The sequence below is a fragment of the Bidens hawaiensis genome, unplaced genomic scaffold (assembly GCF_021521415.1).
Source record: "Bidens hawaiensis isolate Kalapana, Puna unplaced genomic scaffold, B.hawaiensis_p1.1 tig00012474_1, whole genome shotgun sequence".
Lineage (NCBI taxonomy): Eukaryota > Viridiplantae > Streptophyta > Magnoliopsida > Asterales > Asteraceae > Bidens > Bidens hawaiensis.
The window spans coordinates 505,323-577,411 of NW_027492021.1; the positions used below are offsets into that span (position 1 = coordinate 505,323).

General features: G+C 36.7%; 5 protein-coding genes across 5 annotated transcripts; 2 read left to right on the forward strand and 3 right to left on the reverse strand.

The window, feature by feature from the left end:
• Positions 1-6,503: 6,503 nt before the first annotated feature.
• LOC143541198 (polygalacturonase At1g48100-like) lies at positions 6,504-9,725 on the reverse strand. The gene is made up of 7 exons (XM_077034081.1): positions 9,297-9,725; positions 8,812-8,979; positions 8,393-8,437; positions 8,030-8,237; positions 7,876-7,957; positions 6,928-7,037; positions 6,504-6,862 (listed from the first exon to the last, which is right to left on the reverse strand). The coding sequence occupies exons 1-7, from the start codon at positions 9,723-9,725 to the stop codon at positions 6,504-6,506; spliced, it is 1,401 nt and encodes a 466-aa protein (XP_076890196.1).
• An 8,234-nt stretch (positions 9,726-17,959) lies between these two features.
• Positions 17,960-18,757, reverse strand: LOC143541209 (uncharacterized). The gene has a single exon (XM_077034089.1). It carries the CDS (start codon positions 18,755-18,757, stop codon positions 17,960-17,962), a length of 798 nt encoding a protein of 265 aa, XP_076890204.1.
• Positions 18,758-22,793: 4,036 nt separating this feature from the next.
• LOC143541199 (uncharacterized) lies at positions 22,794-24,763 on the forward strand. Its single transcript, XM_077034082.1, has one exon. The coding sequence runs from the start codon at positions 22,808-22,810 to the stop codon at positions 24,761-24,763; it is 1,956 nt and encodes a 651-aa protein (XP_076890197.1). The 5' UTR covers positions 22,794-22,807.
• Positions 24,764-30,834: 6,071 nt separating this feature from the next.
• On the forward strand, positions 30,835-37,319 carry LOC143541220 (uncharacterized). Its single transcript, XM_077034100.1, has 7 exons — positions 30,835-31,117; positions 31,425-31,742; positions 32,866-33,074; positions 33,769-33,817; positions 33,928-34,017; positions 35,115-35,177; positions 35,818-37,319. Exons 1-7 carry the CDS (start codon positions 30,950-30,952, stop codon positions 37,294-37,296), a joined length of 2,376 nt encoding a protein of 791 aa, XP_076890215.1. The 5' UTR covers positions 30,835-30,949; the 3' UTR covers positions 37,297-37,319.
• An 11,631-nt stretch (positions 37,320-48,950) lies between these two features.
• LOC143541210 (uncharacterized) lies at positions 48,951-52,571 on the reverse strand. Its single transcript, XM_077034091.1, has 4 exons — positions 52,310-52,571; positions 51,013-51,602; positions 49,427-49,942; positions 48,951-49,001 (listed from the first exon to the last, which is right to left on the reverse strand). The coding sequence occupies exons 1-4, from the start codon at positions 52,545-52,547 to the stop codon at positions 48,951-48,953; spliced, it is 1,395 nt and encodes a 464-aa protein (XP_076890206.1). The 5' UTR covers positions 52,548-52,571.
• Positions 52,572-72,089: the final 19,518 nt, after the last annotated feature.

Here is a 72,089-nt window from a genome sequence, read left to right on the forward strand (position 1 = left end):
TACTCACGAGCTACTCGAGATCGGCTCGTTCAAAACCTCAATGGAGCCGAGCTTAATCGAGCCGAGCTAGAGCTCGAACCTAAATGTAAGGTCATTTGATAAACGAGCTCGTGGCCGAGCTTCACTTATCGAGCTCGAGCCGGCTCGCGAGCCTAAACGAGCCTGTCATTTATATAATTTTTTAAAATATATATATATATATATAATAATTATTAATTAATATATATAATGTTATGAAAAAATAAATAAAAATAACTCAATATATATTATTTTACACATAAAACTATTATAGAAAAAATATATAAAAATAATTCTAATTACATAAAAAATAGTTTATATATATAAACGAGCCGAACCCGAGCCGAGTTCGAGCTTGAAAATCTACTCACGAGCCAAGCTTGAGCTTTGAAAATAGAGCTCGAAACAAGCCGAGCTCGAGCTCGAGCTCTGTATAAGTTAAACGAGCCAAGCTCGAGCCTACTTGATCTCGGGCTCGGTTTGACTCGTTTGCACCCCTACTCCTAACTCCTTAGTTAGCCGCCTAGGATCCTCCATGTGACATTTGCAACCTTGGTCACAATGTTATTTTTCAACAATATGAAGTAATCATAATTTTCTTTATTTTTAACATAAAAACTTTACTTTATGCAAATGAAAGGTGAAACACGACTGTATATTAATTTGCATATAATATATATATTGTAATTCACATTGAACATAACATACATTTCAATCAGATTTAATTACGATACACAAACAAAAATATACGCAACTAGGGTTTCTCACCCATGACTATAAGTACATATATTATTTTTCGACTTTTACGATTCATGTATGCATTATTGAGATATAATCAATATGAAAAAGACACGCATTCTGGTGAATTAATCACACCTACAAAGATAGTTCGAGATTTAAGCCGACATCTTTTTCTTCGTGTTCTTCATGTTCAACGTTTTGTGGTATGTGAGTGTGTAGTAAAACACGATCACAAGGTTGTTGATTCAGGAACGTGAATTGGCTTTGATCATAAGATGAAGATGGTGATTGAAGATGATGCAATTTTCTGGTTTTATTTGCTTTCACCATTTCTTCAAGTTCCTGCTTTCGTCGGTCACGAGCTTCTTTGAAACTTCTGATCAGTGAAAAGAATATCTCCATCTGATTCTTCTCATCATCAACAACTTCTTTTTCATGATCATCTTTGAAACTTCTGATGAAACTTTGACCGGTTTCCATGGAGAATTGGAGATTGTTGAATTTTGAAAGTTGATATTAATTTGGTTCTAAAGAGTTGAATATATACATATTTGTATACAAGGAATATATTGAATTGAAGGTGGGTAAAATTTGGAAATTGGAACCGGCCACCGACGTCTTCTTTTGACTGTTTTTCGTCATGACGTCATGTTGGGGACGCAGCTTTGCCCTACGTCATCACCAACCTAACTACTAAATTATTAATTTAGTTTTCATAAAACTTTTTGTCAAAAATAAAATCTTGAAAATATGATTTGCCTTAGTGGTTGTCATGGTAGCGCGTTGTGACCGTGAAATGGACGTGGTTAAGATTCTGCTATTCGTCATGATACTGACACTTATTTATATTACGAATTACAATACCAAAAGACATATCGAAATATCGAGAAGAACACTTAAGACAATTGTGAGCTTGCGAAAACCATAAAAACATACAGATTCCAATATTACCGATCCGAAGAAAAGACTATTTTTTAATACAACTTCATTTTTAACAAAATTTTTCCGAAATATCAAAAATAAAAAATTAAACACATCCATCAAAACCATTATTATAAACACTAAAATACACTATATATAAAATGCTATTATATAGTTCAAAGTACACCATGCATGAATAGTAAGATATAAACGTAAACCACCATAAGCTGGTGAGAATATATATTAGAAAAAAGAAAATGAAATGTAAAATACGACTTATTTGCTTGGAAAGAAGTTAGGAAGTTCATAATTAACGACTTATTTGTTAAACGGGTTTGTCGTACGTGCTTGTAAGTTTACAACACTAGTCCAATCCCATATTCATGTCGGGTCTTTGTCTCGTGTGAGAATTGATGCCCGTGATTGTTACCCAGTGTTTAATAAGAATAGAATATTTCTTTTTAGAGTTAATTGCGTTTTTTATTCATTTGGTTTTCGAACCGACCCTTTATAAAAGGATTTTTAATCCAAGGAAAGTGATGCACATAAATCCTTATCAGACTAGGGACTTAACCACTTTCATGGAGGGTTCGAAGTAGGGCTGTTTACGAGCAAAGCCGAACCGAGCGATGGCTTGCTTGTTGCTTGGCTCGTTTACAACCGAACCGAACCGAACGGTTGAAATTCGAACCAAGCGAAAAACGAAACGAGCCAAAATCAAACCTAGCATTTTTCGATCGAACATCGAGCGATTTCGAGCATTTTTTACTTTAAAGATTTCAATAAGAAACAAGTTTGAAGGCTGTAAATAATATATTTTGTAAACAAATTAATACGTAGTTTTTTGACAAACGTATAATAAATTGTAAATTTTTAGGATAAAGAAGTTTGAAGTGAGATATAATTAATATGTAAACAAACTTTTAGTATTCTGAAAACTTGAGTCGAACTAATAAAAGTATAAAATTGATCGAATAGGAAAAACTTAAAAGAGTTTAAAAAATTGTATACTTATATTTTATGTGTGTTATCTATATATGTATATATTTGTTCATATATAATTATATATAAAATAAATTAAAAATATTCGAGCTGAACCGAACTGAGCAGACCTTTGCTCGTTGCTTGGCTCGCTTACAAACTGAACAGAGTAGAGCGGCTCATTTACAATCGAGCGAAAAACGAACGAGCATTTTTTGAGCGAGCGGCGAGCAAGTTCGAGCTTCGAGCGGTTTGGGCGGCCCTAGTTCGGAGAACGTGTTAGAACCTATTAGGCCAAAGCATACCACTTTAAATATCAGACGAACCACAAAGTTACGCAGTCAAGGTAGCCATTTTGAATAAAAATGGTTACACTCCACTCTCAAACTTGCATACAAGTCATGGTGATTCATGTAGCGTATGACTCTAAAATTCAATATTTATATTGTGGTTTTAATTGAAATTTTGAAAAGTCATGATGATACATGAACACTTGACTTTCAATTTGATTTCATTGTTTATATTAAGTTTTTATTGGATATGAAAATTCATGGTGATTTGTAGATATTTCAACCTCGAACTCAATCTTGTTTCATGTAATTTCAAAAGGTTGATCAAATTGTTATTGAAATATGAAACCCCATGGTGATTCATAGATATCCAACCTCAAACTCAATCTTATTTCAGGTAATTTTCAAAAAGTTGGTTGAGTTGTTATCGAAATATGAAAATCCATGGTGATTCATGTATATTCCAATTTCAAATTCGATCTTGTTTCATTTGAGTTTATTTTGATTTATGGAGATTGATTTCAATTTCAAGAACGATTCGTGTTGTGTTTCTTTTAATTGTCGATTCAAATTTCATATATGCGTCCCATGTCTCACAAATATATATCGCTTCACAGCATGTCTTCTCAATTTTCTCGACGCCATTCCAACAACTAAGGAAAAATTGGTGACCCAAATTGCCAAGTACTGATGACCCCAAATTCATTAGGACCCACCAACACCAATCACAACAATAAGAACAAACACAAACACAAAAAACTATGCCCTAACCAACCCAAACTCAACCCAATATAAGGCCCACACAGGAGCACAAACTTTGTGTGACACGTAAGTTTCACCACCCTACTACCTCGTAATGCCGAAAATGCTTCAATTGTGGCTGACTCAGCCACTTCATCAACTCTTGTCGAAGACCCATACTGTGACAATTATTAAAATCCGTATTTGTATTTAAATTCGTTATCCGATTCGCTTTGTAATTCGGATTTTCATTTATTAATATACCTAGACCTCATTATAACTTGTGTATACGAATCCTTGTCATCAAATTGGTGTTAGTGGCATTTTATGGCACGTTTTATAACACTTTAAACACTCATTTTTGCCATATGTAATATGTTTATCATGCATATCTCAAGTTAAGTTGTAAATATAAGTTTTGGTGGAATGGAGACTACTTTGGATTGTTTTGTTTTCGTAGGTGCGGAGCGGTCACAAGAGATGGCCATGTATGTTGGAAGGAATTACAAAAAAAATAATTATTGTCGGACCGCATTCCATAAATTCTTGAAGCTTGAAGATATGAGTCTCATATGGAAAGAATATTCTGGTGACCTCCAAAGATATTTTACATTTCCCACATGGCTTTTAACACTTGATAGGGATAAGAGGCATTTTAATTTTAAATAGGTTGAAAAAGAAAAAAAGGATAAAGAGACGAGGATGACAAAGCTTAAAAGGAGACTCAACAATTATATCATCTTTTTCTCTTCTGGAAGAATCTGGGACGGCTAGAATTGAGGAGCTCAACCAAGAAGAAAAGTATTATTTTGTGGGTTTTGTAAGCTTAATGTTTTGTTCAATTTCAACTTTGATTAATTTATCTATCATGTCCGGCTAAGTTAAAATAGTTTCGACACTAGGGTTTGATTTGATTCGAAACTTATGTGAAACATTTATGTGATTCGCTTGTTTGAATGGTTTGTTTGTTTGATTCTTGTGCTTAAACCCGGTTCCACACCGGTATATATTATATTGTTAATAAACTTGATCACCTTATTAATTTTTCTAATAAAGTTCATCAGTATTTAAAACCCTAATCATTTTTTAAGTTTTGGTAAAAGGAACAAATAATATTTTGTGTTTGTCTATGAACCCAAATCATTATAGAATTAAACAATATAATTAAACATACCGAACGGCGTGTGTGTTTGATTGTACTCGATACTTCTATCACGCAACCCGCACTCTAAGATTCGAACGGCGTGAGCTTGGAGTAGCGGGTTGGCTCTAATCACCGAACGGCGTGTGGTTACACATTAGATAGAGTGGATGTCCTACGGCGTGACGTCTAGTATTGATACAAACCGTTTAAACAAAAGAATCATTGCACCATAATAGTTAATGATCATAAGCTAGAATTAAATCAAGAAATTACCCTAGTGTTGGAATTAGTTTCTAAATATTTGAGTTCACATTTTTATAATAAATTTGCTTTCGTTAGTTTTAAGTTTAAATCAAACCCCCCCCCCCCCCTTTTTAAATAATCGTGATTGCACTTAAAACGTTTTGGTATACTAAAGTGAACCGTACTTCCTCTCATACTATTTTTAGTGTGTCAAGTTGGTTTATTTTATTTGCTGGATTCGACACCCATCAATTGGTCAAAAGACTTTAATTCCATGATTTAGCCTTAAGTTCATGCCCTTTGACTAGCTTCGCAATGAACTCGATTTGACCTTATTATTAACGAATTATGCCTATATAAAGAGCCTCTAACCTCTGTCAATCCTTTGCCACAACCCAATCTTTCTTGAATCCATTCTTGCTTGCAATTTTGTGTTCTTGCACTAGTTTGACTTCAAAAGTCAAACCGCTCAAGTCCAAGTCTTACTTTCTTTTTGCTAGTTCATTCCTCGGGTATGTATCTTTGTACTTTCAGCCCCATTTCAAAAATAATTTGACCCTGTTGCTAGTTTTGGTTCAAAACTGAGTTGGCACAGACGTGATGAATGATAGAAAATGAAAAGGATGACCCATGACATATGATATAACAGAACCCCTTCAGTTCTGCACTTTTTTTTTTGAACGACTTCAGTTCTGCACTTTTTTTTTGAACGACTTTAGCTTTATATTATTAACCTAAATTCAACAAACAATTTGAAGTCCAAATATATCTAGGGGCCGAATGGGGTCAATTTTGGAGCAAAACCAAACCATAATCGAGTTTTCATTTAATCGGAGAATGATAACTGATCGGTTTTGGTTAAGTGGGTCATGGTTAATCAGTTTTACATGTTGATTCAGTTATGGGTTTGTTAATCGTGAAATAGATTTGGTCGTGAATTTTACCGACTTAGACTAAAATGGCCCAAAATAATATAACTGGTCCCCAAAGTAAAGGCTTGAAAATTTTCAATCAGCAAACAAATTGTTATACACATTTGAGCTTGAGTAATTTAAGTTTAGCATTCGACATTCATATCATTCGTTTACATGTAGTAGGTCGGTTCGGTTGACCTTGGATTTACTAAACTCAGTTTTATGGAGATATCGATAGCCAAAACCGACCCGTTAATTGGGTCTTCAAACAAGCACTGAAACCGGCCCATTGGGTTTTTTTATCGGTCCGGCTATATCACTATAGTTTCATCTGTTGAGTCAGTTATGAATATATTAACTCGGTTTTATGCACGCCCCTAAATACAATATAGGCCAAAGGTGTTTAGGATTTATATAAAAAGTAGTTATCTGCTTAATGTAATAAAGTAAAAAGATAATAAATATATAACGTTTTAAAAGCACTTAACATGGTTTATTCAAAATTTGTTTTCATGGAGTTCCATCTAACAGACAGTAAACCGGCGGGATGGACACCGTCTCCATCTCCCAGTACACATTCCAACAAAATGCATCCAACAACGTTAATCCTTCAACCGGAAACAACTCCACTTCAGATAAACTTACGTTTCTACAAGGAAACGAGTCGCTACAACCAAAATGCACGGGCGGGCTTTTAACGTTGTATGTCCCTTTTATGTTCTTGTACTCGATGCCCAACACCACCACTGCAGATGTCTTGTTCAAGCATCGTTTTGTCGGGCAGTAGAACTGATCGATTATGATCGGATTCCTCACGTTTTCCATGAAAATGTTTTCATATTTTACTAGGTTAACGGCCCCATATCCACCTTGCCATGTACGTTTTCCATGAAAATGTTTTCATATTTTACTAGGTTAACGGCCCCATATCCACCTTGCCATGTCTTGATCCTAAGTCCATTCTTTGTTCGTTTTAACATCGAGTCGCGTACAGTGATGTTTGAAACCCAAGCCCATGAATTGTGATTGCCTAAACTCCCTATGCTGGATCAGAACAAAATGAAATCATATGTATGACAATGTATGTTCATCAAATAATGTAAGAATGTATTTAGTGGTGACTAACAAAAGATGTCACAATAGTCAAAAACAAGTTACTATATGTCTCATCCAGCTAGGGGGTGACAACAGACTAGGTATTGGTAATTTGAATCCCATACCGGTAGTCAAATTAAAAAAAAAAAAAGATGTCGATAAGTAGACCTGTTTATGATATGTAGTGTTTAAAAGTTACCTGAAACCGGATCATATAGTGACTTGAAAGTTAAAATAAAAATTGAGTATTTGGGATTCCTTATTTTTGCCTTCTTATGACTTTTAACTTATTAAAAAGTTAAAAAGGTGTTTGAGTTTGCTTAATATGCAAGAGAAAAGGTTCAATGAGTCAAAATGTTGTAAAGTCAAGGAGGAAAAAAAAAGGAATCCTAAACACCCCTAAGCTACATTTATCATAAATCTATAATTTTATTAGTTTCAAGTTTTTAACGACAACAATACTATTTATTACATTTTGTAAAGATGGGAAAATCTATTAATATTCGGTTTTATGTGGGTAAATGGAGTTAGGCCACCATATCTGGATATCAGTCTCACATGCTCTATACCATCTTCTCGCACTTTTAAAGTGTCATTATACAACAAGACCTTTATCAAATGGTTATGTAAGTTACCAGAAAATAAATACGAAAATATATGATAGAATAGGTTTGGCCCTTTTGGGACAAATAGTTTCTTTTTTACAAAGTATGAAACAATATAAAACGTCACTAAAGCACATTTATGTTGCTATGAATAATATACATGTACACATATATATAGATACCTGATCCCATGACCATGTACACAAGTAATGTTCTTTATGTCAACATCGTAACAACCTGATCCAATTGACACACAGTCGTCACCTGCCACGCCATCGTATTCACTAAATCAAATCATACTATGATAATTAAATGAACTAGTAAAAACTTATGTACCGTTGGAAATGATCGAGTTGTAAATTTGGACATCATTGGTGTTCTCAATGTGAATCCCGTCAGTGTCTGGGCTTGATGCTGGCGCAGATATGAAAACTGATTCGATATGAACGCTTTTGCATCTATTGAATCTCAGGTTAAAATTTGGGCTATCTTTCATCTTTAGCTCTTGTAATTTCAAATTCGCACACATAAGGAATCTTATGGCCTAACATTTATAACAATAAAACGTTTATTGATTATTGTATGATATTTATATGTGACCAACAAAAGCAAAGTTTTTTATCTATCTATAAATATATTTATGCAATTGATATATTTGTTGTAGGGGAAGTATGTGTATATACTTTTAGAGTTACTTACACTTGGGCTATCACACGGTCCTGGTAAAGTTGAGCCATTTGGACCCTGTAACGTATAGTATGCACATGTGCATTAGTAATTTCAGTGGCGGAGTTTGGATGAAGCTTGTGACAAACTTGCATAGTTGTCGTAATATATGGACATTGTCACAAAATTGTTGCAAACTTAGCAGCCATTATCTAGATCGTAAGTTTGTCGCAAAGTGTTATAAATGAATTTGTCGGCCCGTCTTTATTTCGACGCATATCGTTGTTGTCGTAAATTAGTTAGTTTTTTTAGTGTATGGGTTTTGGTTATAAAAATCCTAGTCAGCATGCATATGTGACATGCTACATGTAGATAACCTAGGTGATGTGACATGGCACATGTATAAGCATATGACATCCTCAAAATGCTATTTTACATCTAAAAGAATGTACCTTTTGAGGCTTGCATGGAAGATTCCACCATTGTTGCCCCCTTCCATCGATGAGACCTACACCTTTAATGGTCATATTGCTGATCCTATAGAACACTAACCATTTGTTTCTATTGCTCTTTTTGGACCATGATTCTGGTCCATCTGGTGTCATCAAAGTTCCATCAACCTTCAGTTATTAGAAAATATATATAAATTAAACACTACTAAAATTAAACCCGTACATAGCAGGATGTTGCACGTAAACAACAGTCACTGATATTATTCGTAACAAAAGTGATTGGCGAATATATGATTCGTGACGGAACAAAACGATTCGTTACAACATGAGGATTTATGATGGTACCACAAGATGGTCTCTTGTGTATTACACTACAATAAATTTTATCTGACCTGACAGCCTATCCCGACAACATGTTAAAAGGTTACAAATTGGCACGAACGAAAGGTGCATACAGAATATGTATAGAAAATATGCAAGTGTACCTGAAACATTAATGGAGATTGGCAAGGACCTGTGAAGATGGTGGGTTGTATAATAAAAGAATAACCATGAGGAACCAAGAAGATAGGTGAATGGGTTTCACTTTGAGTTTGACTCTGACATGCGCATTTCCATGCTTGTTTGAAGGCATGGGTGTCATCTTCTACACCATCTCCTATAGCACCAAATTCTCTTACATTAAATATCCCATCATCATCATCATCATCACATGGGTATGGGCCATTAAAAGATGAAGGTGAAGGTGAAGGTGAAGGTGAAGGTGAAGGAGAGAGATACATGTGTTTATTTTCATGATCATGATGATGATGATGATGATCATGGTGATGATAGTGAAGTCTTGCTTGAGTGTAACAAATACAAAAGCATAAGCAAGATGCCAAAAAAGGTATGGAGATTGGAAAGTAAGTCATTTTAGTTGTATTACAAAAGAAGGTTCTAATTAGCATCATATATATATATATACATGCCAACTCAAATTAACCTGACGAATATAGATGTCACGCGTATGTGGATGCATGTTAGATCCGAAAGAAGGCGGTTACTCACTGTTCGGGATCATGGTTAACCGCTCGGTTATACTTGCTCCGATTCAATTCCAAGTTCCCAACTAAGATCAAAGATGTTCGTAACAAGTGCTTAAAATACTCGTCAAAGTAACTATATGTCAAGATCAACCTGTTCATAAAGCGTCATGAGGGTAGATTTTGGTTATTAAAATTAGTAATCAGTGAAAATATTATATTCTATTATTGATTTGTGGTCTAAATAGATTTACGCTGGTGGCAAGGACGTCTCTAAAATTTTGAGTGCCAAAACAAGTACTAAAAACGGCCCATACAAGGGGAAAAAAATAAAAAATAAAAAAGACCGACGGTTAACGGGCTAATTGCATAAACGTAAATTATTGTCCCATACTTCATTGTTAGGCTCAGATTTACTGATTTATTTCATTATTAAGCTCAAATAAAGTAACATTTTATTAGATTGTTTAATATGATTAATAATTGGTAGGTTTTACATTATATTGTTGTCCCATACTTCATTTGTAGGTTTTACGTTGTATGATTAATAATTTTCCTTTTTCCGTGTCAAATTGTCAATCACATATATCTACCTATTATAATAAAAGAAAATAATTGTGACATATGTTATCACCATGTTTCATCTAATAATTTTTTTCCCACCAAAACTCCTTCACTTTATATCTTATATCTTAAGATATTTATTGTAATTTATATATGTTTTCTATGTGCCCTGCTTGCGGTGCACGCATATAATGTATATATGTGTGAACCCTCGGGTGAGCAAAAGTGAAAGTGCACTAATTTTGACGTTATTTTACTAATCTCGTGAAAATAACGTTAAAAGTAGCGAAAGGTTAATCAGGCATCATGTGGTGGCGTTGATAGCCGAAAGACAAGGGTACATACACCAATCAGCCGGTGTGCCGATGATTGAGTGTTATGTGCCTTGTGTCCAAGGCTTGATGCAAAACTACTATCGAGCCGGGGGTCTCACCGGAAACAGCCTCTCTACTCCTGCGGGGTAGAGGTAATGCTGTCTACATCTTACCCTCCTCAGACCCTACCATAGCTTTGCTATTTGTGGGATTACTAAGTACGATGATGATGATGATATATTTTCTATATATAAGTTAGATAAATCTTATATTTAAGTTCAAAATTCAGTTATAAAAGTCAACCTAAGTTTCTATATCATCTCCAAATTTAAGTTGTTTTTATTATATATAAAATCAAATTTATTTAACTAATATAATTTATTTCAATAAACAAAAAGATTAGTTTGTTAATAACATATACAATAATCATATTACAATAGTAAAAAAAATGAAAACATTATATTAAAAAATATTTGATTTAAATAGTTTCATTTTGGGTTCTCATAGTGTTTCTTAGAGTTTAACAATATTTGTTTGATTTTATTTTCATTACTTTGATTTTGAATATGTTTTGACAAGTTTGCTTATTATTTGATTCATATGATTATTAGGGCTTTTTTTTTTGAATTGATTTACACTTGATTCTCATCTTGAATGTGTTTTTATCTTAACTAAATGCTTTTATTGCTGTTTTCATGTTGTGAAGTTGGGTAGAATAAGCTAAGCTACATATAGGTAACTAAAATGAAATAAGTCAAAAATAATCCAAAATATATATTTAAGTGTACAAGTACCTTTTAAATGTTTTCTATGAAAAAAAAGTTATTTTGTAGTGTTATAGGTTGTATATTTAGCACAATATTTGCCGACATTATGTTATTTTTAAAATTTATTTGGTAGGTTTCACTAATTTTGATTTCAATAACATGATTGGTATTTAGTTTTAAAATTTCAGTAATAAGAATAAGAAATATATATGTAATATATTTTTTTTCACATACATTATATACTTATTGATTAACTTTATTTGTAAATTTATTATTTAGATCATCCCGTGTAATACACTAGATCTAAAACTAGTTATTTATATATTGTATTGTTATGTAAATTTAAATCTCACCTACACAGCAGGTAAGACTAACGTGATAACTTGCTTTGTCCACTAAAACAGAGGCCTTACCTCTTACATTCTATCCAATCTCTCCGCTCACGCAAGCTTATACTGTGGCTGGACGATCCGCCTTTGTCATCATCGCATATTTCCATACCAAAGCCCTTAAGGACCTTCTTCACATTGTACATGATTGCTTCGGAATTGTATGTATGTTTGTTGGCTTTCTCTAGGTTCTTTTCCATTTCCGCTTTGAGCTTCTCGTCTTTGATCTCGTCGACACATGTCGTTTGGTACACGCGGACAGCGGTTAACCACACAACAATTTGATCAGTCTGTTTTGGTAGAGTTTTGGTTTTGGTGTTGAGTGCAACATTAAGAACATGTTGAAGGTCCTCGGTCACGTGTCCCAACAACTTCTCGCAGTTTTTAAGGTCATCGCATGCGTGCTTCGCATAGCTGTCGGTTTTACCGTTCAAGCCCTTCCTAATGGAGGTAGAATTTCCGATTGTCCTTTGGAGTTCGGTGATGGCGTGATGAAATGAAGCGAAAATGTAGTCCTTTTTGGTAGCCGAGGTGTTCTTAGCCACCTCGGCTAACCCATCATAACACACATCTTTGAAATCCGTCGGTTTGCACGTATATTTAAGTGCCTTAGTGTTCATCAAATGAATATCGTCCAAACTTCCATCTTTAGCCACAAAAGCAACAACAACAAGGATAAAAGCAATCGACAAGCTAACGTTAACACCGACGTCACTAGTTCACTACCCATGTAGAAGTCTTCTTATTTATCGATACACAATGCGAGGAAAATAAGAAATATTGTTTGCTTGTTCTTGGCAATTGGTTCTCCAAGAACAAGCAAACACGTAGAGACGGAGATTGAGATTGAGGCTATATTAATTCTCCCTATCTCATCTCCTATCCTCTATTATGTACATATATATGGATTTGACAATGACAATGAAAAACTAGTTGAAAAAGGTTTGAATCTGTATATAACTATATTTGTTTGCTAAAAATAGTTTTGATCATCCTATTGTTTAGATTTTCATGAAATATTCAACATTCATGACCCCTCGCACTTTACGGTCCACCTTGTATTATTCTGAGACTCGTTTTCTATTTTTATGTTGCGTTTAGTTATTTCACACACATCACATAAAATATCAAAACGTCGCAGAATATTTGATGATTTCTCATAACATTTTGTCATAATGATTTGGTCACAAATGAGACCAAGGCAATATTATACCTCTTTTTTTTTTTACTCGTGACGTTTTTGAAACACAATAGTTGTACTTTCCACGTAGGGGTGAGAATGGGACGGGCTTGAAATAGGTATGGGTGATCTCAATCTCATACCGATTGTAAAGTCATGGCTCATAACGAATCTAATATCCGTCTGGTAATTAAGTGTCAATTATCATATATAACCCTTTGTAGGGGTTTGCGAGTAAGAAAAAACTGACCCGTAACCGAAAACTCGGCATAACCGAGCCCAAAAAATCCAAACCTACTTAGGAAACGACGATTTGGTTTTCATTTTCTAAAAAACAGAAAAATTCCATTCGAGTTTCAGTTTTATATTGGTTAAATATCGAAAAAAAACCTAACCGGCCTATTAAAAGAAATTAGCTGATCCATAATAACCGAATTGTAGGTCGAATTTGAACTTTTAACTTATTTATTAGTTGATAGGAAACTACAGTAGAGCTTCTATAATTTAATACTCGATAAATTAATAAACTAGATAAAATTAATAATTTGTCTGGTCCCAACTCGGGACCAGTATAAAATTGGACCCCAATCGATAAATAATAAAATAATTATTTTTTTGAAATCCCGATGTAAATATATTGGTCCTCGCGAAACTATAAATTAATAATTACTAAAATATTCCAAAATTCTAGAATTGTCTAGTAAAATGTGAATATATAGTCGCTTGTTTTTTTTATGAATTTCAAATCTATATTAAGTTAATCTTTAAATCTCCACATTGCACCTAAGGTAACATTTGGTATGTAGGAATAATAGGGGGAATGAAATGATTTATTGCGACTACCAATTATCTAGTAAAATTCTAGAATTGTCTAGTAATTAACTGTCAGTTATCATATATAACCCTTAGTAGGGGTTTGCAAGTAAGAAAAAAATGGACTGTAACCGAAAATTCGACATAACCGAACCGGAAAATCCGAACCCACTTAGGAAACGACGGTTTCGTTTTCATTTTCTAAAAAACAGAAAAATTCAATTCGGTTACAATTTTATATTGGTTAAAAATCGAAAAAGCCTAACCAGTCTATTAAAAGAAATTAACTGATCCATAGTAACCGAATTGTAGGTCCGATTTGAACTTTTAACTTATTTGTTAGTTGACAGGAAACTACAGTAGAACCTCTATAATTTAATACTCGATAAATTAATAAACTCGATAAAATTAATAATTTGTCCGGTTCCAACTTGGGGCAAATAATAAAATAATTATTTTTTTGAAATCCCAATGTAAATATATTGGTCTCTGTGAAAGTATATAAATTAATAATTACTAAAATATATTCTAAAATTCTAAAATTGTCTAGTAAAAAGTGAATCTTTAGTCACTTGTTTTTTTGTGAACTTCAAATCTATATTAAGTTAATATTTAAATATCCTCATTGCACCTAAGAGTTGAAACAATGTATTCTCGTATTGCAACAAAAAGTTGTGAAGAGTTGTCATAATTTGAGAGTTGTTCACAAAGAGTTGTCATACTATCTCGTTGATCCATTTTTTTTTAAACAATTTTGAGCAATTTGATTGTTGTTTTGTGGAGTTGTATGAATCTGAGGAAGTGGAACAACGTATACATTGATATTAGTTTTTAGCCCACAGGTTACTTTTAAGGTTTTTTTTTTAAATTATTGTGAATATATATTTTTCATGCATGATGTGTTTAGGTATTAAAATTAAATATTACATGAACGTATAAAGTATAAAGTATAGTTCGTTTTATTTTCTGTTTGTATATCAAATGGAGTCCATGGGTTTATCACTTAGTGGGGTTTATCAGTTAGCGTGGCCCAAATGTTTGTTGTTTAAGATAATTTGGTTATTTTTATTTAACTTTTTGTATGTTCATTTGCATTCTTGTATGTTTTCGAAAACTGCTCGTTTAGGTTTTAAACAAACGAACATGAATACACTCATTTTTTTAATGAAAGAACACGACCACAAGATTTTGTTAGAATATATGTACGTGTTCGGTTAAAGTTAAATGATCGAACATGAACATGCCACAATTATCCAATTCTCCAAAAGAATGTGCCAGTATTTCACACAACTCGAACCCAAAACACAATTCATAACCAAAATAACCAAACCGTAATAACAAAACCTAATAAAAACCAACAATTACCATATCTCTAATAAAAGCCATAAACAAAGTAAAATAAAAGATTTAATCAAATGTTTATGTGATAAAAAGAAAGATTGATGCCATTCAGTAATGAGAACACAAAAGTAATACTAAATTGATATAAGAGGCTTTATGCAATGGAAATGAACATTGAGAAAAAAGGAAAAAAAAAAACGCCCGAAGAAAGTGAGTATAAACCTTTGGTTCTTCAAGTTTATGTCGTAGAGCTTCAACCTGTGACTGTGCAAGTTCTTTTTGTCTCTTGAGTTCTTCAATTTCCAAATCTTTTTGTCTTTTAAGTTCTTTATGTTTCATTTCCATCTAAGGAAATCAATATTAGAACTTCACTCCAATAACTTAACTAAATAATGTTATCTTGTATCTATGTACATGACAATCTGAACCATAATGCTAGCAATCTCACCTATTGCTGAGAATTTGAAATATAAACACGAAACGTCCGTTGCATAGTAATCTAAACTAAGGGTGTGTATACCATCTAAAAAAATGCAAAGAAAGGCGTTAAGCCCACTAAATTTGACAACCAAAGGTGATATAAGATCAACTGTATTCTATACATCTTCAGGCAATGAGTTATCAATATTGAAGTCTACATTTGTAGTTGAAGCAGCAAGTTTCATGGTTAGAAACTGAAAAAATGTTACATAAATACGCTAGTATTTCACCAAAATAAATAAATAAAATTTTACCTCGACATCGCTTTGTAGGCGTTGAACGAAACTAATGATTTCATCAAGAACTGCGGCCTTGTTGGTGAGTTTATTGCACCCTGGAACCAAGTCTTGCAAGTATAGCATTTTCCTTTTCACTCTCTCCCTTATGGCATATCATATCACAAAATCAAATCATCATAAGATTTATATACATGTTATTTGACAAAGCATAAACTAAATATAAAAAACAATGATTTGGTAACTCACTCTTTCAACAAAGCTACGGCTGTTCGTAGCTGAAAAGCTTAACTTTATTTAAATATTTCGATTAGGTTCGAATCATGCTCTAAAAATCCTAAATTTCAGTAACATCATATTGTTTAACTAAGTTATCATAGTATCACTAAAAAGCTATTATGTAAAGCATATCTACCTACACACAGTTAATAAAGAGGACAATAAACTGCTTGAACTTCCAAATTCGACACCATGAGCTCCTCTAAGTGTGGCGACGTTGAGGATGCTTCAGTAAGAAAAGGTCAAATCAGATTTTTTTAATATACACTATAATACTGTATATTAAGCATGTAACTGCTAACAAACCAATACTTGCTCAAACTAACATCCACATACAAATTACTATCCAAAATCCACAATTTAAATCAGCACCTGTTTTGGCCCGTACCTATTTTACTCAAAAACCCGTTTTGGCCAAAACCTACTTTGCTTCGAAGTCATTTTAAACCAAACCTATTTTTGGTCATAACCCGTTTTGATGGAGTGTAATTTGCTCAGAACCCGTTACGACCGAACATAATTTGGTCAGCAATCTATTTAAACCCGAAGCAAACAGGTGCAATTGACCAACATCTAAAATAGGCATTTAATCAAACACGTGGTGTGCATGATTGAATCAACCAATCTAGTACTCCTACATGGTAGATTCAAAACGAATTTCAACTGTATGATAGGGGTTCATGCCACTTACAATCGATCACACGCGAAGAAGCCAAAGTTAAGATTAGGTATTGTTATCGATTGATTTGAATTGTAAATCAGCAAATAATTCAACTGTTAGGGTTTGAGAGGAGAAGTAGGAGCGAGAGACGATGCGACTGGGAAAACTTTTGGGAGAATCAGTAACGTGAGAGAGAGAGGAGGAGATATGGGAGTTGTTATATCGATGTTATGACCCGTGTAACAGCTATTCGGGTCAAGTCGGGCGAACTCGTGAGAGCTTAGTATTCAGGAATGAAGCAATTTGGTGGATTAAGAGCATTCTTATCCCCTTCATCATCTTTATCCCTATAAATGACAAAAAATCACTACTTTTTAAAATTTACCTCTCATTCTAAAAAACACCTCACATCTTATCCTCTATATCTATCTCTATATTATTTTTTTATTAATTTTTCTCTTTCTACTCACTTACAATTTTAACTACTTGCTATTTTGTCATATTATATTTTTCTTTTAAAAAGTTTCTAAATATTTAGAAAAGTCGAATTAAACATTAAACGAACCAAAGTTCGGCTCAAACTCGTGAAATATTCTTGACCAAACATTATAATCAATATATGGGTTTAAAGAATGATAGAAGCTATCTATTTATAGTATCCGTTGCACACTCCTAACACATTATAAGCAAATGACCAAATAGATGCAAATTAAAACAAAAGTTGAGCTAATAAGTTATGTTCTTACATAAATAATTCTAATGATCATCAAATAGCATGTTTCTAACTCCAACCAATAGCATTCACGAAATAATAAAATATAACGCGATATTGTGTATTGTTGAGAATAGAGTAGCCATTGATGTTCAACTAGATCTTCTTGAAGTTGATGATGAACCAAGTTATCTCTAATACGAAGATGACGTTCAATGAAGTCCATAAACTCATATGTATGAGTGCCGACAATTCAGGGAGATCATCATCAAGTTGATCATACGCCATATTAAGATCGTCACCATCATCACATTCATCTTCAATGATCATATTATGAAGAATAACACATGCTTTCATTATATTTGTTAGCACACTCACTTTGAACATTCATGAAGGTCCTCGAATGATTGCAAATCGTTGTTGAAGTACTCCAAACGCTCGCTCGACATCTTTTCTTGCAGATTCTTGTGCTTTTGCGAAATGTTTGTGCTTGTTCCCTCTTGGTGCTGGAATCGTCTTTACAAAAGTTTGCCACTTGGGATAAATGCCATCTGCAAGGTAATACCCCATAGTATAGTCATTGCCATTAACTGTGTAATTGACTGGAGGAGCACGCCCTTGAGCAAGTCCCGTGAAAACGAAAGACCTCTCTAGCACATTAATGTCGTTATGTGAACCGGGCATGCCAAAAAATGCATGCCATATCCAGAGATCATATGAGGCAACCGCCTCTAAAATAATAATAGGTTCGCGAATGTGGCCAGAGTACATACCTTTCCAAGCTGTGGGACAATTTTTCCACTTCCAATGCATGCAGTCAATGCTTCCGAGCATTCTAGGGAATCCTCGTTGATCCGCAACAGCAAGCAATCGAGTAATATCATTGGTGTTTGGTGAACGTAGATATTCAGTTGAAAAGATATTCGTCTCACAGAATTTTTTGAGGCTCTCCATTGCGGTGTTTTTACCAATGCTTATGTATTCATCCATAAAATCTGCGGTAACCCCATACGCCATCATTCTAAGTGCTGCAGTTATCTTTTGTATAGAAGATAAACCGAGTCTTCCGACATTATCTCTTCTTTGGACAAAGTATGGCTCGTGAGTCACTACTTCATTTAGAATACGGAGAAATAGAGGAAGACGCATACGAAATCTTGGTCGAAATAGATCTGAAGGATACATGGGATTTTCTGCAAAATAATCGCGATATAGACGCTGATGTCCCTGAATATGATTACGCCGAATAAACCTACGACGCTTGCGAATACATTGTCCTTCACCATCCTCATTAAGATCACTATCACTATCATCTTCAGAAGATATGCAATTAACTCAACCTGTCAAAATACATACGAGTTTTATCAACGCTAAAGATGAAATATGTTGGAACAACTATATTGTTTTTTATTTGTAATTCACAAACAAAGAATAAACAAATAAGCTGTTGATCATGCAAGTTTTAGCCGTGGAACTAGAATTATAATAAGCTACACATTCTATAATGAAATGAGTAAGTAATTTCACGACTCGCTTCAATTTTTCTAGGTGTTATAATTGTTGGATTGTTAGCAATTGCTAGACCTATCTGCATGCCACTTTTTGCTTCTCCTTGCAATTAATACCCAATTCATGGGTTAATTGGTTAATAAGAAAATAGCTAATATGGCCAGCTTGATTTGATAAACAGTGAAGGGTAAAATCGAAAAAAAAGGTCCAATTTTTCTCATTTTATTCTTGCTTGTAAAAAAGAAAATTCATGGACAAACTGTATATGTTTTAAAAAAACAACCTTCTTGTTATTTCAACATCTTTTGTCATATAAAGCCTTTTTCTCATTATTGCATTACGTATCAATGGTTCATTTACAAAGCAAAACCATAAAACATCATACCAAGTTACCAACCAAGAAAATGTCACCTCCACATAGATATTTTAAAGTTATGAAAAGATAACATCAACAATACTTGTTTAATGGCATCAATATAGGTAACTAAATATATCGAGTCGTTTTTAGCTTTCTGCCTCAAATGACAATCCAACCGTCATAAGACCGACAAAGTGTAGTTATAAGAGCAACAGAATGACAATAATTTACCTTTAACCAGTCAAACAAAGTGCAGGTACATAGAGAAGCTTGAGCTTTAACCAGTCAAACAAAGTGCAGTATACATTCACAATGAACCATGTGTTTTAGTCTATAAACTTAAAAAAATTAAACAATTTTTTTATTTGCAAGACAATGTGTTTGTGCAAATAATTTCATCAATTTAGTACCGAGTAATCAAACAAAGTGCCGATGATGCATTCTACGAGTTGTAGAACCCTGCTGAACAAATTCAAGCTTATGTTTTTGATGGTAAATATCACATTTTTTGTCCAAAATTGCAAAATCTTTAATAAAAATCTTATTCTTTTAACGATGACTTTCGTCCCAGTTGTACAAGCACAAGTTTCAAGAATGACCTTGGATCAACTATTTGAACAAAAAGATGAAGTTGCAAAAACTGTATTGGAGGAACTTGAGAAGGTATATTACTATATTGTATTAACAATATATTTATGGTTTAGAACCATATGAAATTGCAATTGTGTCCCTAATTATATCAGGTGATGGGAGAATATGGATACACGATAGAGCACATTCTAATGGTGGACATTATACCTAAACCCTCTGTGCATAGAGCAATGAATGAAATCAATGTAGGTGCTTATTTGATCTTACCTAATTTAGTTATTAATCTATTTTGTGTATTTAATGTTTATGAGCGAAAATAATAATATCTGCAGCACAAAGGCTTCAACTTGCTAGTGTATACAAGGGCGAGGGTAAATTACATGAAGATAGTTGGAACCCTACAATAAACATAATGAAATTGAGAGATAAATAGAGAGAGGGGTACCTATTGCAGCTTGTATCGGTGAACACAAGGGCACCAATTACTTCGATTCGAACCAGAACTCTTTGATTTTGGTGTTTGATTTGCTTTAGAGGGAATGGAGACGGTAAAGAGGGCTGACGATTTTGCTTCAGAGAGAATCAATTGCCTTTGGTTTGCTTAGAAAGGCCGATGAACCCTAGAGAGATGAGCGGGAGAAGAAGTGATGAGGCGGGTGAAAGTAATCCAGTTGCGATAGGGTGTGCTACAGTAGCGTTTCATATATGAAAAGTTTACTGTACAATCTTTTCATTATCTAGAGATGAAGAACATGAACAGGGGATAGGATGGAGTGAATAATAGGATTATTTTTCTAAATTATAAAGATAGTAGGTGTTTTGATGGAAGGAATGAGAATGCTTTAAGAGTGGATGGGAAGCGACGTGAGAGCGACACGTAAGATTTTATGGTAGGTAATTATACAGATAGTTAGATTATTAAGTTAGTAGCCCGTGTACTATACACACGGGTGAGAAGGTAATTTTAAACAAAAAGCCTAAAGTTGTTTATAATATGATCTAACTATGTGACATAAGTAATATGCCAAAACAAACATGAAGAAAATTGATGTTATGAGACAATTATGTGTACACAAAACAAAGGATCGTTATCCACAAAAAACATAAGGACAAATCATTCAATAATGTATAACAACTTCTAATATATAAGATTAGATATTACGTAAATATAATAATGAAACGATACAGCAATTGTATTAGACTTTCTATTATACGAATGTATCTTCCTCAGTTGAGCAGCAGGGTAAATTAGAAGTAATATTATAAAATTTAATTGTGACAATAAAACTAACTGTTTTGCTTGTTTGTGAAAATTTAGTTTGTACTATCCAAATAATAAATTACGTTTTTAATGATTTCTCTTTCTGTATAAAGTGAACAAGATGGTTCACTTGTCAAAGACACAGAAAATCAGGCACTATAGAAATTTCTTCCAAGAATATATAGAGCCATGGAGGAGTCCTTTGTTCAAACACTTTTTTTTCCTATGAAACCCAGAACACCTAAAACTCCCGTGCTATTTCGGGTGCTATAGACGTCTTCTGCAGTACAAATATTTTTTTATTGTTAGGGTGGAGAGGTTGGTCAGAAAAGGTTACTGAAATTATCCTAAGCATTGACCAATTATGCACTATCAAATCATTTTTACTCTTAACTACTCTGGACTATCCTAACGACCGGCAATAATGCACCCAAACTATCCTAAAGAATTTTATTGTTTTTTATTTAAAATAACTTAAAGATTATAATTTAAAAACTCAAAAATAAATAAAAATGCATACATTATAAATTTAAAAATATATAATAATTAAACAACATTTTATTCAATAAAACATAGATAAAAATATTATTCTCATTTCCATCGATTTTGACTTTTGTTATGAGTTCAAACGTGTCGTTATCACGAGCGTTAATTTATTCGACCATATGTCACCATTTCAAACACACTTGATGTTGTGTACGATCGCTTGACCTCCCTCCGGAACAAAATAGTTCCAAACTCTTGGGAAAAAACCCAACGTTCATTGCTCCATGGGATCCATGTCTTCAGAAACATAGACCCAGGTGCCTTAGCTAACGCTATTTTTTATTTAATTTTAATTTAGTTACTTTTAATTAATTTTACTTATATTAATATTATTATTGTATGTAAAATATAAGGGGAATTAGTGAATTAGTCATTAGCGAGCATTCTTTGATATTGTAAAAAAAAAGTGGAGGGAAATGCATGGAAGGTGATATAACGCTGGCTTGAACGCTCTCGAAAAATTTGTGAATTTATGTTCATGCCGTTTTTCTAAATTGGAGAGCCTCGTTGCTCATTTTGGCTAGACTTGGTTGTTTCGACCGGGCCCACGCTAGCTTCAAAGAATGACTTGGGCATTCCTACGGGAAACCATATTGCCGACTGCCACTTGACAGCCGTTATGCTGCCGCAAAATCATATTTCTCTAACGTAGTACACGGTTAGACGAAAAATCTGGATAAACTCAAGATTCAAACTAACAACCTTAGATAATACATTATTCAAATCTTTATTACCTTAATACAAAAAAAAAAAAACAAATGAATATCAAAATTGAGTCCTCGGTAAAGAATCCAACACCCCTAGCAATATGTCACCGCTGACTGGACTTATCTAAGTATTATTTAAAGAAAGACAATTTAAAAGAAAACGAAGTGAAATTGGAATTCTCCTGTACTTAAACCTCATCTTCTCCACAGATTTCTCAAATCACTATCCACATTATTAGTTTTATTACAATACAAAACATAACATGAATAACCCCAAAGGAACCATCGTCTTCACCACCGTCGGCCGCCCTTACTACGGCTTCGATGTCTTCTCCACTCCACTACCTCCCAATCCCACCGACTTCTCATCATCTCCTCCCACTGAACACCGCCTCACCGACGGAGTTTCTATCAATTTCAACGCTCAGTTCATCGGACCGGACGATAACAACAACCGCCGCATAGTTTACGTCTCCGAGAGAACCGGTTCACCAAAAATCTACCTAGACTCCGACCCGTTACCCTCAGCTCCAGCGAGTCTGTTTCACGACCGTCCGATTATTAACAACGGCCGTCTGTACTTCATCTCCGCTCACGAGGCTCCTGATGCTCCGTTCAAAAGCTGGTCGGCGCTTTACACCGTCGAGTTAGACGGTTCTGATACCGTATCTCGATTAACACCTTACGGATGTGTCGATTACAGCCCCTCGGTTTCTCAATCCGGTGACTTAACCGCCGTCGCATCGTACGGTGTTCGCCCATGGGGCGGTGAGTTTCACCATATGGAAACGGATATCGTTGTCTTCCGTCGATCCGACCCGAATAACCGACGGACTGTATGTACACTAGGCGGCTGGCCTACCTGGTCCGGTGATAACGCTATTTACTTTCACCGGCAAGCCGATGACGGCTGGTGGAGCATTTACTGTGTCGATTTACCTTCAAGTTTTGACCTTCCATTAACCGCTCCACGACGTGTGACTCCTCCTGGTGTTCACTGTTTCACACCTGCCGCGGTTCATGACCGCAGGCAAATTGCAGTCGCTACGCGGAGGAAAGGCGAAAGCTACCGCCATATCGAAATCTTCGATGTCGAAACCGAAAAGTTTTATCCGGTTACTAAGGTTTTAAATCCTAATTTCCATCACTACAATCCGTTCGTCTCACCAAATTCAAGTTATTTAGGTTATCACCGATTTAGAGGCGAATCGAGTGAGGGAGAGTTAATTATTCCTCACTTAGACTCGGTTTCATCTCCTATTAAGGAGCTTAGAATGTTAAGACTTAACGGTTCCTTTCCTTCGTTTTCTCCTTCCGGAGATTTGATGGCCTTAAATCCTGATTTTGACTCAAACGCCGGTCTGGACGTCGTGAAATCAGACGGCTCAAAGAGGTGGACTCTGTTCAAAGGACGAGTATCATTCTACAACTCATGGAGTCCAACGGAACATAACGTCATATTCACGTCAATCGGACCGATATTTGAATCCGTAAAAGCTCCGGTTCAAATCGCTAGGGTTTCGTTTGATTTAAACGTACACGATGACGACGTTAACGTTAAGATTAAGATACTTACTCGCGAGGAGAGCGGTAACAACGCGTTTCCGTCATGTTCACCTGACGGAAAACGTTTAGTTTTCAGATCCGGCCGGTCGGGCCACAAAAATCTATACATTATGGACGCTATAGAAGGTGAATTTAACGAAGACGGAATCCGGCAAGTAACCGACGGAGAATGGATTGACACGATGCCTAGCTGGTCGCCGGACGGGAAGCTTATTGCGTTTTCATCTAACCGTCATAATCCGGCGAGCGTTGAGCATTTCAGTATATACGTCATGCGTCCCGACGGGAGTGACGTGCGCAGGGTCTACGTGGCGGGAGCTGAAGGCTCTGAGGCGGTGGATAGAGAGAGGATAAACCACGTGTGTTTCAGTGCTGACTGTGAGTGGCTGTTGTTCACGGCGAATATTGGCGGAGTGACGGCGGATCCGGTGTCGTGGCCTAATCAGTTTCAGCCGTACGGGGATTTGTATGTGGTACGGTTGGATGGTAGTGGGCTCCGTCGGCTGACGTGGAATGGGTATGAGAATGGGACTCCAGCGTGGCATCCCGGAGGTGAAAGGGAGTTGGGGAGTTTGACTTTGGGGTTGAATGGTGTTGGAGATAAGTTGAGTGGTCAATTTGATGAACCGCTTTGGATCACTTGTGATTTGTAATCGTTTTGTCATTTATCGAGAAGTCTAGTATTTGTGGTTGCAATTTTTCTTAAAGCGTGAATTTCTTTTACTCGTTTTATTGTGTGGAATTTGGACACAAGGTGGTTAAATGTTTGTTTTGGCGAATGAACCATCGTCTCATTGGTTATTTGGACCGCTATCTCATTTTGTTATTTGTGTTTGTATTTGCGCTCTGCTATGTTCCTTCATAAAAAGAGAGAAAAGAAAGAGTTTGGAAGAAAAAGTAAGAAAATTCTGGAACTTCATTGAAAGAGAGAAAGGAAAGAGTTTGGAAGAAAAAGTAAGAAAATTGATGTTTCTAAGTTTTTTTTTTATGAAAAGAAAGGAATGAAAGAAAAGAAAAGAAAAGAAAAGAAAAGAAAATGAATTGATTTATAGTGTATATGGTTTTCCTTCCAAATTAGAAAGAATTAGAGAGAAAAGAAACACAAACATCATGCTCATATTTCAGTTCCGGTTATGCCCTCGTCAGTCAACCATGTCTTCAGTCCACCCCTATCATCATTCTCAACCCACTGCACTCACCGGAAATCCATCACGCAGCGCATCATATACCTTGAGTCATCTTCTATCAATCATATCTTCGTCTCGGTCATCACCGTACTCCGACGAAGCGCCGTCCATTCGATTATCACCTAACCTGTCGTCCATTCGTTCTTCTCAACGCCATTTACGTTCGCCTTTAATCAGGTATTCATTTGTTTTAGTTCCAACACTTTACTTTCGTTTTACCTCTTCTTCGATTAGGGTTGTAATAATCAACTACGAAAGAATTAATATGGTTTCGAGCTTGATTAGCTCGCGAGTGGCTCGATTCGTTCCCCTACTTGTAGGTAGTTTAATTATAGCGGATATAAATGCTCAATTTACATGAACTAATTTAGGTAATTGGTTCTGTTTTTGTAGTTGCTGTACCGAATTGCAGTTTGGTTTATCTTGGGAACTTGGCAGCTTCTCTACTAGTTTTATTTGTTTATCTGGAAAGAGGTAAAGAGAATCTTGATTGTTTCTCTTTGTTTTGTGAACGGGTCAAAAAACGCCGAACTTTTCTTTCCATTCTTTTTCTTTTCTTTTAAAAAATAAACTCAAGAATGAAACAAGAAAATTTTTCTTATCTTTTATTTTCCGAACCCTTAAATAAAAAACTCAAGAATGCAGACATGAATTAAGTTCACATCTTTTCCTTTCTTTTCTCTTTTTAAGTGAACTCAAGAACATTAACCATGAATAAAATAAGAAAATTTTCATATAAAAAGTTTAAATAGTTCTTATATTTTTCAAAATAAACATTTGCTTTTTTTTTTCTTATTAGAAATTTTAATGAGAAACCCCACGTAGGAGCGGTAGGACTCATTCATTTGGAAACCCAGTCAAAATGGACACGTCTACAAACTAAGCCAGCTTTAATTTGGCTGAATTATTTTATATTTAATCTGTTACGTATTTTAAAAATTGTTTTGAGTGGTAAATGTTTTTTTGAACAGTCAATTTTATATAAAAAGATAGTGGTTAGAAAAAGTTAACATTGTAAAAACAAAATCACATAAAATGAAAATAACAGGGTTTTGAAGCCGCTCGGTCCATGAAATTGTAATGTTTTTGTTTCTGGTAACAATCCATTAAAAGGAAAAATGGACTATCAAATAAAAAATGAGTTCCTTCTTCAAATCATTAGCATTGTATATGGATTCATTTCTATGTTTCGAAATCACCCACCACATTATAAAAATAGTTGCTTCCACCATGCTTATCTTCTTCTTTGAATAATTATAAGTGGTGAATGTTATTTGACAAATGTAGTCCTCGTAAGCGACTGTGTTTTGACAAGATATGGTCAAATATTGAATAACAGACTTCAAGTTTGAAGTCTTATCCAACTATCATGAAGTATCCAGTTTAAACACAAAATAGTCTCTCAGATATTACTATATTAGCTCTTGTGTTTTAAACTCCAAAAGTTCATATTATACCCTTTCCCCCCCTAAAAGATTATCAACAATTTAACCAGGCTATAAAATTGATTACTTGGAGCATTCACATCCTACCAACTATATTTTTGCGAGCGGTGCTTTTATAAGGTAGATTGTAGAGAGTGGTTTAGGGTATTGTAAGTGGAGTGGAGAGAAATACAGCGATTTTTCTGTACGTTTGTAAAGTTACTGTTCATTCCATAGAATTTTTTAATATTTGTTGAAAATGGTTATGAGTGAAAGAGAAAGAAAATGCACTGATAAAAATTTAAAATATATTATTTAATTGAAGAGGATGGAGAAAATATAGTGTTTATTAGTCTAGTTTTAGATTTGAAGATAGGGGAATGAGGAAGTTAACGCACTACCAACGAGACTCATAAATATTATATTAGTGACTATGATACCTAAGATTTAATGCAACGAAAATTGTGATGCTGCATATGACGAGCCAACCATAAATTGAATAAGAAGGAAACAAATCCACGTATTTGGTTGAGATCGGTCGTGTTAGTGTTTCCAAAAAAACTACCAAGACAAGGAACATAACTGTGTGGTGGTCAATGAGTGAAGAGAAGAAGGGTTACATGAAACTCGAGTTAAAAGTTATCTGAGCCAATCTTGATTGAGTTTTTGTCACACCTTTTATAATAACCCAAACTTTTGTATTAGATAACAAACGAATAACCATAACTTTAATATAAATGTTGTTTAAACTATATAATAATAATAATAATAGTTGCATGGCTAAAAAAAAAAAAAAAAAACTGATATGATAATCTAATTAAATAAATAAATTAAAACAAGAAATAAGATTTAAATAAACGGATTTATAAGAATGACAAGAATTTTAACTTCTCAATCAATAACAATATCTAAAACCTCATTATCACAAAATAAATTTATAATAACCCAAACTTTTGTATTAGATAACAAACGAATAACCATAACTTTAATATAAATGTTGTTTAAACTATATAATAATAATAATAATAATAGTTGCATGGCTAAAAAAAAAAAAAAACTGATATGATAATCTAATTAAATAAATAAATTAAAACAAGAAATAAGATTTAAATAAACGGATTTATAAGAATGACAAGAATTTTAACTTCTCAATCAATAACAATATCTAAAACCTCATTATCACAAAATAAATTTAAATTTTGAATTAACTTATTGTGTACGATTCGTTATATATAATATATAATCCATTCATCAACCCTAAATCTCGATATCTCTCTGCCGTATACACCACCGCCGCCGCCGCCCTGCCACTCGCCGGAGAAACCGTTGGCACCGCAGCCACCGCTACACGAGTTCTAGCCGACAACTGCCGCCACTGCTACCTTTGTCACCGGAGACGCCGCAGCCGCCCTGCGAATTGCCGGAAACCGCCGCCACCGTTTTCTGTTTTCCCGGAGATAACCAGTCACCACTGCCTGCTACCTTATTCTTTTCTGATTTGTTCATCTTTCGACCTCAGGTAACAGAAACTTAATCACCATGAATAAAACTGAATACTTGATTTTTTTTCGGATTTAGGTTTTACTGGTGTTCATATTGGAGAAGATGAACATTAACTTGGCATATTCAAACTTATTATTTTTACGTACTGTTGCACTTTATTTGCTGAAATAAAATTGGCCCGATATAATCATTATAGTTATTTTATGAATTTGACCAATATGAATTTGTAAATTTACATAAACATATTTTGACTGATTGGTTTTATAAATAATATATTCATAGAAGTATGTTACAATTGTTATATTGATAATGCCTATGGCCCTACAGCTTTTACAAACTCATATATTCTTTCATATATATAATATGCAAACAAGTTTGTCTATCAAATAACATATAATAAGATATTTCATGGGATACACCTTTTAAATAACCTTGGGTTGGGTTAATAGCTTCTGAATACGAACATAATTAGTAAATGTGTTTTATTAGTTTTCATGCATCAGTATTCCTAGAGTTAATATAATAAACAAGAACCACATAAATAATAACAAAATTACTAAACATACCCAACAAGCTTATAATTCAAGTTACAATAATATTATAGGTCTTCACGACGTCTAATTCAAGCTTACGGTTACCGCTAATTCGCTTATAAGGTACGGATTCCGTGTTTTTCTTCTTTTAGCTTTATATTGTTTTCACCGTTCTCGTAGTGGTACGGATTCTGTTTTTGTTCACTTTTAGTATTGACTCTATTCCGTTACTTTGTAGTACGGATTTCGTTACGCGTCGGTTATATTTTGAGTTCAGTTATTTTATATAATATATTTTAGTTATACGACTTTAGTTCAGTACTCTGTTACCCGAGCATTTCTGACTTGTCGTTGGGGCGTCAACGACATGGCACTTATCGTGACAGTGCGTAATCAAAGTTCACGGCGTCTCTGAAAGTACTCATGTAGTACCTTGGCCACTTAGAGGCGTATAGATCGATCTTAGCTCCGACTCCTGACTCCTGACTCCTGACATGGCACTTATCGTGACAGTGCGTAATCAAAGTTCACGGCGTCTCTGAAAGTACTCATGTAGTACATTGGCCACTTAGAGGCGTATAGATCGATCTTAGCTCCGACTCCTGACTCCTGACTCCTGACTTCTGTTTGAGATGGAACAATGTGTGCACGCCACCCACACCGTCTCTTTGGTGCATGGACTAGCTAGCTGTGTACCCCTCTGTTTAGGCTCTGGGTGCTTCCGTATTACACGACCTATTTATTTTAACATCATCGTCGTGTATTTTAGTAATTATATTTTGTTTCGCTATATTTCTGGTCCGTTTTGATATGTGTATATGCATTTGATTAAATTTGAGTATATTCAGATTACGTCCCGATCGTGTATCGGATTATGTTTCGCATTTAATTATAGTTCAGTTAAATGTTACACGTATATGTTACACGTCACACATTATATGTTACAAGTTATATGTTTCTGGCTCTGGGTGTTTTGTTATAGTTCTGATATATTTCCGCATGTGTTTGACCATGTTCTGGCCAAGTGTCGGATCATACATCCGAATTTTATTAAGTATATGTTTAGGTAAAAAGGGTTGGTTTCGAGTTTGAATTGAAGTTCGTATATTTATTCTCTTACGTCTGTCCTTACCTATACTATTGTTCTTTCCGTTACCGGGCAATTTTTGGCTCAGCCGTGTTTTCTTGTTTTGTTTTTCTTATTTTGTTTTCAGGTAATCCGGGATTCTGGGAATTTAGTGATGAGAGATAAAAAAAAATGAAGTTCAAGCTTCTAAAAGTTAATTCATTTTGTTTAATAATATGACGTAGGTTGCATTAATTTTTGTTGTATTTTGGATTGTGGCGTTGATTTGATATCTGTAATAGTAACACGTTAGCCTGTTCCGGGTTGGGGTGTTACACCTTTTCAAAATGAGCTTCGTGTTACAAACCATTTGAACAACCCTAGTTTTTACTACTGCATCAAAATGGAGAAATATATGTGAAAATGTCTACTGATATTATCACATATTTGAACACTTGATTGAGTTAAGGCCTACAACTCTTTTATCAAGACTAATTTGAGAGAAACCGTTCACTAGGTCAACACCTTCATTGCAAATTCAATAACAATAAAACTAATGTGTAGAGAATCAAGATTCGCCCACGAAACTTTCATGGAATTTTCCGCTAAGCTTAAAAGGGTTAACGAGAGGCGACATAAGGTGAAATAACTCACGGAAGTGATCGTCATGCTTAAAGGAATACGTGAATGCAGTAAAAATAAAATTGAGAGGATGAACCGGTTACGTTCGACCGACAATTGACAACAGAGCCGCATCTTCTATCTTCCCTGCATATCTCGATCGAAGAACATATGATATAGGTGTTGTTTATAGCAATTTAACAAATAATCAAATTAATGCTAGTTAATGAAATAACTAAAACAAGTTTCAAACTTTCTAACATAATAAACAAGTGAGATAATCATAATAATTTATCAGAATAAAGAAACACAAGTAAAATTTAACTTTACTTCAATTTCAATATATTATTATTTATATTTTGGTCGATCCTGCCCTCGACGCTTATAATTAGTTCACAAAATCCCCAAATTCTTCTTCCTTTCGCGAACCCTAGCTGCCGCAAATCCTCAATTATCTTCATCAATTCAATCCGATCAATCAATCAAACTCACACACTCATTGACGATGGACGATACTTGTGCTGTGTGTGCCGAGAGCCTCGAATGGGTTGCTTACGGAAGCTGTGGACACAAAGAAGTCTGTTCCACCTGCGTTGCTCGTCTGAGATTCATATGCGGCGATCGCCGCTGCTGCATCTGCAAATCAGAGTCTTCCATCATCTTCGTTACTAAGGTTTTATTCAAATCCCTCATCAGTATTCGGGTCCAGCTTCATGGGTCTTACTTGATTTTCGGGTTCGGGTCTGGGTTTATGTCAGATTTTTCGGGTTTGGGTTTGCGTCAAAATTTTGGTTTGGTTCGTTTCCGGGTTCTGTTGGGTCCGTGCCAAATTTTCTGATTCGGGTCAAAAGTTTGGGTCTGGGCTCGTGTCAGATTTTTGTGGTTCGGGTTCATGTCGAATTTTGGGTCGAACCCGCAACCCGTTTTACATTCTTAGGGCGGCTGATGATTGACTGATACGATTTTGGCTGATTTTGCAGGCTTTAGGGGACTATACTAAGACGATTAGTGGTTTCTCGGCATTTCCTTTGGAAAACAAAGAAGGTCGATTTGGATCGTATTGGTATCATGAAGACACACAGTCTTATTTTGATGATTTGGATCAGTGCAAGATGATTAAAGCCATGTGCAGGCTGTCTTGTAGTGTGTGTGATAAGATGGAGGATAATTCAAATAGTAACAATAATAATAATAAGTCTAAGAGGAAAGCTAGGTTTCGTGACATTGTGCAGCTTAAGGGGCATCTGTTTCATCAGCATAGTTTGTTCATGTGCAGCTTGTGTTTGGAAGGGAGAAAGGTTGCCTTTAAATCCTCATATCTTTTTTTTTTATTTGCTTTATCTATGGAATTTGGCTAACATAAACTATGGTAAAGTATAGAATCCAGATAACATAAAGTGACAAAAAGTACTATAGAAAATAGCAGTAAACTACGGATAACACAAAATAGTGAGAAAACAATAGTAGTAACAGATAAAACATCAGAAAGATATGAATAAGGTAGCACATGTTGTCTTGAAAGTACCTATACGCTTCCTTAAGAAATCTTGGTAAAGTATTATAATTACTTTCAAATTCCCGTATTAAATATGAATATTATTAATATTCTTGTCGATTTTAACTTGAAGCAATTGCTAAGGAAGTCATATATAATCTCTTATGTTTCTAATTGACTTTTTAAGAAATAAGAAGTATCATTAAAAATTTAAAACACATGAAGAAGTGAGATTGGATATCCTCAACTAAGCACTTGTAGTGTAGGGTACATAGTATACATGTCTTGACTTGTCGAATAAACGGGCAGTGTTCAGGTTGACTTGGTTAACCTGTTTAGTTAAACAGGTCAAGCGATCAACTTGTTTAATTAAACAGGTTGGCCCACTAACCCGTTTATGACTCGTTTAATTCATTTGTTTACTGTTCAAGTCATTTGTTTACAGCTTATTAACCCGATAAACATGTTTACAACTTGAACATTACCCAACAACCTGTTGACACGCTTAGATAAATGGGTTAAACAGGTTGTGTTAGGGTTACATGATTTTTAGATTGTGTGTTGGGGTTATTTTCTTTGACACAAATAAAAATATAGGTCGTGTTTAGGTTGTATAAATCAACTTGCCAATCTGTCACTCCGACACGATGACATCCCTAGTTGCAAATGAGTTAATAGTACCAACAAGTACGATTTAGCAGAATCATAATGTTAACATATAGACTTGATGTACTAAATTAGGAGCCATTGCTTAAATGATAAAGTTTTAGAGGAAATGAATATTTTTGAGCTTATCAGAAAAAAAGGCATCCAAATATTACTTCACGCGCCTTTCATTTGTTGAGTCTTTATTTTATAAAGTTATTGCTTTACCCGTTATCATCATGTTTTTCTTATATGATTTTATTGTCTACATTATAAATCAGGTATTTATATGTGAGCAAAAGCTGTATTCAAAAGCACAATTAAAGCAGCATATAAGCACAGGTGACTCTGAAGTTGATGGAACCGAAAGTGAAAGAGGTGGTTTTCAAGGGCATCCTTTATGCGAATTTCACAGGTCACCGTTTTATGGAGATAACGAGCTTTACACACATATGAATACTGAGCATTTTAAGTGCCATATATGCCAAAGGTAAAATAGCTTTGTGTTCTTTAAGAAATCCTTTTACTGGCTTGTAAACTAACTGAATGAACACGAATAATGCGCGCTCGTGTTCATGTTCGTTCGTTCGTTTAACTTTAATTGAACAAACAATCGAACACGGACAATTTTAAATTAGCAGAGTGTTCTTGTTCGTGTTTATTCGTAAAAATGAACGTGTTCACTTGTTCGGTTATGTTCGTTCGTTATCAGTATAAACGAACGGTTCACGGACATAAACGAACAAGCATAACTGAACATAGGTGAACGGACTTGAATGAACATAATTGAACGATTGCCATTTAAAAGTGAACGTGAATGTCAGTTTGTCTGGCTAAAAAATAAATCCAATTGATGATATTTTAATTTCATAAAACTAGACTAAATTGTTATGGGCCTAAAAGAGTCTATTGAATATATAAATGAACGAACATAAATAAACATACATGAATGTAAATGAATGATCGCTTACAAATGGACATAAACGACTTTAAAAAAATGTTAATGAACATAAATGAAAGAACAAGGCATGTGCTCACGTGCATTCGTTTAACTGAACAACTTCCCACCGACGGTTCACGAACAGTTCACTGAATGTTTGGTTCGTTTAGAGGCCTATCCTTTTATGTGCAATCTAGTAGGTCTACTACAAGTATTTGAAATTTTCACGTTTTGAACTGTGCAGACAAAATCCTGGTAAATACGAGTATTACAAGGATTATGATGATTTGGAGGTAAGTTGTTTGTTTAAGCCAAAGACCATGTATTACATGGTTGATTTCTTTATTTTTTTTTTCTATTTTTTCTCTCTCTTCATTTAATCAATAAAGCTACCATTTTACAGATGCATTTTCGCCAAGAACATTTTTTGTGTGAAGATGAGGCTTGTCTAATTAAGAAGTTTGTTGCTTTCCCGTCTGAAGCTGAAATGAAGGTAACTTATGTATAAAAATAAATGAACTAATAATTTATTTTTATTCATAATAAAACAAAATAATGATATGATTGGGCCCGTCTCACTCATCTCTTATCAATTGTAAATCAATTCAATTAGATTATGTCATCTTCGTAATTTCTCGCTAGGCCTGTAAACGAACACAGTAGAGCATGTTCATGTTTGTTCATTTAACTTTACACATACAGACGATTGAACACACGCAATTAAACGAACATAGGTTTCTTGTTTGTATCCGTTCTTTAAGGAACATAGGTTTCTTGTTTGTATCCGTTCTTTAAGGAAATGGACGTGTTCGTGTTTGTATTTGGTTGTTCGTTAAAAATATAAATGCGTGTTCACTAACGTCAACGAATGAACATAAATTATGTAGATAAACAGACATAACCGAGGAAAAACCAATTAAACGTAAATGTGAACAGTGTGTTGGGCGGTTGGGCCTAAAAATTTATTAAAACTAAAACTAATTTGTAATGAATATAAATGAATGTAAAAAAATGAACTTAACAAACATAACCTAACAAGCGCTAATGAATGTAAACGAATTAAGATGCACAAACGTAAATGAATGCTCATAAACATAAATGAACGGAAGGATCACATAAATGAGTTTTCTACCAAACAGTTCGCTAGACGTTCGGTTTGTTTACAGGCATGTTTCTCTCTAATCGATTGAATGATGTGCACACCTGTTATGATTCTATGAAGCAATAAGAAAAACCCATGGTATACACCCATGTTCTATATTCCGTCATCATTTTCTATATATTTTATTCACGTGATTTTTAACAAATTACATCATTAAAAAGATCTCGATATGTTCACACTTTCCCAGTATTGAAATCTTAGTGATCTTTATAATAAATGATAGTTTCATTACAAAAATAATTCTAGCATGTATTTATAGTTAAATCATCCATTTCACAGTTTAGTTTCTAAATAAATTAGCGTTGAACCAACAACATGCCTAAAATACGTGACACTATACACATCTCAATTAAAAAATGGGAGAAATTATAAAATTACCATTTTAGGTTTTAATATTGTAACCATGTTTTTGTTTTCTTTTAATGCAGGTGCACAATGCTCAAGAACACGGGGGTCGTATGTCAAGATCAAAGCGCAATGCTGCTCTTCAGGTTTGACCTTTTGTTATATTCTCATACGGGTTGGTAACAAGTCAAACCTGTTTGGATTGGATTGACACACATACACATTTTTGTATTTTATTAATGTAAGATTTGTGTGGAGACCATGAGCGAGTCAAATTTGTATGTTTGAAATGCTCGTAAAGTGTAATCAATGGCATTGAATGGGCTACTTTTGATTAAAGTTGAATGTTACAAGTACGAGGTTGAATTCGACCGGAATACGATCGAAGATTCGCGACTAAACGTACGCGAAGTGGATTTTGGAACAGCCCCATGCGCTGGTCAATGCCTGTTGAGTATTGGTAAATGCTGGGCTGGACGTTGATCAATGTCTAGCATGCGTTGACCAGCTCTCGAGGCTGTTTCCGGGTCCATTTCACGCATGCTGAGTAACTAATCTTTGATCGTATTTGGCTCCAGTTCGACATAGTACACGCTACATTCAAATCTTATAAAAGCTTAGCGCGTTCTATGCTAATTGAGATGCATATAGGGTACTTAATGAGCATTTAAACACATAAAATTGACTCGATTAGGCCAACCAAAGTATCTTATCTTTTTTCTAGACCACCCACCTATTTTTTTTCCTTATCTTGTATGTTAATTATTTTTTATTTTGAATAAGTAGTTACCAACTAGCTTCACATACCGCCGACGCAACGAACAAGATAACCGACATGGAAGACGAAACACATTTCAACGTGATATATCCATATCCGAATCTGAGTTATCCCGAGCAATAGAAGCCAGCCTGCAAGGACCCGCTTCAAATTCCCGAGTTCCAGTACCTTCATCTTCAACTGGGCCCGAACATGCTAGCAATTCAAACGAAATTGACCCGTTAATTCAACCCTTTGAATCACTAGCCACAGATTCTGATCCGCCTTCCCGGTATCTTATGGCGGTTTCACATAGACCCAGAAACACCCCGCTTCAAGAATCGGCTTTCCCGCCACTTTGTACAGGGCCCGCCACCAGTGCCCAAAAGCCCAATGGGATATCCAAGAACACCATGGCGGATAATCTCCGCCGAAAAAACCAAGTCAACGTGGTCAACACCAGTCATGCTTGGCCTGCAGCAACCCGTTTCAATAATAATCAACCCTCGTCAAGTTCCGCTTCTAGACCCATAAACACCGCAACCTCCATAAACGCTGCGTCATTGGTCATATCTGGTCAAAGGAAGTCAACTGACTTCCCGGTTCTAGCCTCATCTACCAAAGTTAGCCATTCCAAGTCAGCACCAAATCTAATTGATACGGGCTCGGTATCGGACTTTCCTCCTGTTTCTACATTGGTTTCCACACGCGACAGACCTGAAATCGGGCCGACTACAAAAAGCGTGGAGGAAGTATACACTGCGAACAAGTCAATGGTAGAAAAAATACGCGCGGGTTTGGGTGATGATCCTGAAAAATATAATAATTTTAAAGACGTATCGGCCCAATATCGACAAGGGGTTATTGATGCGGAAACCTATTTGGTGTATGTGGAACAATTCGGGTTATCTCATCTTGTTCTTGATTTGGCCCGGCTTTTACCCGATAAAGATAAAGAAAAAGAATTAATCATGGTTTATAATGCAAATCGGGCCTTGAGTGGCTCGAAAGGAAATGATAAGAAAAGTAAAGGGAAAGGTATTGTTAATAATAATAGTTCGAGTAATAAGTTAGCAGATAATATATTAAGTACGGTTCGGGAATTGCAATCGAACTACCGCCTGCTGCAAGACGAAGAGGTGGAGACACTGTCAAAGGACGGGTATTGGGCTGCTGGTAAAGGGAAGTGGAAGGTGGAGGTTGATGATCGGACATCTCCCGGTGGTCAACTTGTTATAAAGCCGCCGAAGAGTGAAGGTGGTGGGGGCAGTGGTGTTGGTGGTGATGGAGAAAGGAAAAGTAAACAGAAAAAGAAAACGTCAAAGTTTCTCAGGGCTCGGTTAGGTAACGGTTCTTTGGCTTCACTTGATCTTGCAAATGGCAGGCCTGATGAGGAAGGATCAGGTGGGAATGAGGAAAGGGAGAGTAACGATGGGGTGCCGGTTCGTGGGGTGTGGCGTGACGGTGGGGGTCATAGACTTATTGGGAAAGACCAAAAAAGACCATAGGGTGATGCTTAAATATTGTGGCATGAGTGATAAAGAAAGATTTATGTTGTGTTGATATGACAACAGCAAACAACTGTTGATAGACCAAGTTGGTTCTTGATTTTCATTTTGTTGGTGTTTTTTGTTTGTTTGATATGAGAAGGAAATTGCATAGGGTGGTGGACTGGACTGGACTGGACTGGACTGGACTATAAAGTTTATTTTTGGTGAATAAAAGTAAAAGTTTTACCTGTTTGTTACAAAAATATTAGTGTATAATGGTCATGAATTCATAGAGGAAATCAATGCCATGCCTAAAATGAAAGTCTGTCAGGTGGATTTTTCTTTTACTTATCATTTGGTAAGGTAAGAAGAGGCAAAGGAGCAATACTGTAATATACATCATTTCATTACAAGTGTTCACTATAATGAAATGTTTTGTGTCGTAATTTTATGTTACACTATAATGAAATGTTTATCATTTGGTAAGGTATGAGGAGGCAGAGGAACCATTTGTACATGTGTTTTTATGTTTCGTTAGACGTGCTTATGCCGGCTTATCCTAATGGTATCTAATGTTTCTCAAATCTTTCAAGGCTTTTTAGCATAACATAGTTACAATTCCTTATTTAGGATTAAGCATTTATACGGTTTAAAACAACTTTTTAATAGACACCACGTACCACCAGTATGAGAATCTTTAAAAGAGCAAATTATGAAATGATTGAAATTGTTAAGAAGTTAATCAAACATTTTTAAATTAAATTTATAAATTTTATTATGAGTTTCATGATATTTTAATAAATTTTAAAATAAGTTAAATTAAAAAAATGTGAAAACATGTTTGTAAATAGTCATCAAAAAAGAAAAAAGCGAAAACTCTCAACTTGAGCCTGACCTAAACTTAACTCGAATTTAAAAAGGTATTCATTTCAACTATTGCTCACAATACCTTTCGATCTCAATCAGTAAAGGTAGATGATAGTTCAAACATAATCTAAGAGAACAGAATATACAATAGGGGAATGTTCATGTACAAAATAATCTTAACACGAGAATGTAGGAAACTATACGAATCTACCAAAAATGAGAGCATAGATGTTTAAGGTAACGTGTTATGCACGAAGAGCCTTTCCAGGAGACAAATGAAGCCTGTTGCTAAGTATCTGAATAAACTGCCCGATCGACATGTCTCGGGGAACCAAATATCTATCATCAAACAAAATCGAAAGATTAAATGGTGTTATACCTACAAAATAAAAAAAATTAAAAAGAAAAAGAAAAACTAAAATTGTTGGGCGCCATCGCCCGGAACCCGTTAACTAAGGTAAACAACGTAGAAAAAGCACCCATTTATGTACTAGGTCCGAAAGAGCAAAGGAAAAGGAGAAGTTCTGTTAATAGGAACAAGAACCTGTTTATAGCCATAGCGATATAAACAAGAATACTCATCAGAGCCGCAAGAATATGAGAACTTCCACCTTGTTGAAGGTCTAATGGTGCTACATGGAGACTTAAGTGAGTCATGGCTGTTCAGAATTTGGTCAAAAAAGTCAACATCTAATTAAACCTAAACGAATCTGATCCAAACCAGTTTTGATTGAAAATAGTCTGAACTGACAGGAAGTGATTGAAATCGGATCATATGAAACTGGTTTGTGTAACCGATTTGAAAAGCTAGCTATTTTATATGTTTTTATTTATTTTGAAACTAAAAAAAAAGCTGACATACATTTTTAAGCTTAAAAAAACACAATGTACATATATTCGAAATAGAAGATTGTGAATGACCATATATGGATGCCATTACTATTACTAGAAGGTTTTTGAGTTTAAGAGATTAAAAGATCGTTTTTAAGTGGTGTAATTAAGCTATAAGACACTCAATACACACCACATTTGGAGTATGGTAAGCCTACCTCCTAATTATGTAATTAATCTAACATGATTATAATTAAAAAAAGCCGTATGCTTTAGAAAATATAACTAGGTTCATGATTTCTCTTATTTTTCTTTTAAAATTAAAACCAACCCGTCAAATTTTGTTATAATTAACTAAATACATTTTGAAAGTGAAAACCGAAGGAGCAAAAGGAAGCATGAGATGATGAGAACACATAGTTATCAAATTTAATTAACTTTCGTTAAACAGATTACTTATTTTGTTAACACATTAGTCACAACAAGTATTAGAGGTGATGATAACATCAAAATCGCTCAGAGTCCATTCTGCCTCTTCATCTTTGTTGCTTACAAATATCTCAGTTCCCACATTGAAGAAACACTAACCGGACCCCGGGCAGATTACTGGTAACCTGGGGGTTAGATAGATGTTTCCCACGAGGGGTTAGACCCTTGGAAGATGGTTCTTCTGATAACCTGCAAAACAGACACCGTGAGCTCGTCACTGAGAAGGGGGGGGGGGGTTCCTCCTTGTGACCACCCTCCGGCGTGAGAATCAGACTAGATTGCTCTTTAAATATAAAAGTATATTAAGAGATTGCTAGAGCAGATATCAGGTATAATATGATGATAATGTGGTAAGATATGATAAGATGAGATGGTCATACCATTTGTGGTATTTATAGCCGAAGGTAGGTTTCCAAAGAGGTATGGCCGGCTGCAACAGTGTTCCTGTTCCACCAACAGTAGCCTACGCACGTGCCCTGCTGGTAGTTGATGGGTAGGTAGCGGCTGATAGCGACCAGGCCTGCTGTATACTATTCCTGTTCCACCAACTGACGGCTACGCACGTGGTATGGCAGTAGTTGGTGAGTAGGCAGCGGCTAATAGTCACATACAGTGCAGGAGCATGCTGCTCGCCATACTGTTGTCAATAAGCTGTCGTATCTTTAGTCAGATCTTTTTCCCATACCTCGTCAGGTACAGTACAGAAGATCTTCCTGTATCGTACGGACTGGCTTATTTGGGCGGGAGTATTCCCCCTCCCGCCCTTGTGCGGGATTGTTCCCGGCTTCGCTCATTCCTTCAGGTGACACTGAGTGAGAGCTAAGTGCCTTGTGCGTGTAGCCTTGCTGCGCGGGTGGCCTTCCCTGATGGCTTGTATCCGAGGCTGCGGGAACAGGCGGAGTCCTTCACCATCGGGAGGCATTTCCTGCGGGACCAGCTTGCGTACTGCGCGTAAGGACGTCACGTCTCTGAGCATGGTTGGTCCTGCGGATCCAGTTGGTTTCTGCGCAGACGTCCCTTTTTTAGGTGAGTCTTGCGGGTCCAACTGGGCTTTGCTGGGACCTACCTCTTCAAGTCCCCCCAGTCCAATGTTCTTCTCATGAGTGTTTAATAAAGTGAGGTGAACTTTTGGACTTAAGCAGAGGGTTTTGAAAAGGGTTTTTCTAAGGTTTTCCATGGGGATTCTTCCCGCGGAAGTCCTTGTCACTTGCAGAAATGCCCGAGTTTCCTGCTTGGTCTTTGGGTATGATGCGGGTAGGCTGTAATCTCCTCGCACGTCAGGAGCGTTGAGTCCCACTTGTGTGGATTCTCCTTGAGGTTTTGGTGGTTTTGAACATAGTGATCAATTATGTTAAGACCACCAATTCCATCCTGGAGCTTCGAACAACGTAGTTCTCGACGTTCCCGCTATGCGGGGATGTTATTTCCGTTTCCGCAAGCATTGCCCAGAAGATCCTTCTTGGTTTCAATTCCCAGCGGAGCGCTAGGTATGTGAAGGGTTTTGCCTTAACACTGTACCTGCGCTCGTCTTACGGTTATTTTACTTCCAAGGTATTCCTGGCGTCAATTCCCTGCGGGTGCTAGGTTTGTGAAGGGTTTTGCCTTTACACTGTATCCGCACCCGTCTTATAGTTACTTGGTTGCCGAGGTACTTGGCTTCAATTCCCTGCGGGTGCTAGGTATGTGAAGGGTTTTGCCTTTACACTGTACCCGCATCCGTCTTACGGTTACTTGTTCGCCAAGGTTTTCTTGGCTTTAATTCCCTGCGGGTGCTAGGTATGTGAAGGGTTTTGCCTTTACACTCTACCCGCATCCGTCTTATGGTTACTTGTTCGCCAAGGTTTTCTTGACTTTAATTCCATGCGGGTGCTAGGTATGTGAAGGGTTTTGCCTTTACACTGTACCCGCATCCGTCTTACTGTTACTTGTTTGCCAAGGTAAGGGGGTATTTTCCCGCCTACTTTATGATCTTTTTGAATTTTGAATTTTGAAATTCGAAAGGTTTGTGAGGATAAGAACAGTCCAAACATCTGAAACGTCGTGCGACGGTTTCTTCTGACTGTGTCAGGACGTGCAGGAAGTTATGGTGACGTGACAGTACATGGTCGTTTCAGATGCTTTTTCAGGCGCGTGGGCGCGATTTTTCGGGCGCGTGGCCGCGAAATTTCTGGCACGCGTACTTTTTACAGCTGTTGCCAGCTAGCTTTTTGCCACGCGTCATAGTTTCATTGCACCTTCGATTTCTCTCTCATTCGCATTAAATTCACCGCATTAATTGCGATCACTATATAAAGGGGAAGATGGTCATTTGTAATTCACATCTTCACTTCTCTTTCATCTCTAAGGCGATTTCTGGTGAATACTCTTATTCAGTTGAGCATTCCTCCGAAATCGTTTCTTCTTCCTTTGCAATATGTCTTCACATGATACTGAAGCTGTAGTCGATGATAAGAGTACTGCTGGCGAGTGCCAGTGTGCTCTGCCCGGCGATCAGTACCGGTATGTTGTTAGGAAGTTCATGCTCGATCCTCTTGAGCCTGAGTTTCCTGAACCCCATCAGACCGTGTACGATGCCCCCAGTGGCAAGATCGGGGTATATGCTTCATTCTTTGTCTATGGGAATCTTAGGTTCCCATTGACAAAGTTTGTTTACCGTGTCCTGGAGAGGCACGGTGTGCATTTGACCGAGTTGCACCCCATGGCGATCGCCAAGATTCGTCACTTCGAGTGGGTGTGCCGGATTTTGGGCATTGAGCCCTATGTGGACCGCCTGATGACCTTCTATACTTGGAGGTGCATCCAGGGGTGGTACACTCTGACAACCCGGATTAAGGGTTTGAAGATTTGCGCCACCGAGCGCAGTCTCCGATCGTGGAAGCGGGAATTCTTCTACATTTCTGCCCGCGCCGTCCCTATTGCCATGAAGTTTAAAAATGGCCAAGCCATTCCGAGCCACCACGCCACCAACTACCAGAAGGCGGAATGGTTTGCGAAGATATCCCGGGTCCAATCTCCGGTTTACCGGTTTGCGGAGTCCGGGATGGTGATGCTGGGGATGAGCCGGGTATGGAAGGAGGCGTCTCAGGTTCCCATCCTTCTCGAATACGGTTTGAACTCTACTCCTTATGGTATGTCTTAGTCTTTCTTGCTGATATGAGTTTGTCTTCTAACTGTTTCTTTTCTTTCAGAGGGGAACAATTTGGAGTCGCTCCTGTACCCGCGGGAAGCTGACGGTCCCGTGCGGGTGGGTACTCGTGCTCTTGACGAGAACGAGTTGCCCATCCTGGAGCAAACAGCGGATCGGTTTGTGGAGGTCTATCCGCTGGGCCACGAGATCCTGAGCCACCGGCGGCCAGGTAAGGCGTTATTCTCTCCTCCACCCCTCAGTGCTGTACCCGCTGCTGGGATTCCTTACATGCTGTCTTCTTCTGAGGAATCCGCAGATGGTCCTCCGTTAGTGCGGAAGAGGAGGGCTGCCGTCGGGAAAGGGAAGGAGAAGGTGGCCTCCACAGCTGATCCGGTGCTTCTATTTGACACCGAGTCAGATAGTGAAGAGTTGGCGGGGAACCCCGGTGGTGAGAAGACCACTGTTCCGGAGGCTACGACTGTTACCTCCGGAGAACCGATGACGACGACGGTGACCGGCATCAAGAGACCGGCTCCATCGGGTTCGTCCCCGCCCGTCCGTACGTTCAAGCTCAAGAAAACCCGTAAGTACAACTCTTAGGCTTTTATCTTCGTAGTTTAATCTTCCAAGTCTTTTAACACTTTTCTTCTTTACGCAGGTGTGGATGTTGGCGCATTCCAGGGTGAGGGGCCGAGTACTACCTCTCCGCCAATGACGGTAGGCTTGGTCAGCCTACCTGAGGCGTCGACCCAGGCGCCTGCGCCTGCTTCCGCTGGTTCAGTTGCTCATTCTGAGCCGACTGTTCCAGCCGAGATGACGTCACCGCCGGCTGTGGGTGCGATTTTTACAGCATCCTTCACAGAGCCGGCGGTTACTTTTGCCGCGGATTCTGCGGCAGCGACTGCGGCGGCTCCCACCATGCCCCCGCCACCGGCACCGACGGCCGGCCCATCAGGTACGCATGGGAGTACTCGCCAATCTTTGCCACCTTCCCATCTGCCTGACCTTTTGGATGGGTTTCCTTTGGGTTCAGGTGATGGGTTCGGCGGTTATCGGCCTGTTATAGACCCTACAGGTGCGTAGGGTTCCTTTGGCCCTTTTTCACTTTTATTTTTTTATCTTTTCCTAACTGCTTTTTTGTTTTTTGCAGTGTCGGATTCCAATGAAGTGTATGTTCCGCGATGGAACATACGCCGAGGAACAACCCTTCGTACCCCTGTGGAGTGCGTGGAATGGGCTCGCCACGCTGCTCCCCATGGTGCGTTGGGGGAAGCCATGGCTAGCTACCAGGAGGGTAGGCTAACCAATGAGCTTCGGGTTCTCCAGGCCCGGATGCAGCCGCGCGTCGAGCTGCTTTGTCGTGAAAACGACAAGTTAAAAGCAGCTCGCGCCAAGGAAGTATCTCAAGCGCGTGCTCTTCGGGAGGAGAACCAAAAGTTGGCCGCAGCTGCTGCGGAGAAGGAGAAGGCCTTCAAGGCCCTCGAGGTTGAGGTTCAAGCGCGACTCGAGGCCCGCTCCAAGGCTGCCCAAGCTGTTAACGAACAGCTTCGGCTGGCTAAGGAGACTGCGAGGAACGCAACCGAGAGGGCCACCAAGGCTGAAGCCGTTGCTGAGCCTTTACGCGTGGAGAACGAGGAGCTCAAGGCCAAATTGGAGGCTCTCCAACGTGCTCATGATGCCTTGGCGATGGAGGATGCCAAGAAACTTCAAGAGATCCTGGACCAGAGGGGCGTGCTTGATCACACCGAGCGGAAGCTTAAGGGCGTCGAAGAGGCTGCCGCAAAGGAAGTGCTACTTGCCAAACTTAACAAAAGCGAAGCCGAACGCGCCTGCACCCAAGCTCAAGCCGCCCTTAAAGAAGCTCTGGTTGCCAAGGAATGGCTTCTTCGAGAAGCGTTGTCTCAGGTATGTCTATCTTCATGTCTTCACGCTTATCTTTGTAATTAGGGTGTTGATACTTGTATATTTTCTTATGTAGGTTGTGCATCGGGTCTTTTCAGAGACATCTTACGATGATGCAATGAGCGCAGCCCTCAACGCTTCTCACGAGGATGGGGAACGGGTCGGTTTCCTGCTTGGTCTAGGGTTTGTTGAGAAAGGCGTCCCGCCATCCAACTTCCCTTTATACAATGTAGATACCGAAGCCATATATGACCAAGCAGTAAATCAATACGCCGCCTTCCCGCATCCGGTGGTGGAGAAGGTGAATGAAATTGCTGCTGCTGATGATGGGCTACGTATCCTTAAGGCTTACCTTGAACAGCCACGCTCTACTGACGGCGCTGGTCCAAGTGGAAGTGGCCCTGAAGCCTGATCCTGAAGATCCCTTCCCATTGCTAGGATAGTCTTGTACAGATGTATTTATTTTCTTTTCGTAGGCGGGTAGTTACCCGGCCATTCTTGTAATAATTCGTTTGTGAAATATTAATCTTTTTGCGTATAAGATTGTTATTTCCTTCTTTGGGTTTCTTGCTTTATAAACTTATGACTTGCATACTTAGTTTAAATTAGCAATTTTCCAAGTGTAGAATAAGTTAACCTGTTGAACGTGGTTGATAATGGGTTAAAGTTTTGCTACCTCTTTCGTGATTGTGCGGGTAGAACCGTCACTTGCACTTAGTAGGATGGCTAAACCTAAACCTTCCTCTGACCTGCGTGTAGGTTTTCTTCATCTTTTGAGGATAAGTTAACCTTTGAACGTGGTTGATAATAGGTGTGAAGTTTTGCTTCCACTTTCGTGATTGTGCGGGTAATACCGTCACTTGCACTTAGTAGGATGGCAAAACTTTACCCTTATCTGACCTGCGTGTAGGTTTTCTTGATCTTTTGAGGATAAGTTAACCTTTGAACGTGGTTGATAATAGGTGTGAAGTTTTGCTTCCTCTTTCGTGATTGTGCGGGTAATACCGTCACTTGCACTTAGTAGGATGGCAAAACTTTACCCTTATCTGACCTGCGTGTAGGTTTTCTTCATCTTTTGAGGATAAGTTAACCTTTGAACGTGGTTGATAATAGGTGTGAAGTTTTGCTTCCTCTTTCGTGATTGTGCGGGTAATACCGTCACTTGCACTTAGTAGGATGGCAAAACTTTACCCTTATCTGACCTGCGTGTAGGTTTTCCTCATCCTTTTAAGAATTTTGTTTTGAACCGTTCGACGCGCGGTTGTCAATAGGTTAGTGTTCAGTTTCCTTTCATGATTCATGCGGATAGATCGGCACTTTCATTTAATGGGATAATTGAACTCATCCCCTTTAACTGACCTGCGTGAAGGTTTTGTCCTGTTATTGGGTTTGTGCGGGTAGGACCGCCTTCCCACGCAACGACTTCACGTAATGTGAATGCCGTTACCAGTGTTGCATAGTTTAACCGTTCGACGCGCGGTTGTTGATAGGTTATTGTTCAGTTTCCTCATTATGATTCGTGCGGATAGACCGGCACTTTCATTTTTGGGTGCTGAACCTTTTCCCTTCAACTGACCTGCGTGAAGGTTTTTTCACATTATTGGGTTTGTGCGGGTAGGACCGCCTTCCCACGCAACGACTTCACGTAATTATGCGGTGAAAGCCGGCATACTAGTGTTCAGAAAAGTAAAATCATCAGCTTCGATGTTCTAAAGAGAATCATTTCCATTAGAAGTGGCTCTTGGCCTTTTCTTTACAAATTGGAATTGATTTACATGCAAATTGTGTAAATGAGCTCCCTTCCATGTTGGGATGGGAGTGCCATCGAGCCGATACGCACCTGGTTCGGGATCTCGTTCTTTACGCAGCATGTAGTCTCGACATTGAAGCTGGAACTTTTATTCGTGTTTTCCCCAGCTGAGGTTCTACACGCACCCGCCTGCTCAGCCTTTATTGCGCCACGAGGTGCGCGAGCGTCCCATCTCTGACAAATGCTTCGACCATGTCTTTTACGTCTATGCATTTTTCAGTGTTGTGGCCTTTCGTCTTGTGAAAGTCACAGTATTTGCTCCGATCAGCATCATGACGATGTCGGATTATTGGAGGCTTTGGCCATGGGAGCTCTTCAGTAGCGAATATCTCAGTGACGCTCTTGGTGAGTGGCGTCCATCTGGAGTTCCGGTGCGGATGTACATTATCCCTTCCGCCCAATCGATGTTGCAAGCCGGATGAGGTGTCAAAGTTTACCCTTGACTGCCAAATGCCTAGCTTCCGCTTTTTATTTAATCGGGCGGTGAGGACGTTGTCTTCTCTCGTTTTCTGAGTGTAGAGGTTTGTGCTCTGGGGGAGATCTCTACCCAGTTGCTTCTCCGTTTCCGCATAGCGTTTTGCTGCTGTCATGATGGCATCCCATGTGGATGGCATGCCATCTTTACCCGTTAGGGTGCGGATGAGCTCTGGGTCATGCGCGCCCTGGATGAAGGCAGCGCGAACAAGATCTTCGCTGATATTGCCCAAACTTAGCTTCTTTGAGTTGAAGCGAGTGATGAAGTTTGGCAGAGATTCATCTTCTTCTCGTATGCATTTGAGGATTGTCCATTGCTCATCGGTATACTTCCGTTGCTGGCTGAAGTGTTGGCTAAACTTCTGCTGGAAGTCTGCCCAGTCGTAGATGTGGTTGACCGGTAGACGATCAAACCAAGCTCTAGCAGCCCCAACAAGCGTCATTTGGAACATGTAGCACCATGTGGGTTCCGTCCAATTGCTGACGGTTGCCCCCGCTATGAACCTGTTCAAATGATCGTCTGGATCAGATATACCGTCATATGTGCCTATGTTAGGCATTTGTTTGGCACTCTTTGGGGCGATTGCTTCCGCAATGTCCCTTGCAAACTTGGACGTTCCTGCATTTGCAATGTTTGGTCTGAACGTTTTGGAGAAGTCTCGTGGACTTCCACCTGTGCTTTTTGGTTTGAAGGCTTGTCCAAAATGCCTTTTCGGTTGGGATTCCATTTCCTTACGCTTCCCTTTTGCCCTATGGCGAGGGTTCGCGTCGGAGTCGGATTCCTCCGAGTCATCCTCCCAGTATTCGAATTCGTCGGCCTGTTGTATGGAACGCAAGCGTTCGTCCAACTCAGCCTGGAATTCCTTTTGTCGTGCCTCCGCCCATGCCTTAACTTCATCGAGAGTTTGGCGGGGGAGTCTTCGTTTCTCAAACTGGGTATCAGTGGATCCCAGTAGGCGATCATTTACTGCACTTGCCCCAGCTTGAGTAACTGGGGTAGTGTTCGTAAAATTTACTTCACTTGCCCCGGCTTGGGTAACCGGGGTAATGTTTGTAAAAACTGTGTTACCGGTATTCACCCCAGTAGCTGGGGTTGTGGTTACCGGAATTTCTCTAACCATCTTTGTAGAAGTTTGAAAAAACTGGAGAAAAATAAAGTTCTAGCTTTATGCACGGATGGCGCCAATGAAGAAACACTAACCGGACCCCGGGCAGATTACTGGTAACCTGGGGGTTAGATAGATGTTTCCCACGAGGGGTTAGACCCTTGGAAGATGGTTCTTCTGATAACCTGCAAAACAGACACCGTGAGCTCGTCACTGAGAAGGGGGGGGGGGGTTCCTCCTTGTGACCACCCTCCGGCGTGAGAATCAGACTAGATTGCTCTTTAAATATAAAAGTATATTAAGAGATTGCTAGAGCAGATATCAGGTATAATATGATGATAATGTGGTAAGATATGATAAGATGAGATGGTCATACCATTTGTGGTATTTATAGCCGAAGGTAGGTTTCCAAAGAGGTATGGCCGGCTGCAACAGTGTTCCTGTTCCACCAACAGTAGCCTACGCACGTGCCCTGCTGGTAGTTGATGGGTAGGTAGCGGCTGATAGCGACCAGGCCTGCTGTATACTATTCCTGTTCCACCAACTGACGGCTACGCACGTGGTATGGCAGTAGTTGGTGAGTAGGCAGCGGCTAATAGTGACATACAGTGCAGGAGCATGCTGCTCGCCATACTGTTGTCAATAAGCTGTCGTATCTTTAGTCAGATCTTTTTCCCATACCTCGTCAGGTACAGTACAGAAGATCTTCCTGTATCGTACGGACTGGCTTATTTGGGCGGGAGTATTCCCCCTCCCGCCCTTGTGCGGGATTGTTCCCGGCTTCGCTCATTCCTTCAGGTGACACTGAGTGAGAGCTAAGTGCCTTGTGCGTGTAGCCTTGCTGCGCGGGTGGCCTTCCCTGATGGCTTGTATCCGAGGCTGCGGGAACAGGCGGAGTCCTTCACCATCGGGAGGCATTTCCTGCGGGACCAGCTTGCGTACTGCGCGTAAGGACGTCACGTCTCTGAGCATGGTTGGTCCTGCGGATCCAGTTGGTTTCTGCGCAGACGTCCCTTTTTTAGGTGAGTCTTGCGGGTCCAACTGGGCTTTGCTGGGACCTACCTCTTCACACATCTAGCGACGTCCATAACCTTTTTGCAGCTGTAGTCCCAGGATCCTGCATTAATCAAACATGTCAATTTCAATCTGTTTATACATAGGTCGATCCAGGTTATGCACTTATGCTTATCTTATACATCAAATGCCAACATGAAATAGTAAAACAAACGTGTCAAGCATGTAAAAAGTAGAAACCTTAAAAACCTTTTAAGGTTTCTACTTTTTACATGCTTGACACGTTTGTTTTACTATTTCATGTTGACATTTGACACGTTTGGTAATTTTAATACATAAAACCTTAAAAACCATTTTTTTTAGAAAATAAAAAACACTAAAATAATATAACTTTTATAATCATATCTGACACATTAACTATTTTGAGCCAACTTAAAAAAAAAACTATTGTGGCCAATTTAACCCCGGAAGCCTAAAACGTTCCATTATGACCCGAACCCATTTTAGCCCGATAATAGTAAAGCATACCTGATAAAAGTAAAGTCTACTAGACAACCCACCAACATCAAGTTCCCAAGTCCGTGCATCCCCGACCCACCCATCTCCTTGCTTTGTTGGAAACCCATACTCGGCCCATATCGGGTGGGGCAATAGTTGCACAAGTTCTTGGGCCTGCGGGTTGCTATACGGGTCACACGTGCTATATGGTTTCTCCAAATGGGCCGCATTCCCGGGTGCGCAATAATAGTGGTACGCCCCATAAGGGAACCTAGCGGTGTCATTTCTGTAGATCTTTGTGTCGTTGGGTGTAATATGGTACGGCGGACAGTTGGCAAGTGCTGACGGGGCACACCACGCTGGAATCTCGGGATTGATGATCATTTCGCTGTATCGAGTAATGTCGGTCAACACATCGCCGTCACAAGGTTGACCATTGTTTTTCCAACAACTGCCCATGTCGATCAGGTAGAATTGGCTCTTGGGACCACCACCTTTTTTGACATCTAAGGTTAATTTCACTCTGAAATTGGGGGATTCTGGAAGCTGTGTTTTAAAGACCAAATTAGATGAAAATGTTTATTTCAAGGTATATTGGTTTTTAATTGGTCCCAACTATTGTTTTTTGGTCACTGCTAGTCTCAACCAATAAATTTTTAAAGTGTTTGTTCCTAATGGTCCGTGACTAACAGAATCCTAACGCCGTTAGTTTCAAGTCATCGGGAAAACGTTTTTGGCCGGAAAATTCAAATTTGTTGCCGGAAAATACCACCTGAACACCACAACCACTCACCAATTGAGTCACCGCTAACCATTTACCACCACTTGAGCACCATCAACCGATTCCGACGATGGTTCTAAGGTTTCCGGCGACCTCAATAATTGGGGCTTTTACTAGAAAGGTTCCTAAAGGTCCGATACGAAGTTACCAAGGTGTTTGGGACGAAAATGTTGAGTTTTTGGGGAAAAAATTGAGTTTTCCACCGACCTGAAATTAACGACGTTAGGATTCTGTTAGTCGCGGACCGTTGGGAACAAATACTTTAAAAGTTGGGACCATTAGTAGCCAATTCATTAGTTGGGACCAGCAGTGACTAAAAGGTAATAGTTGGGATCATTAAAAACCATATACCTTATTTTCAATAACAAATAATAATCAGATAAACAGATTAATTTAGTCTATTGTTTCATGGAAAGTTTTCTAACGTGTATCATTTGAAACAAATGTGGATTGTTTCGGGGAAGAAAAGGTTCAAGTCCCAGATCGATAATCAACACGAATAAAACGACTAACTCTCATTTATATTAATCAGAAAATATAACTTAAAAAACTGATTACAAACTCTCAAACCCTAACTCGGTTTGACTCTTGATGAACCCTAACTTGGTTACATCAACTTCTCTTATTCTAATGTCTAACCATAACTCGGCTTATATAGACTAACCAAACTTGCTAGCCAAGACATTACCAAATATAATAAACCATAATAATTTTTGGGCTGGGCTTTACATTTGGGCCAAACAACAATTGTGCCAACAATCATCCCCTCAATTGTTGTATCCGACTCATCCAACTCACCCCCTAATTTCCTACTCGAAATTGACGGATCTTCAACTTCACGCTTGTCATCATTCTCTTGATTTTCCCGAAGCTTTTCTTGATCTCTTGCAATGTTCTTTGAGCTCCACCTAGCTTGAAGTAACACTTGCTTCTTTAGATCCTTAAACGTCCTTCCTTGGGCTTGAATCTCTTCCTTGACCACGCATTTAGTTTCTTGAATACTCTTCTTTGGACTTTGAATTTTGGAACTTGGATCATTGATTGAAATCTGACTCATAACCAGCTTGTCTTTACCATATTCAATAGCCGTGGGCTGATGATCCAACATCGGCTGGTTCATGCACCCTGCCCCGAAGCATGGGAATCTTCCCCGCATTGAAAACGGGGGCACCTTTTTGCCGTTTTCCGGGCACAGGCCGGAGGTGGTGTCGTAGTTGCCGTTTTTAAGCATGATCATCCAAAACTTCCATGGGTGGGTCCCGGTGGACCCCACTTGGCAGAGCTCGCCGAGGTAGAGCTCCTTTTCGGCTGCGTAGAGGTCGGGGTCATTGAGGGATTTAGGGTTTAGCCTCGGGAATGGGTTGCCCACGCCAAGGTGGTTGTCGTGTTCGGTTACTTTGTGGTTTATGCAGTAGCCGTCTTTACCTGTAAAGAAATCCCAACAACAGTTAGAAATCAGTAAATATGTTTTAAAAAGTTAAGTAGATAGGTGCATGAGTCGTCAATTAAAAAAATGTAATTATTTCAATAGTAGAGAGTAGTTATATATTAAAATAATTTGTTAACAAAGTTTAGTTGAAAACAATTTAACCAATTTAATGAAGAAATAAAAAGCAAAACATGAAAAAAATGCACTAATGACCATTTCAAGGATGAAAACCACCTAAATTGAAAAGAATAAAGAAAATAAAACAAAATAATTTGCTATAACTGAAAACAAAGAAAAATTATATTAATTTGACCATTATATGAATAAACAAGTGATTTACAAAAAATGAAGAAAATTACATCAATTTGACCATTTTTAAGATAGAAAGATAATTTTAAAAACCAAGTTATTTGAAATATATTACACAATTGAATCATTCAAAGGATGAGAACCAAATAATTTGCAGAACAGAAAATGAAGAAAAGTTACACTAATATAACCATTTTAAGAATGAAAATCATATTGAAATAAAAAAAAACCAAGTTAATCATTCTAATTTTAAAAACAAAAATCAACTAATTCACAGAAAAATGTACAAATAAATAACACTAATATTTTAAAAACGAAAACCAATAATTTGCAGAATAATAATAATAATAATAATAATAATAATAATAATAATAATAATAATAATAATAATTACTGGTGGAAAGAAGATCGAAACAATCGGCAGCTCGTGGACTACCCATCGCCGGAGCTTCAACTCCGACTTCATTACAGAAATTCCATCCCTCAAACGCCACTCTCAGCCCATCTCTCTTCATTCCGGGATCACCCACGGCGGCATAATCGGATTCCGGCGTTGATTTCAGATACGCCGGTTTAACTCCGGCGACTGAAAGGCAGACGACGGCGGTGAAGATTAAAAGGGATGACGTCATCAGAAGATATTGTGTAAAGTTGAGTGCCATTTGAATAAATGAATGTGGTGGAATGGAACAGTGAGTGATGGTTAAAGCTGCCGGACATTACTTTTCCGGCAAAGCCTTTTGGCCTTTTGGTTTTGCTTTGTTTTGTTTTGTTGTCTATTTTTCTGGTTATAGAATGCGCCAAACTAATTCAAATTAATTATACTCATCTTTTCCAAGCTTGTTCAAAATAGCTTTATTTAATATTTACTAACTACTTTTTTATTTTTATTTTATTATTTAATGTGGAGAATTTATATAAATGACAAACTAAGTATTTTGATCCGAATTTAATAACTTCACGCAACTTTCTTTTTCTTTTAGTTTGCACGTCTCATCTTTATTAGCACCTAAGTTTTATTTTTGGCCATTTGCTTTTTAAGTGTTACTATAAATAGCTACACAATCAAAGAAGTGAACCCAAAAAACATAAATGAGAAACGAATTCGCCTTGTTTTTTTTTTTTGGGGGGGATTAAAAAAAAAGAAAAAACTTTTTTTTCTATTTAACCTTCCACCATTTACCATTTTTACATATACACAACCAAAAAAACAAAAGAATCATTAACTAAAAATTATGGAGAGAATTCTAAGAATCGATCAACCAAAAAATCTTCCACATCCCAGGGGGTTTCAAACACGAGAGGAGCCGGTAGAGGACACGGTTCCAATGTGCGAGCCGGTTCGAACTCTAGGGCGTGGTTCCAACGTGTGAGCCGGTTCGAGCTCAAATTTCCAAGGATATACACCGCAACCATTTTATATTCAACCACAACCTAGTTCTCATGCTAAGTCGCCACATTTTTGTACATACCCACATGGGTAGGCCTAATCTCGTTTCACCCGGTCGGTATGAATACTCTATGGACGATCAAGATACGTTCGACCCATTTGCGTATCGTAGCCCGACTCCACGATCCTCACCTTACATTCCGGAAAGCCCAATCCCTCTTTATGAAGATCCCAATGAAGTAGACTTTGTGTCGAAAACTCAACGTCAAGTTAATGATGATGATGATGATGATGATGATGATGATGATGATGAAAGAAGAAGACCAAAATGAAGCTTTTTTTGCTAATAGGGTTACTAAGGTGAAATGGGGAAACAAACAGGAAGTAGCTTTATGTAACTCATGGTGTCATTGCTCAGAAGGCAAACAAGTTGGAAATCAACAAACGAGAGATAGTTTTTTTGGAAAAGGTTGTTGTACATTACACTTCATTTATTGGCAGCGATCAGAATGTTCATCAACTTCGTTCAAAATGGGAGACGCTTCTACCTCAAATAACCGAGTTCAATGGATTTTGGATACAAGTGCTAAAATTTATTTTATAATTTAATATATATTTTTGTAGCGTTAATATAAATAATTGTTGTGTTAATATATATTTTATAATATAGGAATGCTTACGAGAAAGCAGGTGTGCCGATCTTGATGTGATGAAGAAGGCATTAAAGGATTACTAATCCGAACAGGTTTACTCACATTGACTCGTGGGAGATTGTAACAACACATGCTAAAATGGGCCTTGGTATCATTAATGGATGAAGATTCGGGTAGTAATTCTGACAAAAGAAGAAGGTCGTAAGAATCCGGGAGCTTCTTCTCGAATCGGGGACCCTAAACGAAAACCCAGAACCAACAAGGCCACGCGAAAGGCAAGATGGCTGCTTCATCAAGCTCAGTGGGAACCAAACCGAAAAGAAACAGGTGAAATACATGGGGTATGTCGAAGTGAAAAAGAAGGCAAGCGAGACAACCATCGAGTTCTTGGCGAAACAAATAGAGACGAGCACGGTTATGTATAACAAGGAGATGAAGGTCTTTGCACGCCCCCACAATCATTTGATTGGTGAAATGTTGGAAGCCACTCTCGATTGAAAACACCAAATAGGGAAAAAATATGGTTGGGCAGTAATTTTTAAATTCTTCTTACTTGGTTTGTAATATTTATTTTTAATTATTAATTGAATCCTTTTATTTATAATTTTTAATATGGTTTTATTTATTATTTCTTTTTATATAAAAAAAATGAAAATGACATGCATCAAGGATTGGTGAGTATTGTGGTACCCCCCCCCCCCCCCCCCCTTAAAACCATCTCCAATAAGACATTTTTAGAGAGTGTTTGGGTGTTTGACCACATCAATCGTTTTTGCTTATTGTGAGTGTAGCTTTTTGCAAACATTTTTGGGTGAAATTTTTACACAAGAACTATAAAAAACATACCTGTTTGCAGGTGGTGGGCTTAGGTGGGGGGATTGGATCTTGAATTAAAAATAATAATGTAAAAGATATTGATGACGTGACAATGTTTTTTTTTTTTTTTGTATTTTTAGGATTCCTTATAGGATGAGCTTTGGGTGTTTTTAAAAAATGATGTTTTTATGATATGGCGGTGATTAGGCATGCTTTTTGATGTTTTTTTAAATCCTTATTATGGATGCTCTAATTTCACGTAAGATGAAATTTATTTTTTCTTAAACTATGAGATGTACTCTTAACTTCCCTTAAATTCTGTGGCACATCAACGTCACGTTAATTCACTCACCCCTTTCCATCCACACTATCAACTTCATTAAAACAATAATATTGATATAACTTAAATTAAATCAAAATTTAATATAACTAAAATTAGTACTACATAAAATATTGCCAACTAACATTAACCAGTAGTATTCTTTAATAACTAAATATTATAAACTTTTGATTAAAATACATTAAATTTTGAGTGCCCATCATCGTCGAGTATTTCGAAAAACATGAATATGTTTCACCAAATTTATTGGCCCAAAGTTGTTCACGAGAAAAAAAGAAGATTTTTCTAGATGTTATGTAAAAAAAAGTTATACAAACTTATGTATTTAGATTTTTGTTAAATAACAAATACAAATTATTAACCAAAAATGAAGAGAGGTGCTAGATAATTGGGGGGCGGGGGGTTGAAATTGATCAGGTTTGAGCAGTGATATTGGCGGTGAATACTCCACGCCATTCTTCACAATGTCGGTCGCTTTACAAAGAGGTATTGGGGGGGGGGGGGGGTTGAAATTGATCAGGTTTGAGCAGTGATATTGGCAGTGAATACTCCACGCCATTCTTCATAATGTTGGTCGCTTTACAAAGAGGCGACATTTGCTAGCGGGGTCGATGGCCATGAGGGATTGGGAGCGGTGGAACGAGTGAGCGACCTCCACATCGGATGGTGTTTTGGGCAAATGAAGGATGAATGATCATTTATATGAACCATTAAATATATATCTAATATGAACATATATGTCTATATCCAATCTAATTATTATACTATTAAAACAAGACTATTGTTTACATAACATTTAACTAGGCATTTCACATATTATGTCAAGTGTACACGTTTTTAATTTAACAATTTTCCACTTCATTATCTATTTTGGTTTAATTAAAATTGTTAAAACAAAAAATATATATTATTTATGAGAATCAAACTCACTACCATGTTTTTAAAATGTTTGCAGCATACTAACTCAACTAAAACTAAGATTATTTGATACTAACTTCCCCTTTCCTTAATAGGTAAAGATTAACATTTTATTTTGATTTCTTTTAAAATACAAATACAAATTATTTTACTAATCTATTTATTTTAGAAAATATGCAATTATCCATTCATCAATATTCATTATGTAGTACCTTATAATTTGTAAAGTTATAATGTTCATTATGTAATTCATATTTGTATATTTGACGTTTTCTATATTTTTCACCCGTATGTTACACGGGACGTATAGAAGAAACAAAATTACTTGTATTTCGCTTCTAAGTTTAATATAAGAGTTAAGTATAATTTTAATCCATGAGGTTTACTTATATTCACTCTCTTTTAGTCAAAAAGGTTTTGTTTTGTTTTTTGTTTTTGTTTTTTTTTTTCAATTCAATAGTTTCATTTTCATAAACTATTCACGATTTTACTTCATCTCAGATTCTCAGGTCTGTCTATTTATGAATTTATACTTTTACTTTTCTTACTTTAGTCCTATCATTTCAGTCATTATATATTTATATCCAAATGCATGATCATTTTATCCTTCTTAAAATCTACGGGTCTTACTCTTCAAATTGGTAACTAACTTTTTAAAAATCTTTCAATTGAAAAAACACTAGCGCACCACTAAAAGTTGGAACTAGATGGCTCTCTCAAGCCTCACCCCTTATTCAATCTAACTTCATATCAATATCCAACCATTATTGTCACAAAAGGTTGCACGACATTGTCCCCCTTTGCATGTAGATTTATGACTGCTTTTAATTTTTATGTCTTGTTAATTTTAGATTAGGGCTTTGATGTTTAGAGGTTCGTTTTTAAATAAATGTAGGCTTTGTTAGGTATGTTTTTAATTTTTAAAATTTTTTATATCTATCTATGTTTGGATTTTCATATGCATTGTAACATCGGAATTTTCTACCAAAAATGAAATAATAATAAATTTTTATTCATAAATTGTGGGCGTAAGTTCAATTTAATTGCAATGAAGATTGGTCCAACGTGTCTTGTATTAAACTAGGGTCGAAAGTGTATACGTTCGATTTTGGTACCCAAAGTCTAAACAAATGGACTTAGGTTTGTACTCATTTTTACCCTATAACTTAAACTTCTAAATTTATATTCTCCTCACTCAATTCGAGTTTGCAAAAAGTGGAAGCTAAAGTGGGTGCTAATAAGTTAAAAATTACTTAAAAGAGGAGAAACTCGAAAGGAGTAAGCATCTATACTCCAATAGGCAATTAGGCATTACGTGTTCTTCATTTTATAGCTTTATCTCGGTCTAATCATTTAGCGTTTCATTCTGGTGTTCTTCGATGTATTTGAATCTCTGATACCATATAAACGTTTACGTTACTTGATTCTATTATTCATAATGTAATCCCATTATATAAGGAAGAAAACATAAACCTATACAAACTATATTAGGTAACACCGTAACAAGATAATGATAAATCAAATACATATTTGTGAATATCTCTAATATGTTTAATATATCTTGTTATATCATCTAATACGATGGCCTTCTTCTTGTTGAAGGCAACGATGGCACTGAATAGTTAGCTTTGTTTTCGTATCGTTGGACTCGATCCCAGAATCTTTCAGTGTTTTGGAGACTTTGTCTCTTCCACTGGATCACCAACCCTAGAGGCTAGAACACAGTGAATAGTTAGCTGCTTTTCATATTTTATCAACATCCGTTAATGATAAGAAATAAATGTATTTGGCGACTTTCTAAGATTGGCTACTAGGAGAAGGCTTATGAACAAGCTCTGGTCGGAGGTTGTTAGCGCTATGGCCAAACGTAGACAATCTTATTTTTCTTATTTCTTTTTAAACTACTTATATTACAAAATATGGTTAAACTACACTGCTTTAAAACAATCTCATCAAACAATAAAAGTGATAACACTTCAACTAACTTTTTTAAAAACAAGTGAACAACAAAACATTAAATTTAGTATGATAATAACAATTTCTAGATCCATGGTTAAGATTAAGCGCCGAGTTGGAGTTCGGTTCACCTAACATTTGTAGTTATCAAGGCATTGTTATTTGACGTGTATATTGGTTAAGAAAATTCAAGAATATAGTAAAACCCAAAGCTACTCCAAATTAGTCATATAACAAAGAACCACACCGGAATGAAAGAAATATACACTATTTTTATAAGACGGTGTGCTGTAGTTTAACTAGTAAATGCTAGTTAAAATGTCATGTCATTACAACATAGACAGTAGAGCTTTACTAGCCCGCCCCTTCATTTGAATGTTGTGGTTTAAATAGCAAATTAATAAATGAAAATTTTCTTTTTGTGGCCAACGTGCAATGCGGTGAAGGTGCATGATAGGTTGTTCCCTTGCGAGGGTGCTTGGTGTGAAACTCTTGGTGGCGCTGTAAGTCGGGATGCGGGGTTTATCAACAGTTTGGCTATGAAAAAGACATCTAGTGTTGTGGAACTGATAAGTTGTCTCCCAAGGCTTCGGGACCCTCAATACGAGCTTCTTTTACTTCGCTCATTTATGGGAGTCATAAATCTATTGTTCGGTTTGAGAACGTGACAACCTATATATGTGGGGTAAGCTGTTTCTATTTTTGATAATGGCCTTTGAGGGGCGATTGATGACATCGTGGCTTGTGGCAATCAGCTTTTCGGAGATTTCTAATGGAGATTGACATCATTTTCGGCCTGTTTTGGGGGGTTGGGTTTATGTTCGGCCGATGGTGTATCTACATATGCTTTTGTGGTTTCGTGAGCGCAATCATGGAGTTTCAGGACCACATTCTTCGGGCTGTGATATTGATGGGTTGGACTCTGATTATGGGCATGCGATGGATCATTTACGTACTTCACTTCCAGATTTCGATCTTAACAGGTTCTCTAATAAGGACATCGCCCCTAAATCCCGACATGCTTTGACGGGTGCCTTATTTAGTGGAATCGTTCGGAGTTTAGAAGTGAAGTTTGATCTAACCCCTCGCTAAAAGGCAGTGTTTGAATGTCAGAGGCTCAGGATTTTCTAACGACCATCCTCATTGAAGGATTGGTCCAACATATGCTGGTGTTGTAGTACCGAGCTATCCTTAATTAAGTACCGGCTAATGATCCTTATGTCTCAGACTGATGAGCCTTTCCCAGTTTGTTGCAAGGTCTGTTTGGATTCTTTTGGAGACCATGTGGTGCATTGCAAAGAATTACTAGTTTTAAATACAAACATGATTGGTTAGAGATATTATGTGCGATGTTTTTAAACGGGCATGGATTTCTGCTAAAAAGGAGGCCCCTGTTAACTTTCTTCCAGATCCGTTTGAAGGGAGGTCCACTTTACGGCCAGCTAATATTCTTGTGTTTGGGTGGGTAAGGGAAAACAAGCTTGTGTGGACCTTACATGAGTTTTTCTTCTTGTTGGGCTCAGGGATGGTGGGTTTGTTGTGAGTCAGGTTTCGTTGAAGGCTGAATCGGGCAAAGTTGTTAAACATGAGAAAGCTTGTTTAGAGAATCAACATGCGTTTCTCCCTTTTGCTTTTGATACATTTGGATTTGGTTTTCTGGCCCCGGAGGCTATGAATTTTCTGAACAGGATTCAGCGTGTCACGCATGATACTTTCTCGGCTCCTAAGTCCCAAAGCTCCATTTTTGTTAGTATTGGTGTTGCTATTCAAAAAGAGGCTGCGGCGCAGCTTGTTGCCCGTTTACATGCCACTTTATTGTATTTATTTTGAGTTTAATGAAAAATCCATTCTATATTAGATGAAAAGAACACAAAAAAGGAAAAAAAAGGAAAAAAGTTGATTGATGCATTGAGGTAGACCCCACCCTTCAAGAAACATTTGGGGCGCTAATGTGTTAACTGGAAAGGGGAAAGAGGGGTGGCGCCCACGCCCCTTTTGAATCACCTGACATGGTGTTTAGGTGTTAAAGTATCTGAAGTGGCCTCATCACGCATGTGATGTGAGACCAAAATAAACAGTCTAACCAAGCCCCTTATTAAATCATTACTTATTAGATGAGATTATTTTTCAGTAAATATATTATAATTATCTCTTTGTATCATTTCCTCACTTATCTATTTTTTATTTCTCTCAATATGAAGTCTTGTTTAAGCCAAACTGATTCTAAAAACCGGATTATATCATAATGTGCGTGTTTATATGTACACCCAATGTTTAATCGAATTAGACTAAGATTTTCAGAAGATTGAATTTAATAATCGATGAGAAATTTGAGTCGCGTACCAGCAGATATTTGACCTTATATGTGGTTTACGTTTTCATCGTCAGTTATCAAAATTGTAAGCCAAAAACCAATCTTAATTCCGTGTTCAAGTTCAACCATATAACCAGGATCCATATAATCCAGATCCAAGCCCAATAGCAAACAAGTGACTAGGCCCATTCAATTATTCACATATTCAACAAATTGCTAGAAACATGATCAAATACATTTTATTTTTAACATAAAAACAGTCAGAACCAATTTGCCGTTATTATTAGGTTTATTTTTATAAGTGTTTGCTGTTATTTTTTGTTCGTAGTTGCTAATTTTTGATTATGAGACGTTATAAGTATTTGTTTATTTATATTTTGTTGTTATTATTAGATTTCTTCTTTTGCTGATATAAGTATTTGTTGGTATTTGCTGTTATTATTTTGTTCTTGATTTTGATTCTTTTGTTGTAATTTTTAGGTTTTTTCTTTGTTATTATAAATAATTATTTATGTAGATTGATATTGCAGTTGATATTGTTTCTTACGTTCTCGTTTTTTTATAAATTGGTATTATTTTCTACGTTATCATATTAAGACTAAAATGCACATGAACCTTTCCCCAAATTACTAATCCCCAGGGTAAACAATTAGAGCATTCCCAGTCCATTCTCCATCTTCATCTCTATAATTACACTAAAAACACTATATTTTCTCTCTCATTTTCAATTAAATAATATATTTTTATACTTTTATCATTACCTTTTCTCTCTCCTTCATTCACAACCACTTTAAAAACATTATAAAATTATAGAAGTGAACAGTGTGTTTCTCCAAATTTAACCATGAACAGTAACATTTTCTCTCTCCTCCTCTCACAACCATTTTTAACAATCTCTAAAATATGAATAACTCCCTCATATAATTTGAAGAACCCACTAGGAATGCTCTTAAAACATAGGCAAATCCTGTAAAAAAAACCCACACTTTTTGTTTATGCTAATAAAAGTCTCTCAACAATTTTTTACATATAAAAAACAACATACTTTATGTTTTTGCATGCAAAAGTTCCTTAACAATATTTTGTACATAAAAAACCTTATTGTTTTGGTTAAAAATTACCGAAGCAATTTAGTGATAAAACTTTGTAAGTGAGGTAGCGTGTTATTCAAGATATTGCAAGTGTGTTAGTGTTAAAGTAGTAAATGGCCCAGGATATACAAGGAAAGCCCTTGATCCTTGTCAGGATCTCCGGCATAAACGTGGGAGGGGATAATTATCCACCCGTCTCAAAAATATTATCAAGTAAAAGTGTTATAACTCAAGAACTAGTGATGAACGATTATAGAGTATAGAAGTGAGTATGTAGTGAAATTCAATGTCCTATTTCGTTTATCATAGCCTCATTTATAACATAATAGCCTCATTTATAACATAAGTGAGTACATAACGATTGTTTTTTGCGTTTATTTGTTAACAAATTTGTAGAATTAGGTTTTGTTGGGTTGTTTTGTAATTGGCTATTTGGTTTTTATGGATTTTTGTGTTTGGTGAGATTTCTTATATTAGGGTTTTTTTTTTTAAAAGTTCTAGCTGGTTTGATCAACACGTTTTGTCTTAAAAAGTAATATAGGCTTGCCTGCATTTAATTGTTTGACTTTAAATCACATTGTTAGTAAAGTGTGGAATTCCACATCTTTTGATTTCGTTGGTGCTAATTCGATAGGGAGGTCTGGTGGTCTTCTTTGCGTCCGAGACACCAACTTCTTTCATAAAACTAGAGAAATTGTAGACCAGAATTTTATTGTGATTAGGGGGTCTATTGCGAGTAGGCTGGAGGTTTTCAATCTTGTTAATATTTATTCCCCACAATCCCTTCCTGACAAACAGGCATTATGGGATAAAACTCTAATGCTGTGTTCCCGAGTTCACTTAACGAAAGAAATGAAAACATTTCCATTCATTTCCTTTCTTTTCATTCATTTTCCTTTCTTTTCCATCCATTCAATTCCTTCCAAAATGGAAAGAAAGAAATTACACTATAAAACCCTCGATTTTCCTTTCCTTTCCTTTGCTTTCTTTCCTTTAATGAAACTCGAGAACACACTTATTGTTCTTTCCTTCCTTTAATGAAACTCAGGAACACAACATTTTATTTCCTTCCCTTCATTTCCTTTCCTTTCCGTTGTTAAATGAAACTCGGGAACAGAGCGTAAGTATTAAAATATCTTTAGATGGGCTTTGGGTGGTGATGGGGAATTTCAACGAGGTAAGGTCAGAAGAGGAAAGACTAAACTCGACTTTCCTTCCTTATAACGCGACTGCTTTTAATAATTTTATCTTCAATGCAAACCTATTTGAATATGTCATGGGAGGAAGAAAATTCACGTACTTAAGAGAAAACGAGCTGAAAATGTGCAAGATCGACAGATTTTTGGTTTGCCATGAGTTCATGAACGTTTGGTCGGGGGCGGCCCTCACGGCTCTAGACCGTTTGGAGTCTGACCATAGCCCTCTTATTCTAATTACGAATGAGAATAAATTTGGACTGTGTCCGTTTCTTTTCTTTAACTCATTGATGCCAAAAGAAGGCTTCTATAATGCCATCGACAAAGCGATTAGTATTTCCATATTGGAGCCGTCACCGGATAAATGTCTAGCTACCAAATTAAAAACATAAAAAATGAAATAAAGAGATGGTTGATGGATCTAAAGGATAGGGAGGAGGCGGCTACCTTACAACTGAAAAGCATTTTAAATGTTCTAGAAGCAAAAGCGGAAACAGGCGAATTAACAGAATTGGAAGTTGAAATCAGATTAGATGCCCATGAACAACTAGTTTTATACACGTCAGTTGGACGGGAAGTTTAATGCCATAATGAAAGTACTAATTGTCTTTGCATTCTAAACCAAAACATCTATTTAAGATAAAAACACAACTCAGTTTAAATTATGACTTCGTGATATAACAATCCATCTTCTGTCTTCTATAATTTGTTTACTAAATTCTCTAAGGGAATCATCCTTCTGTACAAAAGACATAAAGATTATCAAAAGTTAACTACATACCTATTAAATTTATTATCAAGATTGTAATATATGTATGCATCTTTGGAGGATGCAGACACGTAACATTGGATGAAATTTTGTAAATATCATTGTCCTCTACCTTCTCGTGGTCTTAATAAAAAAAAGTACTTAAGTATTAATTGCAGTTAAAGAATGTTTAGTCATCATCATGTATAAAATAGGTTAAAAATTGACCCCTTTTTTAAATGACCCAGACTTATTTTGCATATAAACTGTTTGGAGCCAAACACGTTTTGCACGGTTGAAGTCCTCGATCGATCTCTGAACCAAACATAACTAATATTTTTTTCAAAATGACCGAAACTCATGTCATGAACTGAACTCAATTGGCTTACAACTCGTTTTAAACCGAACCAAAATTGACACTTTTATAAACGATTTGAACCCATTTTGCTTACATCATGAATAACCTTTGAAGCTTTTTTCGTGATAGTTTGGGTTTGTGTTACGTATTGAAACCGCAAACACATCTAGCTAAACGGGTTGGGTTAAGATTGATCCGCTATGGCATGTATTTATGCCATAAAAATGGTTGGTATTTCTTTGTTTTGGGCCAAAATTCAAAAAGCTGCACAACCGTACATGAAATAACAAATCTGATCATAATCCCATATATAAATGAATCTGGTTGCTATGTTTACACAAAGAAAGACATACCTCTTTAATAACATGCATGCATATACTTTCATCAGCCTCTTTAGTGGTCTAGGTATCTTCTTTGGTGGAAGCTGCGAGGTTAAAAATAATATAATGTAAATTTCATATAGTCTTCATTATTATCATTGTAAAGTGAAGCATAATATCAGGATAAATTATATATATATGTGTGTGTGTATACATACATATATATATATAACCCAAGTAAGAAAAAAAATACGCAGAATGTAGTTGATATTGCCAGGTTAATCCGAATGTCCTTCACATCGGATTTGTTTAACTTGAGAAAATAATAATTATCATTTATGCTGGTAAGTTCTAGCAATTCTTAAACAATGAAGCTTTATTAACATGCAATTAGGAACAAATGCATTTGCATTAAACATTCTTCACTTGTTGCTTGCCCTGAAAAAGAAATATAATGCAATACAAATTAAAGAAAAAATGAATTAACCACATTAAAATAAATAGAAATAGGCATACAAATAGTTCAGTTGTTCTTAAAAGATAATATCCTTAATCAAGACCTACTCATTCACATGTAGAGTAATATTGAACAAAGCAACAAACTAACATGAAATTTAATGCATCAATTCATTTGGATGGCAAAAAGGTACAAAAATAAAAATAACAATTGAATGCAAGCATTAACAACAAATATTCATGTGTGCAATAGAAATACATAATTTTTTTTTGATACATAACTGAGAAGAATGAAAGTAAATAAAAAGTTCAACCACAAAATATAAAATTATTCAAATGAAAGCCTTACAAAATTGATAGGTTCCTCAAATTTCCAAGTGATGTGTTTAAACTTCCGGTAAAAGTACAGACATCATTCCCTACAACATACATAAACAAAATTTAAATTATTTCTAGATACAAAATATATTCACAATTTTTTTAAATTTCAAGCGTAAAATCATCTTCATCAAAGAAGGAAAATTTTGAAAACTGAGGCATGCGTTTAATTAATCACTCGGTGCGCATAACCAATTATACAAAGAAACCCTTTAATGCCAAAAAGAAGCCTAGCTAATTGAAGAATGATTATTACCTTAAATTGTTGGTTTTGTACACAGTGCCTATTGTGAGAAAGGAGAAAACGAAAAAGAAGTGTTTAAATGAAATCAACCGAGCACGAAGAATTCATAAGTCATAACAGATGACTCCGATTTCATCTACTTCGAGCCTAACAACTTCAAGTCTGAGAGGCTGCGTCCATGACGGGATTTATCGAGGAGAGATCGGATAGATGGAAATAATGAATTCCGATGGTGTGTTTATGTGATTTTTGTATGATTAATTAATAGCGGGACGTGGGGGAGATATCGATGGCAACCGTCAGTGATATACAATTGAAAGTAACTTTTGCTTCTAGAAGGATTTTTTGGACTTTAAAGGGTCCGATCTCTCCGCTTCATCCAACGGTGAGTATTGAACACAGTAGGAGCTAAGGTGATTGGGAACAATATAATATATAATTTAAAAGCATGGAGGATGGGGTCATCGGTGACTAAACAAATATCAAGAACTAAGTGGGCTGTTGACAGGGACGAAAACTCTCGTTTTTTTTTCATGGCATGATCAATAGTAACCAATCCAGAAATAGAATCAACGGTTTGTTTTGCATTGGAACTTGGAATACGGAGCCGGAAGAAATAAAAGCTGCTGCCTTCGAGTTCTTTCAAAAAAGATTTCATGAACTGACGTGTGTGAATATATATATATATATAATTTAAATAAAAGTTTCACACAAATCGGGTTTTAAAATGGTTTTCACCAACCAAACCACACACGAAAGACAAGTGTGCCTGTCGTTTGTAGCAAAGTATCAGTAAGAACCGAGTGTCAATCCATAGACACGGCTAATTTTTGATACTAAATCTTTATAAATGATTAACCAAACAAGCAATTAGGTTTTCAAATTAATTAACTAACATACAACAACGACAAAGCAACTAAAAATACACCAACAATCAATCCAAACAAAGCTACCTAGACTATGCATCCACTTAAATTTAGTGACAAAGATAACAATGATAATGACAAAACATCATGAGTTAAACATCAATATTAAATTCCAATCAAGGCAACCTAATACTATCAATGAAACATCATGATGGGTGTTCACTCAAGTTAATAACATAGATTAGTAAGTTTGTCAAAACTACCTAATCTCACAATTAAAGGAAAGCTAGCATGAAAACAACACCCTAACCACCTAAAATCATGTAAAGTAGATAAGTTCAAGAAACCAAGTTAAACACATGAATCTTTTAATTAGAAAAATACAAACTAAGGATTATGGCCTTAATCTCTAGTAAACATTAACTAACTCAAAGAAACATGTTATTACCATACAATTTTCCAATATTAAGTGATAGGTTTCATACTTGTTAAGATTCATAACCAAGTTAATTTTCATTAGTTATTCCTAACTTAATGATACAAACTAAGTAAGCATACACCAACTAAGTTCACAAACAAATACTCAACACATAGTTTTCCAACACATTATGGTTAAGCATCTATCAAACTAACAAAGCTATGAATTATGACAAGTATTCAACCATTAAACTCTATTCAAGAACCTATCATACTTGAAGAACACCAAACTTGCCAAAATCATGCATAGATAAATATCACATAAGCAAAAGTTTCAACATAGTCTAAGTAACAAAAGTAATTATCCCATAAGGCTTGATACAACAACAACCAAAATCAAAGTAATCTTACAAATCATGTTCAAGAACAAAAGAAATGCAAACTAGGATGAATGATGATTGAACACTTGAATGGATGATCAAAGTATGATGGAAGCCTTGAATTCTCTTTAAAGCACACATAACAATTTTCCAGAAATTTAGATTATTCTCCTAAGGCTCCACACCAAAAGTGAAGATAATGGAGGTGTATTTAAGCTTTCTGGACGTCTGATACGGTCGTGCCAAATGTTGCACGTCTGTGCCAACTTGTGGAAAGTCAATGCCTTGCTTTCTTCCGACCAAAAGTTCAGATTTCTCTGTTCTGGAACGACCTTATGGCACGGGCATGCACGACCGTGCAAGCTTGGTAACTTCAGACTGGCTCCTGCACTGGCTTGTACTAGCACTTCCTGGGAAGCACGGCCACCTGCACGGGATTGCACGGCCATGCAAGCTTGGCAGATTGTTGGTTTTTGTCCTAGAAACACCATCTTTTCATCTTTTCTTTGTCGGGCGGTCGCCGGATCTGCAAATTCACAAATAACTCAAAAGTACCAAAAACAATGAATTTACATGGAGTTCGACATAAATATGAGGATAATTTGATGCAATAAGATGTACACATTGTGTTACATCATGAACCAATTGCGAGCCAACCTAAATTCAGATCTTCTCACTTCAAAAAACTCTTGAATGCGGACGCGGAGTTTTTGACTGCCCCTTTTTCCGCAAACGAGATTAAATATGCTGTATGGGAGTTTGGTAGTGACAAATAGCCATGTCCATATAGATTCACGTTTGCATTCATAAAGCACTTTTGGGGATGTTTTGAACAAGATTTTAACCCAATTTTATCCCATTTTCACGCAAACGGGCGCATAAGTCGAGGTTGCAGTTATTCTTTTATCGCTCTAATCCCCAAGAAGGCAGACTCGGTGTCCCTTAATGACTTTAGGCCAATAAGCCTAATCGGGGTGTATTTACAAGATGTTTAGTTAGCTTATTTGGAAAAAAAGTAACATTCTCGATGGGCGTTGGTTGTGAAAGAGCTTGTTACGTGGTTGAAGAAATCGGGGAAAAAGGCTTTCTTATTTAAGGTCGACTTTCTGAAGGCTTTCGATTCACTAAATTGGGATTTCCTCGACTCAATTTTAGACCAAATGAACTTTCCTAGTCTGTGGCGGAGTTGGATCCGGGTTGTCTGTCATCAGCTCGCTCTTTGATTTTAATCAACGGCAGCCCAATGGGAGAGTTTCAATGTTCTCGAGGTGTCCGACAAGGTGACCCGCTTTCTCCTTTTATTTTCATCATTGCAATGGAAGCGCTTCACCAAGTTATCTCGAGTGCTCAATGATGTGGTATATACCATGGCATCAAGACTCTAAATCATGGTCCGGAAATCTCACATTTATTTTACGCCAATGACGCAATTTTCTTGGGGAGATATTCAGTAGATAACTGCAAAAATTTAACATGGTTATTATGTTGCTTTTCCATTTGTTCGGGGCTGAAAATCAACTTAGACAAAAGCAATCTTTTGGCATCGGCCACGATGGTTATGAGCTGGATCATCTTGCTGCTTTACTTCGTTGTCGAAAAAGTGACTTTCCATTTAGATATATTGGCTTACCAATTGGCGTGAACATGAATTAATTTTTAAGTTGGGCACCGGTTTAAAGGCATTCGAAGACAAGCTCTCGGTTTGGAAAGCAAAATCTCTATCGGTTGGTGGTAGGCTAACTCTTATTAAATCAGCTCTTAGTAGCTTACCATTATACTATTTCTCCATTTACAAAGCCCCGATAGGTGTGTTGAAAGAGTTGGAGAAAATGCGTTGATGCTTATTATTTTTTTTTTGGGGGGGGGGGGGGGGGACCCGGATAATAACACAATAAATTGGGTAGCTTGGGATGGAATTATTGCTCCAAATGAGCAAGGCGGTTTGGGTATCGGCTCGTTTAAGGAAACTAATGCTAGTCTAATCTCTAAATGGTGGCGGAGGCTTAGAATAGTGGATAACGAGCTTTGGGGAAACGTTATTAAAGCAATTAAGCAATACATAAAACTAGAAGATCTTGCGATCCAATTTCAAAGAAAAGTGGCGTCCCAGACACTTGGGCTGCAATTGCCAAAACTAATTTTCATAACTTCAATCTGGATCTTCATAATCTCATAAAAGGAGTGGTTGGGAACAGGAACAAGATTCAATTTTGGATTGATGCGTGGTTGGTCTCCGAGCTTTTTAAATCCCGGTTTCCGTCTCTATTCGCTATTTCTAAGTTAAAAGATTGTTTGATTTCAGATTGTTATAGAAGGTTGGGATTGTAGGTTATTTGGGATTGGATGTGGACTCGTCTTCCTAACAATAACAATGAAAAAAAATGATTCTTTTACCCTTTTTCTTTACTAAGTCATGCTAACATCACAAATGGGGAAGACAAGTGGTTATGGAATGCTGGTGATGATGGGATATTCACTGTTCGTTCGGCCCGTAAATTATTGAGTAACCAATCCGTTCTTGAAAATCAATCAACATGGATTAACTGGGTTCCATAAAAGTAAATATTTTTTTTGGAAAGCCATTCGAGATAGAATAGCAACTCGTTGGGCTTTTGAGAAGGCATGCTAACGTTAGTTGACGTAGGTTGTCGCTGTTTACTCAAACAATTAATTTTAAGACTTAAATACCTATAATAAGTACGGATAAGTAAGGTCATCTCCACAGGGACTCAAGGAAAGTGCAAGTTTATTTAATTTATAACTAATTATTAAACCTAAGCGGACAGACGATGTCAAGCAGTTTTTAGAAAAAGATTTAATTAAAACTAATTATTACTTAGAAAGATTTGTAAACAATATTAATTAAAAAGCATTCATTATAGGTTCGGGTTATGTGTTCCATACGTCAATCACAGATTCTTTAATCTTTGGTTTTATAATAATTGCTAGTCCTATGGTTTGATTTATGATGACAAACGATACCCTAACCGAATTGTTGACACAAATGAACCCGGATACCACAATTACCAATTCTATGTCTAGGATAATTAACTCAATGATAAGGTTTGATGATTATAGTTCAAGGACACAAGAGCCGAACCCTAAATGTTGATAAACAACCAAACAAACGTTACACAAATCAATAATCGCAAACACAACTTTTAATCAACCAAATAACTAATTAAGCAAGACAAATAATATAAATTCAATCAAGCTATAACCATTAAGCATTAGAATGTGATCAATACAGTACTTCACACAAAACCTTAGCCTAGAACGAACACACACGACTTAGCCAGACATCGACATAATCGTTAAAGCACTTATCTTGATGAACATACGATCGTAGGACACACCGGAAGCTTCGGGATGGCTGAAAATCGTCCTAGAGCACCTCTTCTGCCTCTGGAAGTCGTTATATGCCGAATAGGGTCGAAAAATCGTTTATATAGTGAAAAACCTAACATTGGCCGACTTTAAGCATCTTCACGAATCGCGAAGTTGCATGTCTTGCATCTTTGCGATACGCTAAGATGCAACTGTCTTCAAATTCAGATTCGTCTCATTGAAAAACATGAAATTCATATATTATGGATTCCGTAACTCATTTTCTAGACCGAGATATGCCCGTTTTACTAAAAGACACTTTCATGGTAACCCATCTTGTGCAGTTTTCACTTTGGCTTCAGGTTTCTCATCCAATCATTTCCCGAATCCTTCTTAACCCTCCATATATGTTTCCCCATACTTCCATTTTCTCGAGGCTTGCTTAATCTTCATCTGGATGGCTCTGAATTAGCTCGTTTAAGCTCCTTAACTTCCAATGTCCTGAAAACACATAGCAATGCTTGAAGTACCAATGTTCATTCATTTATTTACCTAAATATAAATAATTAATATATAATAATAACTAACTTTTACTCAACTATCATTAGTACGACTCTTTGTCCCTTTTTTCTCAGAGCATGACGAGATGGTGGACCATGTGATAATCTCATGTTCTATGGCTGATTCTGTTTGGCAAAAGATTTAAAGGTGGTGCAAGCTTCCTCCTTTTTTCGTTTTTTCGATATCAGATGTAATGGAGTTACAAAATCATTATCACTAAGGCTGTACAAAAAGCATGATAATACAAGCGATTTGCTGGGTCACTCTTTGGAGTCTTTGGAAAGCAAGGAACAAAAAGATTTTTGATGGGGTCAGCACAAGCTCGACCACGTTAATGGAGGAAATAATGATTTTGAGTTTTCTTTGGGTGGAAGCTTGGGATAAAAACTTTCGTGTTAATTGGGAAGATTGGTATAGCTTTGATATAACAAATATGTAATTTCATACTTTTGTTGTTGGTTCTGTATTTGGTAGCTTGCTTTTGCTTGCTGCTTGTGTTTAATACAATACCTCCTTTAAAAAAGTCTGAATAACGTGTTCACTACAAAATATTTGTCGTGATTTCCCTTAGAAATTCACTATCAATCTACCAACATATATGTACAAATTCCATTTTAGTATAGTGAAAAATTCATAAACAAAAGTAGGGCTGGCAATTTATACACTAGAAACGAATACATGATACGTACCTGCACGACTTTAACAGGTTTCGTGTATTAAACAGGTAGACATGAATTTTACCTGTTAATTTTCATATCTAAACAGATATTTTACCTGTTTACCTGCTAAGTACATGTTAAGTACTTGGTTAGATTATTATATATATATATATATATATATATATATATATATATATGTGATGAGTATCGTTACAGAAATCTTAAATTATTTAAGAACTTGAAGGAACTCTTAATAACTAACGTTTTTAATAAAACTTTTTGTATATTCATGTTATTTGAGTGTAGTTTTATCACTTTTTATATCTATCTTTACGATTAAAATTATGAAAATTAGTTTTTACACATATCTAAATTTTTTTACATATATAAATTTGTTATTATATAAATTTTACACATATGTAAATTTGTGATTTACATATGTAATCAAAAATTTATTTTAGAAATATGATAAAACTATACTTTAACAATAATAATATATAAAAAAATTTTAAAAAAAAATAGTTGGTTGTTAAGAGTTCTCAATGTTCTTAAGTTTTTTGGAGTTCTATAATGAAACTAACCATATATATATATATCTTGTTTGGATCAAATACAAATGAAATTAACGTGCTAATCGTGAGAATCAAGTAGAGTAATTATATATATACAAGTAGAGTAATTATGTAATTACATTATAGTTTAATTACATAATTACTCTATGATAATTACTCTACTTGTATATATAATTACTCTACTAAAATCTCACAATTAGCACTTTAATTTCAT

Coding starts and splice junctions, on each gene's coding strand:
- LOC143541198 (XM_077034081.1), bottom strand. CDS start 9,725: ATGACTTACTTTCCAATCTCCATACCTTTTTTGGCATCTTGCTTATGC. Junction 8,980..9,296: donor AATCTCCATTAATGTTTCAG/GTACACTTGCAT, acceptor TAATAACTGAAG/GTTGATGGAACTTTGATGAC. Junction 8,238..8,392: donor GACCGTGTGATAGCCCAAGT/GTAAGTAACTCT, acceptor TATAAATGTTAG/GCCATAAGATTCCTTATGTG.
- LOC143541209 (XM_077034089.1), bottom strand. CDS start 18,757: ATGTATCCTTCAGATCTATTTCGACCAAGATTTCGTATGCGTCTTCCT.
- LOC143541199 (XM_077034082.1), top strand. CDS start 22,808: ATGAATAACCCCAAAGGAACCATCGTCTTCACCACCGTCGGCCGCCCT.
- LOC143541220 (XM_077034100.1), top strand. CDS start 30,950: ATGGACGATACTTGTGCTGTGTGTGCCGAGAGCCTCGAATGGGTTGCT. Junction 31,743..32,865: donor TGTGTTTGGAAGGGAGAAAG/GTTGCCTTTAAA, acceptor ATTATAAATCAG/GTATTTATATGTGAGCAAAA. Junction 35,178..35,817: donor AGCGCAATGCTGCTCTTCAG/GTTTGACCTTTT, acceptor TTGAATAAGTAG/TTACCAACTAGCTTCACATA.
- LOC143541210 (XM_077034091.1), bottom strand. CDS start 52,547: ATGACGTCATCCCTTTTAATCTTCACCGCCGTCGTCTGCCTTTCAGTC. Junction 49,943..51,012: donor AGAATGATGACAAGCGTGAA/GTTGAAGATCCG, acceptor TTTAAAACACAG/CTTCCAGAATCCCCCAATTT. Junction 49,002..49,426: donor GTAGACTTTACTTTTATCAG/GTATGCTTTACT, acceptor TGATTAATGCAG/GATCCTGGGACTACAGCTGC.